Raw genomic sequence first — 60948 nt, 5'->3', positions numbered from 1 at the left:
TAAAATAAATAGCATTCTACCCCATTTCCTAAACTAATTAGGGAAATGCCCCTCTTTTGAAAATCGACTTTTTCAAAATCGAGCTAAGTCCTATAGTGACGTTTTTAAGGACCTATAGTGACGTTTTTAAGGACCTATAGTGGCGTTTTTTAACTCAAGCTCCATGAAATCGAGTTATAGGTAAAAAAATTGCATGTAACTCAACTTCATAGAAATCGAGTTGCAAAATGCCACTATAGGGCTCCAGAAATTTTTTTTTTAACTCGATTTTGAGAAAATCGAATTTCAAAAGAGGGGCATTTCCCTAATTAGTTTGGGAAAGGGGGTAGAATACTATTTATTTTGCCCGAAAAGGGCAGAGGCCAATTTTGTCCATAAAAATAGTTATCATCAATTTTTTGTTCGACCCTCTAAGGACTATTTCCTATCTCCATCATAGACTTATAGTTCATACAAAGACTTATAGTTCTATAATGGAGATAGGAATTAGTTCTTTTGAGGTCACGAACTAGCAGCCCAAAAATTGGACAAAATTGCCTTATGCTCTTTTCACCCAAATTATATAGCCTTATGCCCCTCTTCCCAAACTAATTAGGGAAGTGCCTCTCTTTTGAAACTCGACTTTCTCAAAATCGAGTTAAGCCCTATAATGACATTTTTAAGGACCTATAGTGGCGTTTTGTAACTCGAATTCATGGAGATCGAGTTACAAAATGTCACTATAGGTCCTTAAAAACGTCACTATAGGGCTTCATAATTTTTTTTTTTTTTTTTATAACTCGATTTTGAGAAAATCGAGTTACAAAAGAAAAGCATTTCCCTAATTAGTATGGGAAGAGGGGCATAAGGCTATATAATTTGGGTGAAAAGGGCATAAGGCATTTTTGTCCCCAAAAAATCAAAAGAAAGGTTAGCTAGGATGTAAAATGCAGGAACTGAAGTTCAAAGAATTGTGCCCACTTTTCCTTCTGAAACAAGCGGTGGGCTCAATTCTTGATGAAAGGTGAATAACTAATTAAAAAAAATCATCATTAATGGATATATCTAATTTGAATTGTAAACTTACGATGAAAGCAATTAAAATTTCAAAGTCTTGTAAGTTGTAACTCACTATTTCTAGAATCTTCTACAAAGATATGTCTGCGTTCAGATTCCGTCATCATCAATATCAAATTATTAGCAAGCTTACGATGGAAACAACATCAATTTTATATGATCCACTAGTGATACTCTCAACTTATTATTCATCAATGAGAATTTAAGACATTAGTTAAGCGTCAAATTGGGTTTGCTCAAATAAAAATATAACAAGCATTGGTCAGTGGTCATGACCTAGAAATATAATAAACGCTACGAGCTGTACGTGAAAAGATATCAACTTGGACAATTTGCCAAGTTGCACTCCTTTCATCACCACATAACAGCGGAACAACCCACAAGGACAAATGGGAGGGTGGGTAGATGAGCTTAGGCATAAGTCAATTTCGTATCCTATAGGCCGATATTTATCCGCGTACGCATCCTTTTGTTCTTTCATTTTTCCGGCCTCTTCGTGTTAGGTGAAACTAGGTCCCTCTCTTTCATTTTCCCTCCCTGTTTGACTTTTTTGAATGTCTTTTAAAACTTCTTAGTTATTCGTGCATGTCAATGTGAACTTACAGAAGTGAAGACTAAAGAGTAATTAATTAATACCCGCTACTCACACCATGTGATGGTTTTGTCTTCTAAAGTCAAAATACTTCAACTCTTTGTTAGGTTCTAAAAGTTTAGAACAATTGACAAATCGTGAATACAAATTTGTTTAGATATAGATTTTAGAGTCTATAGGTATTATTAGACAATGCTCAAGGTGATTCAAGTCAAGATTTAAGAACATACAAGCTGCAAGAAGAAGATTTCATAATCTATCTGGTTTGATTGATCGAAAGACAGGCTCGATCGATCGAAAGTCATATCTGCAGAATTTTAATTAAACCCAAACAGCAATTCAAGCCTATTAAGAATTAGGATTTCAGATCTACTTCTCCTAGTATATAAAGGAAACCCTAAGCACGTTTTTATAAGGTTTTTTAGAGAGAGAAGAGAGTGCCTCTTTTATATTTAGGGTTTTGTTTCTTAAAAGCTCTCTTATGTCTTCTATCGGTATTATTACTTGAAAAATCTCAAGATCCGGTGTTGTAGAAGTTTCTGCCTTCTCTAGTCATCAAAGGTGCTAATGATCTAAACCTTCAAGGGTGGTCTTGGAGTCACAAACAGGAGAGTTTGTGTTGCTAAACCTTAATTTGAGTGGGATCTCAAAGTCACAAATGTGGGTGTTTGTGTTTTACAAAGGCCAAAGAAAAAAGGAGTTCATGGTCTCGGAGCTTGCATGTGGTCGTGTCAGTAAGTTTCTACTGGTGGGTAACAATAGGATGTTAGTGGTCTAAGTCGCTATTGTAAAATTTCAATTCTCTCTAATGGATTTGCTTTTTACCTTGAGGATAGCTAGGTTAAATCTTCTCTAGGTTTTTTACCGGTTTGGTTTTTCTGGGTCATCATATTAGTGTGTTATTTATATTTCCGTTGCTATGCACGATATGATTGTTTAATTGTGATAACCTAGATCTGAAATTTGGACTAAATAATAACTTAGCTAATTAACTAGGTTAATCCAATTATGTTTTAAGAAGTCTAAAAACATTAGATTAGTTGAATCAAATAAAAAGAATGAATTTTTGAGAAATCAAATTTCCTCTCAAGATGAGAAGATAAAAAGCTTGGAATAAGAGTTAGTTGAATCTAAAGTTAAAATTGAAAATTTGACTAGTACCAAGCCTGTTGTTGATAACAGAAGTGTTTCTGTTTCTCTTAAACCTAAAACTAAGAAAGTTTATATCCCTTCTTTTAAGAAGAATAATAAAGAAAATACTTATTTTGCTAGGTTAGACAAAGATAAAAGTTCTGATGTAGACACTGAAGTTTTTAAACCTAAGTCTAAACCTACTGTTAGAGAGCATAATCAATCTATTTTTGTGCCTACTTGTCACCTTTGTGGTGTTGTTGGTCATATTAGACCAAATTATCCTTTGTTGAGGCAAAAACCAAAATCTGAGACTAGATTTGTTGTTAGGAATACTGATGTTCCTAAATTTGTTCCTGTTTGTCACTTTTGTGGTGTTTCCGATCACATTCATCCTAATTGTCATAAATTGAAATTTAAGCATTCAGTGTTTCAATCTAAGATATGTGATGACATTTCTCCTGCCATAAGTCCATATAAATTGTTTCATATTATTTTGAAAATTTTAAGTTTGTTGGCTTATGAAAGGAATTTGCAGGATTTCAGTCTTTCTCAGAAGATTGGTGTAATCCCTCAAATACACTCTGCTTCACATGGATTTTCACCTATAAAGCCGAAGACTCGTGCTAGATGGGTGAGAAAAGATTCTCTAAGGTGAGTGTTGCTGACTTGTCTCTGATTTAATTCTTTTAATTGTTTGTGGACATGTCTTTTTTCTGTTTTTGGTTGTTTTGTTTGTTTTAGAATGTTTTTTTTATTTAATAAAAAAAAATCCAAAAACATTGAAAAATTTTCAAAAAGACAAAAATATTTTATTTTGAGTATTGTTTTATTTTTCTTAAGGATTACATGAATTTATGATATCTCTCTTGATTTAGAACATGCTTGACATTGTAGAGAAACCTGAATAGCATGTGTTATATAAGTACTAAGCTTTTTCTGATTTTGTATAAGTATGTACTAGTTTGTACATGTACTTATGGGTTAATTAAGAAATTGATATTTCTTGTTTGTGTACCCTCTATAGCTTAGTTAAGCACTGTCATGCATTGCATTTGCATTGTTCATTTAGCATAATGTGTGCTTTTTGTTTTTGGTCATAAATTTTTTTTAAACCAAAAAGATTTTCGTGTTTTGTATTTCACATCTTGGATTTATAATCAAGATTTGGCCATATTATCTTTACATAACATGTTTATGTACCTTGTTTAGCTTGAATGAGCTTCTTTTATTGCACTATACTAGTTTGAGCTTTGTAATGCATGTTGTGTGAGAGATGTTTATAGTTTTTGATCACTTTGTCCTGATCTTGAAGTCACATGTCTTTGACTGTCGGACTCGAACCTTTTGAGAAAGGCATAAATAACCATCTCACCACTGTTTACTAGCCAATCATGAACACCTTAGTGCATATCGTATAATTTTGTGCTCGAGAAAGTATAGCACATGCACAAAAAGAACATAAGGTGTAGTCTCGGTTTAAACAAATAAAATTGGTATGTATATTATCCCGGTTATTTTAATAAGTTTCTACTCAAATAAAATTAGTGTGTATATTATGAGGCAAATCAAGAAACTTATATGATTGCAAGCTTGTTTTCTAGGAGATGTGGGAGTTATATGATGTAACCCTTTTGGTGATAGTCTCTTTCAAATTCTATGTGATGAATTTTGTAGAAATTGTAATCGATTTCTATTTACATATCACCTCACATGTTTTTCAAGTTTTTGCTAGTTGCACACACTACATAAGTTACTCTTTGCTAAACTTGGTACATTATATTGTGTATGATCTTGTTGTGGTCATCCAAGATTACATGTTCCTGGATTTTGATGCAAAATGTCTTTAATGTTTGAGTTTTAGAGACAAGTTGGTTGAAAAACTTTTTTTTGGAAGATCTGGGTTGAATTCAAGTGTTTTTGAAAAACTTTTAATCTCATACTCATGCATTTCATTCATGAAATATTGTGCTTTGAGAAGTTTTTGCATTAAATTGCTCTGTTTTTCAAAAATTTGATTTTTCCAGATTTTTGATCTATGGAATCTATCTCTCGACCAATCGAAATTGCGATAAAAATTTTTGGTTTGAATCTGCTTGACTCGATTGGTATTCGATCGATCGAAACTGAAAAATTTTTAGTTTTTAAGTATTTGACCAATCTATTTTTTCATGCATCATTTATGTTTAGGATTCACATGCAGTACATTGTTTTATGTATCCATCTTGCAGTTTTGCAGTCATATCTCTCATTGTTTCACAAATAAGATGCATACACGTTGCTAAATTGGGTACTCAACATGATTTACAAATTGATTAATTAATTTTTGAGTCCTTTGTACATTTTAGTATATGCTATTTTTTATGTGTGAACTGCAGAAAATATTTTTCTTAAGAGATATGATGGATAATCAATGTGCTAATATTTTCTCTACTCATGCAACTGTTTATGGGTCACATAGTGTCAAGTTTGCATTTATTGAAAGAGAGAATATTTTTCTTCATGTGTATCCTCAACTTAGTTTTTAAGTTTGGTTTGTGTGTTTTTCTTTTCCCTACCTCCTAAATTTTTCCCAAAACTTGTTTTGTTTTTCCTATTTTTATAGGGGGAGAAGCTTGTTTTTAAATTTTGTTGTTCATAGGGGGAGTTGTCTCTATTTTATATAGAGTTGAATTGTTTTGTGTTCCGTTATTTCTCTATTTTCTCTTATTCTCTGTTGCGTATATTTTCTGTCGAACTTCTAATTGGGTTGTCTTTGTCAGTACGTGACAAAAAGGGGGAGAGAGATTTAAATGAAATGTGGGAATCCTGATTGTTTTGTTTAGGGGGAATTGAATTTGTTTTTGAAAGGGGGAGAATATAAAAAGTTTTTGATGTATCTAACTTAGGGGGAGAGTTAGAATTTACTTTTGTTTTTTGTATTTTGTTTCATATTATTGTTTATATGTCTTTCTTTCCACACATGTGGTGATGTGTTTGTTGAGTGTTTCAGGAAAGACAGGTACATTCTGATCAAGACCTTCTACCTCTTATTGGTAACTTCTTGGTTAGGAGTCTTAGATTGGGATTTGTGATGTAATTGGGCATTTTATTGTATTGGGTTGTTCTTGTATTTGAGCATTTCATTTTGTGTGAAAGTTTTGTCACGAATTACCAAAAGGGGAGATTGTTAGGTTCTAAAAGTTTAGAACAATTGGCAAATCGTGAACACAAACTTATCTAAATATAGATTTTAGAGTCTATAGGTATTATTAGACAATGCGCAAGGTGATTCAAGTCAAGATTCAAGAACATACAAGCTGTAGGAAGAAGATTTCATAATCTGTCTAGTTCAATCGATCGAAAGATAGGCTCGATCGATCGAAAGTTGTATCCGCAGAATTTTAATTAAGCTCAAACAGCAGTTCAAGCCTATTAAGGATTAGGGTTTCAGATCTACTTCTCCCACTATATAAAGGAAACCCTAAGCACGTTTTTATAAGGCTTTTTAGAGAGAGAAGAGAGTCTCTCTTTTGTATTTAGGGTTTTGTTCCTTAAAAGCTCTCTTATGTCTTCTACCGGTGTTATTACTTGAAGAATCTCAAGATCCGGTATTGTAGAAGTTGCTACCTTCTCTAGTCATTAGAGGTGCTAATGATCTAAACCTTCAAGGGTGGTCTTGGAGTCACAAACAGGAGAGTTTGTGTTGCTAAACCTTTGAGTGGGATCTCAAAGCCACAAACGTGGGTGTTTGTGTTTTGCAAAGGCCAAAGAAATAAGGAGTCCATGGTCTCAGAACTTGCACGTGGTCGTGTCAGTAAATTTCTACTGGTGGGTAGCAATAGGATGTTAGTGGTCTAAGTCGCTATTGTAAAACTTCGATTCTTTCTAATGGATTTGCTTTTTACCTTGAGGATAGCTAGGTTAAATCCTCCCCAATTTTTTTACCGGTTTGGTTTTTCTAGGTCATCATATCATTGTATTATTTATATTTCCGCTGCTATGCATGATATGATTGTTTGATTATGATAACCTAGATCTAAAATTTGGACTAAGTAATAACTTGGCTAATTAATTAGGTTAATCCAATTGTGTTTTAAGGGGTCTAAAAACATACACTTTTCAACTTCCAGTAGAGCACTTCATTAACGTCACATCACCATGGTCATTCTCCACATGGGGAATTGATATATTGGGCCCTCTACCCCTTAGTAAGAAGCAGGTAAAGTTTATGGTCATCGCTATTGACTATTTCACGAAGTGGGTGGAAGCAAAGCCTTTAGCAATTATAACGGAAGCCAAAATACAACACTTCGTATGGAAAAACCTCATCTATTAGTTCAGGATTCCACTGATCATCATCTCTGACAATGGACGACAGTTTGACAGCCACAAGTTCAAAGATTTTTGCAAGGAGCTGGGGATAAGGAATCAATATTCCTCCCCTGGACATCCATAAGCAAATAACTAGACTGAAGTTACAAAATGGACTTTGCTCAAACTAATCAAAACCCGACTGGAGGGGGCAAAAGGAGTATGGCCTGATGAGCTTCCAGGAGTTTTATGGGCCTACAGAACGACGGTGAGGACACCAACAGGTTAGACACCCTTCAAGCTAGCGTTTGGAACTGAAGCAGTAATTCCTGTGAAAGTTGGAGTGTCAAGTCTCAGAAGAACACGTTATGGTGAACACAACAATGACGAGGGCCTCAAGCTAGCTCTAGATTACTTACTCGAGATCAAAGACGACGCAACTCGGAGAATGGCCTTGTATTAGGAGAGGATGATGAGGTACTATAATCAGAGAGTAAAGCTGAAGCGTTTCAATCCTGAAGATATGGTTTTGCAAAAGGTTTCACAAGCCACCAAAGATCCAAATGAAGGGAAGTTAGGCCCCAACTAGGAAGGTCCATACAAGATCATCTGTTATTCAAGAAGAGGGAGCTACTACTTGGAGGATCCAAATGGGAAACCCTTGCCCCATCCTTGGAATGCAGAGCACCTTAAAAGTACTATCAGTAAAGGAACAAACCTTCAGCATTAATAAGTTCCAGAATTTGGAACATCTCGTCTATTCATCTACAAATAAGCGGGACTTCAATTTCATTGTTTTTATACATTTGTTCTATGTTCAGTACCTTATTTTAGCACTTTTTGTGTTTTCGTGAAGTATTATCCTTGTAAGCCCCTTTTTTATAAACAAGGATGAATAAAACAAACAAAACATCTACAGAGCTAATTCTTTTCAAATGATTAGATGGCAAACACTCCATAGTGAAAATATCCTTAAATCGAAAAGAAAAGTTCAAAGCACGACAATTATGATAAAAACTCCATCAACATCATAGATGAGTTTAAATCATAACTAAGTGATAAAAACTTTAAGTTTAAATCACGAGGATAAAACCTTCGCCAATATGAATGACAAAGTTAAAAATCCAAATCAATTGATAAAAACTTTAAGTTTAAATCACAAGAATAAAAGCTTTGCCAATATGAATGACGAAGTTAAAAATCCAAATCAAGTGATAGAAACATTAAGTTTAAATCATGAGGATAAAAGCTTCGTCAATATGAATAACGAAATTAAAAATCCAAATCAAGTGATAAAAACATTAAGTTTAAATCACGAAGATAAAAGCTTCATCAATATGAATAACAAAGTTAAAGATCCAAATCAAGTGATAAAAACATTAAGTTTAAATCACGAAGATAAAAGCTTCGTCAATATGAATAACGAAGTTAAAGATCCAAATCGAGTGATAAAAACATTAAGTTTAAATCACTAGGATAAAAACTCCGTCAATATGAATGACGAAGCTTAAAATCCAGTCAAATGGTAAAAACTTTAAGTTTAAATAACGAAGATAGATGACTCAGCCAATAAACATGATTAGTCCAGCTTATAAACTAAGTGATAAAAAGCACAATCTAAGCAATAAAAACTACAAGTTTAATTCGCAGAAGTTGGAGAGCAAAGCAACAATTTAGTAGCAAAAGTTTGTCCAGAATAAAAGCCTCAAAACCAAGAGGCAGTAAAGTAAAAACTAAGGCCTCAAAACAAGGAGGCAACTATTGTTCGTCGAAAGATAAAACCCCAAAACAAAAGGGCAGCCATTGTTTTCCAAATAAATAAAAAAGGAGAAAAGAGAAAACTATGAAAGGGGAACAGTAGATTCATCGGTGTCTTTTCCTTCAGTGACCTCCTTTCCAGCAGGGTCTTTCTCCATAGCATCAACTTCAGCCTCTTCCTGCTCCTTAGCCTTGTTTGCGAGGATCTCAATGTCAATCTTTTCAAAGTCTAAGCTAGAGAAGTCTATGGCCAAACTGTGGTGCTTCATTGTCCATCGAAGTAGGAGCTCGAACCCTTTGAAGTACTGGATAAACTAAAGATCTGAAAATTCATTTGATTGCTTAAACTTCTGGACGACTTTGTCTCTCTCCACGTTAGTCTTTTAGGAGGGCAGCTTGAATCTCTTCGTCCTTCTGAACTACAAGCTCTTTCTCTACACGTAAGGCCTCAGTAAGCTCCTTTATCTACTCATTCGTGTCATTCCTCTCATTCATAGCAACAATTAGATCCTTCCTCAACTTGGAGCATATCTACTCATTCCTCTCATTCGACGAACTCCACCTTTCAGTTAGCCACCACAACCTTCTCTTCCGTGTTCAAATAGTCAGTCATGATGCGCAATGACTTCTTAAGGACCTAATAGAAACAAGCAAATGAGAAGAGAAACCATGCACACAGAAAAATACCAAAGGATTGCTAAAAGAGAAAAACTATGTACTAATTTGTGGATATGACGGCTGACTAGCTCGTGAGAGGGGATGGACAACAAACCCTTGAGTTCATCGTCAGTAATTATGTTGTAAGCATGGCCCATAGTATTAGCAAGATCGTCCCAGACGCTCCTCCGAACCTTGCCTTTTCCTTTCACACGAGTAGTTGGAAGGGTGAAGGGGTGAAGGCAGTCACTTCTAAAGATGGAGTAGGAGAAGAAGGGGCAGTATGAACAGGCGGAAGAGCAACAGTCTCAACTTTCTCGTTGCGTAACTTCCTTTTTTTGAATCAACAGTCAGATTGGACAGGGGTTCATTTGTCAAATTCATGATGCGGGCATACTTCTCTTTGCTATATCTGGTGGCCATTTTTGCTAAGTAAAAAAAATAAAAAAGAGCAATTTTCAAGAGGTAGTTAGGCAAAGTACAGACGAAGCTAATAGAGACAAAATTAATGGATAGACGATCTTATTCTTTTCCTCTCTGCAAATCTTCTCTAAAATGTACTTTGAAGGCTCGAGGCCCAAGTAGCAGTTACAGATGACGAGGATCAACAAGGTCATCAAAATCATCAATTTCACGAGCGTAGGCAAGGACAGCACAGACCCAATGGCGATGTCTATCTTCTAGGTTTAGACGATCAAGAGCTGCAAAAAATTAGAAGGAAGACATCATTAGATGAGCAATCACGATATGAAAGAAAAACAAAAAAAGACAATGGAAATGCGCACCAAGTGCTAGGACTTCCCATTTTCGTAGTAATCTTGGGACTTCCCGCCAGAAATCGTCAGACAAGGTTTCCCAGCCCATTCCAGAAATGAAAAAGTATCATGATTTCCAATCATGAAAGGACGAAGGGAAACCCCTAACAATCCTAGATTTCCTATCCCAAGGTAAAAGTTCAAAATACCTATAATGGGTAGAGGCTTTCAAATGGTACAAAGACAGAAATTTGTTCAAAGTTATCATCTCCCCATCATAAGCAGACATCCAGATAGACATACAACTTATGATTGTCCTCCAAGCATTAGGGACAAGTTAACCAGGGGCGATCTGAAATTCACGCACAAAAAGTTAGCCTTGTAAAAACACACCTCTTCGTGAGCAAAGTTACAAGCTTTCTCACCTAGGCGAGGTAATTTGAAACCTCTTCTTAAAACCATTTAAACGCTTCTCTTTCAAGGAACAAGACTCCAAAAGAGCATATAAGGGAAGTGAAGACGAAGATGAAGGCAATTTTGAAGCAGCAGTATCAACTGCCTTACTCAAAGATTCTACGTTGGAGGACAACCCAATCTCCAACTTGTTGGACCAAACATCATCTACCCTATACTCAATGGTGGTCATCTCCGAATGGTATTTTATTAGAGATTGATGGATTATAGGGTAAAGAGAAAGCAAAACGGGCCTAATAGCAGAAAAACGAGACATAAACAAGCCTACTTGGGGACGTTGAATTGAAGAATATTCTAAGAAAACCCCCAACCTAGCAAAGAAAAACAAAACCGAGGGGCACTCTTGACTAAGGAATTCAAAACCAACCATCAAAGCATAGGGAAAAGAGGCATTACCATGGAATTTTGAAGTATGGAGAGTTCTTAGCACTCTGAAGTTCAGACCAAATAGGGCAGAGGAAGAGGAACGGTTTTCTCTAAAGGGAAAAATTGGAATTAAGGCACGCCAAAATCAAGGAAGTCTCACACACACCACGAATAGAAACCAACATGTGTTCATTTCTAGAAGATCAGTTGTTTTGCATTTAAGACGAGAGACAGATTTTGGGAACCAAGAGGATACAAGTCGTGACGTCTGAGCACATTCCTAAAATCGTCCAAATTCTTGACGACCAAGGAATGGGGGGGCAATTGACGAATATCAATCGGAGGTTGTCTAGCTTAAAGACAACCACAACCACATCCAAGTTGGGGATGAGCATAGGGGCAAGACCCCGTCCGTATACCCTATCTGTATAGATGAGACAGGCCTGCACTTATTGAAGGTGCAAATGAATGCCATCAAGATAGCTGACAAGGAATAAGTGCGCCGAAATTGTTACAAAGGCAATGATGGCCCAACGGTCATCCGTTATACTTTAAATAGAATCTTCATTGTCAATTAATGCTATGTTTCTTCCAAGAGAAAAACGCTCAGAGGAGCATTAACAAACATAACAACACCAACCTGAAGCAAACTATAAAAAGGGAATAGAACTTAGGTAAAAGGGACATGAAAAAATTGATATACACTTGTGAGAGAATTCTTTGAGAGCCATTTAGCTAACTTTAGCATCAGAGTATTCTCAACTGGCACTACGCCAGTGAAACCTCCATTGCCTTTCTTTTCTTGATAAGGTCAATTTTCGACTTCATCAAAAATGCTCAAGGCCACGCCTGAAAAGGAACATACCATTCAAAATGTGAATCAAAAATACCTAACATTGTACATTGCAGTGTGAGAAACTCATAAACGAAACATATCCACCAAATTTTTGTACTACGTATAGACACAGTCAGACCAATGATCTGTTGTTATTTCTGTATTTTTTTTTTTTTTTTTTTTTTTTTTTGTTTAAAATTTCTGTCAAGACTAATGATCATGAATCTAAATGTGAGATAACGAACTGGTGAAAATTTGGCATAGCTTTAGAACCCTTGAGCGGAAGCATTTATTAACAGAGAAAATGCTAAAGCTACCGTAGAAACTAGAAAGGCCATTAATTACTTCTGTGGCTATTAAATTTGAAGGTAATCACATACTCGCAGATAATAAAAAAGCATTAGGGCTTTCTTTGGTGTTAAAGATGAAAAAGTGGAAATAAAAATGTTGTGAAGATAGAAATAGTAATCCCAGAGATACAACCAATCACATATCTTTTTTTTTTTTTTTTTTTTTTTTTTTTTTTTTTTTTTTAAAGAATCAACATTGAGTACTCTTTATTTAAGTTCTAGAAAAATCAGCAACAACATAATTGAATTGTCTAGCGAAACAAATTCCATCCCGACTAAGAGAGGAGAAGAAAGTCTAGTTCTCCTAACTAAAGCATAGGCTACAACATTACTCTGCTGCCTAATATTATGAACGGTCTTGACACAAAAAGTGGTGAACGGTGGGTTCAAGATCGTGGGTTTGGCTTATAGGTAGTTGTATGTGAGTTTTGTTGTATTGGAAGGGGTGATTATTGTTCTGCCGATCTTGTTGTTGCAGCCCATGTTTTATGTTAATTTTCTTGGTTCTTGTCAATTATGTTCATTTTATGTGTTTTTGTTTTATGGGTTTTGAATTTTCTAGGATTTTGTCATTTGGATTTTGCAAAGTTTGTGGGTTGCTAAACTTTGCGGGAAGAACATTGTGCCTTCAGTAGCTAAGTTTGTTGTTCAAGGTGGGTTTGTTCAAAATGCGATCTACGTGTGTGTGCTTGAGTTTGAGATTGCAAAGTTGCCTTTGTGTGTGTATACTGGCCTTTTTTGATCCGGCTCATCCTGTTAGCTTTCCACCACCATAAAAATTAAAAAGACCAGTAATCAATCATTTTGTAATTGCCAAGACTCTTATAATTTAACTGGTTGACACGTTTTGGTGTTTTTAATAGAGATAATTAAATTTGAAATTCTCATTCTCCCAACGATTGAATTATTAAAAAAAAAAAAAAAAAAAAAATCCCTTCACATTTAAAACAGAAAGTACTTTTATGGTAACTAGAAGTGCTAGCTGTTGACAAGGAGATTAAACTAAAGTTTAGCATATACAACGTTATCGCATATAATAAATAATTGTTTAAAATTCTCAATCATTTATTTGACTTTGTTCATGCAAATATTATATGTGTTTAATGAAAGGTGGTATTCTAATTTAACTGGTTGACACATTTTAGTATTTTTGGCAAAAATATTCAAATTTCAAATCTTCTAATCTCCCAATAATTGGATTATTAAGAAACAAAATACCTTGGCAATTAAAATAGAAAGTACTTTTGTAGTAACTAGAAGTGCTATTGACAAGGAGGTTAAACTAAAGTGGCGCAACGTTATCGCATATAATAAATAATTGTTTAAAAATTTACAATCCTTTATTCAACGTTGTCCATGCAAATATTGCAATGTTTAATGAATGATGATATCCTAGCTTGGTCCTTGCACGACAATTTCTGCATTTGCGGCCCAAATGCGTAATAACTAGGGTTTGTTAGTACTAACCTGACGTGATAACTAGGCAGATTTTCCCACCTTATTACCTAAGCAGATGTACTAATTTTATAGATTTCTAGATTTCCCCACAGATTGAAACATATGGCAAAAAATAACGACTTGCTTCGATTTGTATGTATATTCTAATTAATATATCATTTGAATGGTCTAATTAATATATAAACAAATTAAATGAATACTCATGATCTTTATAGAGAAGTGTGGGGCTTTTAGCTTGTGCCTGGTGATTTTTCGAAGTCTAGGAAGCCCATGATCTCAAAAAATCTAATCTTGAATTGAAACAGTTAAGTTTCAATTCAACCTTATTATTTTTCTCTATTGTTTGCTTCTTCTTCTTCTCTTCTTTTTAAGAATTACGGTTAAAGAATCATCAGCAGTATTTAGAAAACATTTGTTCCGAAAGTTGTTCGGTGCAGGGCATATGAAAATAAAATATTAGCTGGGGTCAAGGATTGAGCTGAAGCATGCACTTCAAATTAGACAAATGCTACTCACACGTCATTGTTTTATAGTTTTTTAATTGAAAAAATCTTTGTAGATTCTTACGTAGATCTTTCCTTAACAATTTTGTTTATTTTATGATAAATGCTACAGTTACAAATTATTTTACAATATTTTTACAAACTGTTAATGAAGCCGATTTTTAATAACTCTCATCTAAACTCAACAATAACATAATTTTTTTTCACTTACCAATAACAATTCGCCACATCAATAGTTTGTAAAAAAATATTATAAAATAATATGTATTTATAAAATTTTCCTTATTTTTTTTTTAATTGAAATTTTGTATTATCTATTATTAACAATTTATCATATCGATGGTTGTGAGAAAGGATGCAACTCTATAGTTATTGCTAAAAACTGTACTCTCTAAAAAATAATATGGAGCATTATCTTATTTTTAAAATAAAAGACCCAGTAAACTACTTAGGAGAGTTTAGCATTGTAGTACTAGAAATTCCTAAACCAAACTTTATTTCCACCGAATTGATCTTGTACATGGAACAATATCCATTAATAATTTTTTTAGGTTTTGTTTTAGAGTCTAAACTTTCGACTACCATTAAACACTGGTTAAGATTATTGACTGGTGAAGTGTTTAAAATACAAGTAAAACTTTGGTATAGCTCATTTGGTGAAGTACACTGAATTTTCTAATTAAATCCAAATACTTAATTGATTATATTTACAAATAAATCACAATCAATATTATCATTTTCAAGTACAATTAAAATCAATGTAGTTATATATTTAAATTTAATTGGAGAATGTAACGTACTACACTTAAAATAATATACCTATACAATTTTAAGATTTCCCCTTAAAAACCCATCAAAGAAGCGTACTAGCTCATCCCATTTCAGTCCACCATTGTAAAAACTAAAAAGTGTATTAGTCAATCCCTAGAAATTAATATAGAAACTTTTTTTTTTCCTAGGTGAAAACATCATTTTAGTCCCTACATTTTGGGCTCACAGTCAATTTGATCCTACATTTTAGTAGCAGTCAATTTGGTCCCTCTTATTTTCAACTTACACTCAATTTAGTCCCTACCGTTAACTCACTAACAGAAAACGCTTACATAGCAAATGGTTTACACAGTTGGCATACCTAGTATTAAAATATTAAATGAGATGCTAACATGTTTAAATTTTAGTAGCTGATGTGCCCCATCAGCGCTTAAATGGCAAATAAAGTCACGTTACCTTTTAAAAATATATATATATATATATATTTTTTACTGATTTCTTTTTTTTCATTATCTTTAGTTTTTCACTTTTTCTTTTTCTTTTAGAAACCCATAGTATCACAATCCAAAAAAAGAAACCCACAGTATCATAAAAAAAACGTATGAACTTTGAATCCCTTTTTCTTTTTCTTTTTTTCTTTCATCTATCTTTTAAGCTTTCATCCCCCTCTCTCTCTCTCTCTCTCTCTCTCTCTCATTAATCATTTAATCTTTTATTCATGGCCAAAGAACCCATATCCCAAATTCAAACTAAACCCCAAACCTTACCCAGATCCACCAACCACTCATCTTAGATCCATCCCTTTTCTGTTAAGCAAATCTTTGTGAAAACCTTAACCTGCAAGATCATCCCTCTGGAGATGGAAAGCTCTGATATGGTCAAAACATGAAGGCCAAGATCCAAGACAAAAAAGTCATCCCTTCCGATCAACAACCTTTAATCTTCGTCGGAAGGCAATTGGAAGATGGTCGTACTCTTGCCGATACCTTTCTTGATGGTCATACCTTTCTTGACTGATATCATAATCTTTTTTGTGATTGAAAGCCAAATTGACGGTTAGAAATAATGTGATCTGTGTTGATCTCCAATTGTTGGACTAGATTAGTGTTTGATTATCAAGAAAGGAATTGGAATGAAATTCTGTTTGGTTAGCAAGAAATTGCAAGAAACAAAAAAATAATAATGTTGAGAAAATAAAAATGAAATTCTAAATGGATAAAAAATTTGTAAGAATATTAAAAGAAGAAAAAAAGAAAATGAAAAAAAAGAAATGGGTAAAAAAAAAAAACGAATTTAAGCTGACGTGGCTTTGTTTGCCATCTAAACATTGATGTGGCCAAATTAGCAGACATATCAACATGCATTTTATATAATATTTTAATATTAGGTATGCCAACTGTGTAAACCGTTTGTCACGTAAACATTTTCCGTTAGTTAGTTAACTGTAGGGATCAAATTGAGTGTAAGTTGAAAATAAGAGGGACCAAATTGACTGCTACTAAAATGTAGGGACCAAATTGATTGTGAGCCCAAAATGTATGGACTAAAATGGTATTTTTGCCTTTTTTCTATTAATAAGTGAGATTAGGGATTCAAATGATAACCCACTAGTGACATCTTTTGTGGTGCTCTATGTTTGTGAATTGTAGTTCAAACCCTACTTTTCTCTCTCTTCTCCTATGTACCTATCTAAAAAATGGTGAGAATGAAATATTAACCCTTTTTTTTTTTTTTTTTTTTTTTTGCTTCTAAAACTCGTGGACCCGACTAGTATCATAGTTGTTTGGCCTGAGTTTTTAGCTTTTTTTTTTTTAAAAAAAAAAAAAAAAAAAAAAAACCTGAATCCAATTTTCATTGTGCAAAATGAAATTAAAACCAGGAAACAAGTTTTAGGTGGTTTCCGAAAACTCAGACTAAATTCCATAACAATCTTGTAAATAAATTGGGATATTGTGAGACCCACTATTTGTGTTATTTAATCAAACACAAGAAGTACACTTTTTTCTCAAAACTGAAAATATCACCAAAACAACATTTTGTTGGTATTCTCTTCTTAAAAATATATTTTTTTGAAAGAGGAGCGATAACCAAATATCATGTCAAAATTATGTTTTGAAACTGGTTTCAAAATTAAAATGCAATTTTTAAAAAGCAGTTTTCTAAGTTTGGAAAACAAAAACAAAAGTTGGATAATATTGTTTAAAATACAAGTCTTTTAAAAATATTATAAATGTAAATTCCGACGAGGTTAAAACAAGGGGACCACATATAATGTTACCAAATATATTTGTTTAAAATTCAGGGAAAAAATAATTAGTTTAAGAATTTATGACTGTAGGGTCCCGTTTTTCAGGCTAAGCCCAAGATGCATGGGACCTTAGACCAATGAGCCCGATACAATGAATTTGTAGAGAGTGGGCCAAAGAGTTAGACTTTAATGTATGGACAACAACCATCACGGTGTTCCTCATGGGCCGAGTTTACCAAAGAGAATTGGTCCTCGGCACGATCCGATGAGCTTTTTCTAGTGCCTCTGGTGTGTGGGGGGGGTCTCCCCTCCTTCTGGTTCTCTTTACTCCCTTTTTATAGTCGTTTTCTTCCTCCTGAATGGGGTCCCTAGGGTAGATACTTGTCCCATCAGCCCCTCCCTCCAGTTGTTGGGAGTGGTTGTAAGGACAAAGAAGTGTCGCCTTGTCAGGCACAAGGCACTGAATGCAATAATGGCAGCCTTTCCCTTAGACGCTTCCGTTTTCTCCGTTGTCTTTTTCTGCTTTAATGCTTTTCTTGCCCTGTGGAATGATATGGAGTGTCCCTACCGGTGGTATGTTGCCTCTTTTACCCTCGGCTATATCTATGCCGAGGAGGATTCTCCCATGGCTAAGGAGGTGTTTTTCCTTGGGCTGGGCCTCTGTCCTAGTGTAGACATCGACATGGGCCTATTAGTCTTTTACCCCCCACAATGACCATTTCCTTTCTTCCATGTTGTACACGCATGTGTTGAACTTTGCATGCTTCAATATTTGTCCCTTGACAAGGGATTTCAATTTCACACACTTTGAAAACTCGTATAATATCCGAAAATATATAACGATGTAGTCTCTAAAATTATAACGATGTAGTCTCTAAATGTCATTGATTGAAATAGAAGGAGAAGAAGACAAGCCACAATGATGAAAGAGTGAAAGGTGATTTCCTCGCTTGGTGCATGCAATGTCAGCTCCTAGAATTTTTTCTAGAGTAATCATTTTGGAACTTAAATTATTCAAAATCTAGTAAAAACAGAACTTTATATATTGACCCAAAAAAAAAAAAAAAAAATACACACGCATATACATAAAATCTTATAATTTTCTTCTGAGTTTTTTTTTTTTTTTTTTTTTTAATCATTGCATGATAGTCTAATTATCAATTCTACAAATTACGTCTCTTTCAAAATTCTTGTTCAATAAAAATTTTCTCGGACATTTCTTTTTTGTTTGTAAGGGCCTAATATATTGTTACGGGAACCAAAATTCGATTACAAAGTTTGGTTATGAATTTAGTTGTAGCTTTAGGTTCAACCCTCATTAAACAAATTAACATGACTATATATTTTGAAAATCTAATCGTTGAATTATATATTCTTTATATTTTTAAAACAATATCAAATTTTATGCCAATAAAATGTTATTTACTATTCAATCTATAAACTTATTTTTTATATATAATTTTAGATTACAAAAACTCGAAACTTAAACATTTGATTGATGACATTGTTATTGATCTTTGATCTTATTGAAATTTTGCAAGCATGGAGGATATAAGAAGAAAATGTAATTCAATGATGGATTTGTCAAAATTCACATCCAATAAATAAAAAATTAAGGGGAGTTGTAAACTTAGTTTACAACCAAGTTTGTAGTCAAACTTTGTCCAAGTGTAATTTATGTTGGGCCTAAAAAAACCTTTAGGAGTAGTCTCAAAATTTTTTTAAGCACAAAAAAATCATAAAATTTTTGAATTTATAGGTAATCATTTTTTTTTTTCCAGATTAGGGTGGTCCTATGACAAGATCCAATAAATTTACAGGTGCAATAAGTGACAAAGTTTTAATAGCAGGCAAAAATGTTATCTTAGTAGTAGATGGAAATGAATCCTAGTAATAACTTACCGTTTAAGTTTTGTTGTGAAATTGTTGTGCTCATAATACTACTCTTTTAACACTTTCCCATGGGTTCACTAGGGATACTTGATCATGTTGTATTAAATTATGCACCAACCACAAATTAACTCTTAAGCAGGGTGTGGAATTAAGTGTAGAAAAAACTGTATCCCTAACATTGTTCAAACATGTATAATTTAATTTCTAAATTGTACCAATCAAGTATTATTAATTAAATATGAATATCATATTGTCTAAATAAGTAGGAAAATGGAAATTTAAACTATGATTCTCACATATGAAAGTTCTACAATATCTCCAAAATACAATATCACTAAAATATCACTAAAATACAATGCCTAAATATCTATATGTTTCAATTTGTCTGTGTTTACTTACTCTGTTTCTTTTATTTTATTTGCTAACTATTCTAACTGACAAAATCAATAGTACTTTTTCTTTTGTTTTATTTGAGTTGATGTGTTTCATTTTTGTTTTATTAGAAGAAGGTTGTAAATTCATTAATTAAAAGTCAAATCGACTAGAATTGTAGTAATAAAGTGTGGAGGAACATACTCTATTCATACCGAAAGAAAATCTAATAATAATAAAAAAAGGCTTTCGTTAAAATTTTTGCATTGTCAATCAAATGTCTAAAAGAAGCAAAAGAAGATCATTCCTCTTTTAGAAAATTTATAATTACCTCCGAGTCAACTTTTTGTTTTATTTGAGTTTAAATTTTGGAATGAAATATATTAGGTTCTAATGTTTAGGTTTTAATTTTATGTATGTTAGCAAACCAAGTATAAAAACATTTCTAGTATAAGATATTTATGTCTTAGAACAATTTTAGACATTGCTAAAGTTAATTCAAGTCAAGATTTAAGGATAAGTAAGCTGCAAAAAGAAGAATTCAGAATTTGCCTTGCTTGACCAATCGAGAGAGACCTTCGACCGATCGAACTATGCGATTTCTACAGATTTTAAATAAAGCCTAAAAGCCTACAAAATTTTTAGAGTTTGAGTCCAACACTGCTAAGTATAAAAGCAAAACCCTAATACACATTTACAAAAACTTGTGAGTTACTCCTGTGAGGTCTGAAAAGTTCTGTAACCTTTTAAGTCAACAAACATCTTCCGAAGATTAGATTAATATTGCTTGAACCGGTGGAGATAAGTTGCAACATAGAAGATCAACTACTGTTGATGATCTAAACCTTTGAGTAGGATCTCAAAGTCACAAATTGGAGTGCCTATGTGCAACAAATTCAAATAGAATAGTTCGTGAATTCAGAGCTGTGTGTGGTCATGTAAGTAAGTACTACAAGAGGTAGCATTAGATTTAGGTAAAAAAATCTATTGTAAACACTTTCGTTCTATTTAGTGAATTTATTGTCTTATGGATTGTTTAAGTTAAATCATTCTCAGGTTTTTTACCTTAAAACTGGATGGTTTCATTAGTTTTCCTAGGTCATCACATCGCTTGTCTTCTTTATTTTTCTGCTATTCTAATATGATGGTCATTATTTAACCTAGATCTGCATAATAAACCTAAATAACAACCTGATTAATAAATTAAGTTAAACAATCTAAATTTACAGGGGTCTAAATATATAAATTAAGTTAAACAATCTAAATTATAAGCTCGATTTTTAAAAAAAAAAAAAAAAATCTAGAAACACTGTATTAAATTATATTTTGTTTATACTTTTCTTAGAATGTTAGATTTTCAAGATGGACAAACAAATTAAAGTGAGGCAGTACATATATAAGGAAGTATAAGCAGCATATATAATTAATTGTGTATCCTTCAATGGTTAAAAGACGAACAAATTACTTTTGGAAAAATCAACCTCTTGATCTTCAAAATGTTTTTTTCTCCTTTTATGTAGTAAGCAAATGAAGACACTTTAGAGCTAGGGGACCATGACCTGCCAGAATATTTTAAAATTTCTTACACAGAAATTGATTATATAAATATATATATATATATATATATATATATATAATTTTATTAAATATTTACACTTATGGCCTCCAAAACCCAATTAAATTATTATGTATCTATAAATAAATAATTTTGTTAAATTATATATTTTTTATAAGAAATTAGACGGTTTCCTGTTTTTCTTTGAATAAAGTTATTCCATTTATTGCTAGATAAGGAATACAACATTAAATTGTTTTAAAAGTACAATAAATAACTTATTTGACTGTAAACAAAAAATTTCTTGTTTCTCCAAAAAAAAAAAAAAAAAAAAAAAGTTCTTATAAGTTTAAAAAAATCAAAATAAAAAAACACTTATATAGGTAACTAAAAAAAAAAACTCGAGAAATTTTAGTCAGTATCCATGTTTGGGTGTGGTTGCAATTTTGAAAATGATCTAAAAAATATTTTTCTTCATTAATATGACTCAAATGAAAAATGAAAAATCATTAATATTTCATGTATTTGCATTAGTGTCTAACATTTTCCACCCCTTTTAGGCGCGAGCACAAATGGTTCAATAATTAAACAAAACTAAAAATGTTGGAATCAAATTAGACATGTATTGTTCATTAATAGTCACTAATCGTGCGTAGACTCACACGATATGTGGGAAGATATAATTACTTTGAGATAGTATAATGTGTAATGTATTTTCTAAATTCTTTTGTAGATAATTTGTTTCCACCTAAAAATTAAACAGTTTCTAAAAGTAATTTTTATCTCTCTATTTTTACAAATATGTAATATTTTGTTTTGGTGTATTTGATTAATTTTATTCTTATTTGAAGTTTTCTATATTCTTCTAAATATTATTATTATGCACTCTATTTTTCTAATTTCTTCTGGTATAATTAGTTAATTACAACTAAAATTTTTAAGTTTCAAATTTCTTATTCTTCAAAGTGGATCAAAAAAGACAAAATGAACCGATGTGGACTGAATGGACCCAACAAAATCAAATGGACCCAATCAAACCAAATAGACTAATTTGGATGGAAATAGACCTAATTGACTAAAATTAACTGAAATGGTACACTGATGTGATTCCGTAAAAACATATCAACACTATATATTTTTGCATCTTTTAAAATTTATGACAAAGAATTGAAGAATTTGACCATAATTTAATAAAATTAACGAATTAGGCAGGACTTATTGTGTGTGAATTTTCAAATTAGTTACAGCATTTGAAGAGTGCGTAGAAAATTCTTTACTTTTTTCATCTTAAATGATGCATGAATTAATTTGCTACTTCGTACTAGTATATAATTATTACTGATTTTAGAATATAAATAATCCTAAAGGTACAAACTATTTTGCAAAATTTTTTACAAATTGTTGATATAATGATTGATTTTTGGTAAATGAAAAAAATGATATGAATAGTGAGCCTAAATGAAAATCAATAAAAGGCTGGCTGCATCAACATTTTGTAAAAATGTTATAAAATAATTTGTACTTGTAGCATTACTTTTAGAATATTTGGAGTACGTAAATCTTGAACACAATTGAATATGGTCATCATAATGTGTTGCTGCATAACATCACGAAGTAGCAACTCAGCCCGCCAAGAGAAAGGCTGGTAGTATAGTCCTCAAAATTATTCAACGTGCTTACTTCAATAAATAATCTTTTCTCAAAACTGATATAAAGAACCTCTAGTTACTTTGATCAAACATTAGCGAGGATGTAATACAGTAATTGAAGCATCATTTGTTGAGGCTAGCAGAATAGATTGATCTGACTGCGAATCTGGTTCAACGTTGCTATGTATAAAAAATGCAGGGCGTGAAGGTACTGATAAGCTGATAGAGTTGCTATTAAGCATTAGAACGACTGAAGCCATGGTTGGTCTATCAGCTGCATTTTCTTGAACACATAATAATCCAATGTGAATGCATCGGATTATCTCTGTTGTTGAACCAACCCCTAATGTGGGGTCTATAATGTTTGAAGCTGTCATGCTCCTCCAATTTGTCCATGCCTGCAAAATGATTTAAATGGCACACACAAATATTCAGCATATAACTTCTTTTATTTTGTCAATATCACTGTACAAGTAGAGCTCAATCTAGGGTAAAAGGAAAATGTATATGAAGATATTGTACTTACATAAGTAAGAAGATCCTCCCCATTTTCTTCATTACGGAAGTAACCATTTTTTTGTCCGCATATCATTTCAAGAACTAACACGCCAAAACTGAAGACATCGGACTTTACTGAGAAGTGTCCATGATATGCATACTCTGGAGCCATATATCCACTGCACGAGAAAATTAATAACATAACTTTATATACTCACGGCATATAGAAATTAGTAACATTAGTCTAATTTAAATGACAACAGAGCTCTTAAGTCTTAGCACTCATTTTCAAATACTATTAATTTTCTCTAATTTATTGGAGATGGTTCAATATTTTTTGGGACTTGTTTTTACAACGCAACATAATTCTTGTAATTGACAATACAAACATGTAATATTACAGTAATTATAAATTTTACTTGCTAGGATATATACTTACTATGTCCCGACGATTCTATTTGTATTACTATGGGTTTGATCTAGTATAACCAATCTTGCCATGCCGAAATCTGCAATTTTGGGATTCATCTCATCATCTAGCAGAACATTACTAGTTTTGAGATCACGATGAATGATGCGAAGTCTAGAATCTTCATGAAGGTAAAGAAGACCTCGAGCAATGCCTTCTATGATTTTGTAACGCCTTTGCCAATCCAAATATGCACGTTTTGTAGGATCTAGATTATTCATTTAAACTATGAGTCTATTGAAAAATGACACATCCAAGTGTATTTGAGAATACATGCAACCTATAAAATATTATGAATAAATCTAGAATTTACGGAAGAATTGCAACCATACCAAATATAACTTGATCGAGGCTTCCATTTGGCACAAACTCATAAATCAGAAGCCTTTCACATCCTTCCAAGCAGAAACCTCGAAGCTTAACTAAATTCCGATGTTGAAGCTTAGCAACTAACAATATCTCATTCTTAAATTCTAAATCACCTTGTCCAGAACCCTGGGATAGCCTTTTGACAGCAATTTCTTGTCCATTGGAGAGCCTACCCTATAGACACATTAAAATATTCAGTATGCAACCCTTGATAATAATAAAAAATTGTGAATTTAACTTGTTATGGCAAACAATTGATATACTTGATCATATGGAATTGTCAAATTACCTTATAAACAACACCAAATCCGCCTTGCCCAAGTTTATTTGCATCAGAAAAGTTATCTGTAGCAACTCTAATTGTTGGAAAATCGAAATGCAAGGATTCAGTACTGCTAATTTCATCCACTGCTTCACATATGGAACCAGTCAATACATCAGCATTAGATAAGCAGTTAAGATTGATGCAATTTAAATTATGTGCATACGTCATTAATAGACTCGCAAACACTAATTACTGAAGTAATCGTAGAGAACTACTAATGCGCAGATAATGTTTTCCAGAGGAACACTAGCTCTTTCAATAGCTTATCTTTCTAGAAAATTTGATTTAATTTTAAAACGATGGTAGCTTATTCTGTTTTGTAGGTACCCCTATTTGTTTTCTATTATAATAAGCCACACAAGTATCATGAACACACCACCTCAAATTTTATCTATCTCACAAAAGCAAAAGGTGTCATCTTTATTAAATCACCTCAGGATACGAAGATTAAGCCTATCTCTAAATCATGATCACCAAGCTACAAAATAGGAGGAGATATAGATAGCAATCAGAATTGATATTGAATGTTAGTTTGAATGTTATTATTATCTGGTGACCCAATAATCTGAACTAGAACTCATTGAAAAATACCCCACATTATTTCATGTTCCGTTTTACCTATAAATTTAAAGGAAAAATATATGCCTTGAAAGTCAATTGTCACTAGTATTGCCTATAAATAAAGCATCATATATGCATATATAAACACACACACTTATTGTCTGAATTTATTCTTATATTTTAAAGAAATTATATATTTAAAAATAGGAACAACAAACCAATTTTCAACTTACTTTTAGCTTTCTTTCTTTGCTTCCTCACCCTTAAAGAGATGCAGAAGCAGATGATTATTACAACGAGAATGACCACCACCACAACTATGGCGATGATAGTTTTAGATGAGTTACTCCCCTTTCCTGTAAAAATCAGAAATCTATACTCAATAAAACATTCCAAGCTTGAATTTGAAATTAACATTATTAGCGGGAAAAAAAAGGTTAAAAATTGAAAACAAAAGTTGAAAGCATGAATAATTAATTAGAAATCAACAATTGATATAAATTCGTTTTCACACCATGTTGAGTTATCAATTTATGATTAAACACAATTAATAGTCTTGTAGCTCGAACAATATTACTTTCACATGGATATATTATTAACACTTAACTTATTAGACATCAATTAGTTTAAGTGTGAAATAAAGTAAATGCTTGATTAAAAATATAAGAAACATTGGTGACCTAGAAATATATGATAAATATTGTGAGGTGTAAAAAGATATCCCACTTGGACAAGTTGCCACGCTGCACAACTCATCACCATTCCCCACATAACAACCCACTAAGACAAGTGGGGGGGACCTTTTTATTTTTTTATTATACTATTCTTCAGGTCATGGAAGTTGATCATTTTGGCTGCATATGAGCAAGCGGTCCTATCACAATTAACCACAAGATTTTATATTATTAAGGACACTGCAGTGTAAGAGACTCATAAAAAAAACCTATCCACCAAATTTATACTAGTTATAGACATATAGTCACACCAATGATCTATCGTTATTTCTGATATATATATATATATATATATATACATACATATATATATATATATATATATATATATATCTTTTTGGTTTGAAATTTCAGTCAAGAATAATGATCTTGAATCTCAGAAGCATAAGCAGAAGCATTAAGCATGTATTCACAAGGAAAAATGCTAAAGCAACCTGAGAAATTAACGCCATTAATTATACTTTGGTGGCTATTAAATTTAAAGGTAAACACATGCTCGTAGATAGCAAAAAGCTTAAAGGCTTCCTTTGGAGCAGTGGTTGGAAAAGTCTCAGATGAAAAATATTGTGAGGAATAGAAAAGTAGAAAGATAAATAGAATAATTCTAGAGACATAACAAATTACATGTCTAATTTTACAACTTTTTTATGATTTGTGCTCTTGTATGTTTGGTTGGGATATTAAAAAAATCAGATGGTGGAAAATAAATATAAATTTTCTTTGTTTGGTAGAGAAGAAAAATGAGAGCAATAAAAAATTAAAGTTTGTGTAAATTTACATTAGATAAAGAAGAAGATTGGGATAGGACCAAAATGATTGTTTTTTTTTTTTTTTTTTTTTGAGAAACAAACTCACACAGGAAAGAGGGAAAATAAGTTATTTTGACTTAACTATTCAATTTTAGTTAAATTTTCTCCCCCAATTTGGTAGGACCTGGTGAAAAACACTTGACTCTATCATTTTTCCCCTTGTTTTGAGTGATTTTCCTCGTTCATCAAATAATGAAAAGCATTACCTTTTCACCAACTTTTCCACCCAAAATTTCTATCCTCTTTATTTTCACCGGGAGCCGGAGAAAATCATGAATCAAAAATTGGAATTATATGATAAATTGTGATTTATCGTTCCCACACTCCCAGGACTTGTCCATGCAAGTGGTCCTATATTCTAATAAATAAATCTACATTGTCGCTTGTATGGTAGCTAATTTCCTTCGCTATAAACTAAAGCATGTGTTTTCGTACAGGCAGAACGACTTTCAAACTTTGATTAAATTACTTGAACATACAAAATTATATATACCCCACTTTTTATGAGTAAAAAAATACGGGATTTTTCTTATCTCCCTACTAATAAACAAAAGCATTTTTTTTTTATTCAAGCTACTTAATTTCTAAGTATTTTTTCTTATGGAAACTTTCTAAGAATTTCTCTTATCTATATTGTTTAAATTATCTTCAATTGTAACATCTATAAAATTTAATTTAAAATCATTAGTACAAAATGAGAGGTGGCACAAAAGATGAGCAAATAACACTTTTCATGAGCAAATTTATCGAGTACCAATTATTACAAATAAAAATTTATGAAGCTACAACAACTTAATGGGTCCTTGCTAATATCTCCCATAATATTGGATTAGCTTATTCCATGAATTAACTGTTTATTTAGTGAAAGAAATTACATAATTTGAAAAAAAAAAAAAAAAAAAAAAAAAAAAAAAACAACAACAACAACAACTATTCAATGCTAATAATTTTTTTTTTATAAATCATTTAGCATATGGATACCTTTTTTTATTTAAGAAACAAATGTTTACATAATTATCGTTTCTCACACTTCTAATAAATTTTTATTTTTTTTTAAAATATGTCGTCCTAGATTTTTTTCTAATAATTATCTAATGTATAAGATATAATATTTATATAGAAGTACAATTCAGAAGATGTCCTTTTGGGAAACGTACCTTTTGAAGGCGGAGGAGAAGGAGAAGGAGGAGATAATGACGGTGGAGATTGAACAAGAGTGCTGTCATAGAATTGGTCGGTCTCTATTCTTAAATTACAGCTTGGTGCAAGAATTCTCAGTCCCCTGTTTCCACTACAGCAATCTTGAATATAGCTTTGAGCATCAACTAAGCAATTACTACAATCGATTTCTGACAAATCAGGACTACACTGCATAAGCCCGTACATCGTATAGTTGTCACTTTTATAGTACGCAGTTCCAACTGCAATCTTGCGAAAAATACCTCCAGCTGAAGCTCTAACTCTCAGGTCATAAAATAAGGGTTTTAACACCGCGTTGAACTCAGTCAAGTTCGAGACATCACCACTTACAAGAGCTCGAGTAGGTTTAGTTTCCATAACACCAAATATCGAGTTGTTTGAGTATCGAGCTGTACAATTCATGTACCACATGACACCCCCTTTCTGTGTTGGACACAATTGTAAGAGCTCGTGAGCTGATATGTTGACACAACTACGGCAATCAGTTGGTGAAAGATCAGCTCTACAAAGCCCAGTGGCGTAAACTTTGTTGGTGCCCTCTCCGGCAGTGAAATTGTAGAACCCATAATCGATTTGTGTGTTGGAAGAAAGAGTGGAGATGAGGGTATTAAGGTTTGCTCTAAAGGTACTGTTACTAGTAACGTTACCAGTAGTTGAACACTCGTGAAGCACGTAGGGATCTCTCTGCGCATTAATGGTGGGATTATTAACAAGGAAAATGAGAATGGCATAGAAGAAGAAAAGTGATAATCTTGAAGTGCTCATTATTATTGTCACTCTGTATTTTTGCATTAATGGGAAGATTTAATATAGAATGCTAGGTTCGGAACCTTCATGTCAAGGAGTAAAGTGAAGCAATAATAATGGGGTACATTTTATTGTAAAGTAATGATGAATATATGGGATTGATTTGACTGTATGAACTTTGAGCTGCAAGTGGTACAACGTGCTAGATGGTTATCCGGTGAAAGCCCATGGTATTCAAATATTGCCAAATTTCATTAAATGTTTTAATAAGACGGGCAAGTTGATAAATTTTTAATGAAATATTCTTTTCTTTTTTTTGCTTTTCTTTTATATTTTTATTATAAATATAAGCAAGTGGATTTATATTAAGGTGGTTAACCACAGATTTATATTAAGGTAGTGCCGTAGGAATATGATTGGCTAAATCAATTGATTTTGAAGATTTTTCATTAACTTTATAATCATTTGACTATTGTTTTGTCAATCTTCTATTCAAATTAGTGATCCGTCAAAGAATTTCGAAGAGGATACCTCGTTAGGGTCAATTCATTGTGGACGTAAAATTTGTACAAAATTAATTACGAACATTTTCGGTACTTGTCGAAAGCAACCAAAAAAATATGTGGGGAAGTCATTGTTGTACCACATTGACAAAACAAGAGCATCGAAGGCTGCTGTTGCCATTTTAAGGTCAAGTACTTGTTGTGAATTTATTTTTTATTTTTTTTAAAAAGAGAGTTTCAATTTATGCTGTCCACTCCTGATAATAACTATCATCAAATCAAGACATCAATTAGTTTTTTATGTAGGCGGAGATTGCACCTCAAATCTCATATATAACTATTAGAGATTTTATCAGTTAAACTAACTGGTAAAAGCATAATAAAATATTGTTAGGAGTATGCTTGCCCTTATTTGGTTTGCATTGAGTTGTAATGTTCACTCATCCAATAAATGCATAAATGACAGGGTTTAGGGTAAGTTTTCTCTATTCTTTGTTTTTTTTGGGAAAATCATGTTCACTTATCCAATAGGATAAAACTTAGGTACAGTACTTTAGGTACTATTCCTTAGATTTCCCTTTTAAGATTCAGTCATGTGACTACTTAACTAAAAAGTATACTTTCATCTCATGAGACAAAATCCACATGACAGAATTTTAAAATAGGAACTTAAAGAGCAGTACATAAGTACTGTACATAAATCTTGCTCAATCCAATAATTGCATAAATAATAGAGACTAGGGTAGGTTTTCCCTATTCTTTGTTTGGCCACCCTGAGAGTACCATAGAATTGCTTGAATGCTACGGTCATAGACTAAACCGAGAAGAAACTAATTAAATCCAAGTATAAATGTCTATATTCTTACTTTTAAGTAATGGTTAAATATTTAAATTTAAGAGTACATGTTTAGTTTCTGTCCTTTACAATGTATTTTAATTTTATCTTTAATTTTTTAAACATGTTAATTGAGCCTCTAACTTTTTGATATTGTATTAAAATGGTCTCCACTATTCAATAATTGATAAAAAATATTAATGTAACTAACAACCAAAATAAAATATAATTTCTTGACCGCAGAGAATGCCACTTGAACTGCCCTGTGGCCTAAATTAATAAAAAGCATAAAAACAAAAACCAAAATGCACGTGTAAACGCATCCTTCAATCTATATTTTTCTTTTTGCACTTTCTCATCTTTCCTGGAAATTTTCCTTAGAAACAAACACATCCAAAAAAAAAATTAACCAAAGATTTAAGCTTCATCCACCAAGAAAAAATGACATTTTCTTGGCATCCCAACAGTAACCAGGAATCAAATACTACCCATGCTCATTTCTCGAACTCCTCTCCGGTATTGACTCTTCACTACTTCCCCGAAATTCCAAACCCAGACTCTCTACTCCCCAGATATGGCACTCATAGAACCACACTCCTTCACGGACTTGACCCACAGACCACCTATAAGATGAACTTAGAATGATCCCAATACCACCCACATATCCCTCTCTCTCTACTTGTACTTCCCATCCTCCACCATTCCTGGGTTTTTGACATGATTTTTCTTGTTAACTTGATTTGGTAGGCCACATATATTTGGAAATGGAATGATTGATACATACCTTGAAGAGATTTTTATTTCCTGCCATTTTGGAATATGGCTGAAAACTTGATTCATGCGCAAACATCAACATATGCGGGCTTGTAAATCTCATTGTTGAATAATTTTTTTTTTCTGTATTTTTTTTTTAATTGTTGAATTTCTTTATCTGAACAAATGTTTGAAATTGTTTTGTGCCATATTCCTTTCTCTTTCCCTTTAATTTTTTAATTTGGTGGTTTTATTTGAGGGGAGAGCCATTGACAAGCGGGGAGAGAGAGGGTAAGGTGGCCGCCTTTGATTGGGTCTTCTTTGGGTGATGAGGCTGAATAATTGGTTTTGAAATATTTGTGTCAGTTTGTTTCAGAGGAAAGTGTAACGAAAGATGAGAGAAAGTGCAATAAGGGAAATAGATTGAAGGCTACGTTTTCTTATTAAAAATGAAAAAAGAAAGATTGAAGGTTATGTTTGCGCGTGGTCTTTAGTTGGATTATTGTCTGCATTCTGAGCACCCATGTTACGCGGAGAGTTAAAATAATATTTAAATAATTAAAAATTCTTCCTCCTCATTTCAATAATGGAATGAATTCATATGTATATAACACCGCTGATGAGTTAAAGGAGTCAATCAAGGCAATGTTCGGTGCAATTGAGATTTGGCCTCAAGAATCCTAACTTGGGCTGCCATCCTTGGTGGGCCGGTCAAAAAGTAATATTTTTACCAATTTAAAACAGAGGGTCACAAACAAAGTGTCGGGTTGGAAGGAAAAACTCTTGATGACTGCTGGTAAGGAAATTCAGATCAAAGCGGTTGCACAAGCAGTACCGTCTTACTCCATGTCATGCTTTCTCTTGCCGAAGAAATTATGTGATGAGCTCACTTCCTTGGTTCGACAGTTCTGGTGGGATTAGGTTAAAGATGAGAAAAAGCTAGCTTGGTTAAACTGGGATAAGCTGTGCATGCCAAAGGAAATGGGTGGCATGGGGTTCAGGGACTTGAGGATGTTCAATTTAGCGCTTTTGGCAAAGCAAGGATGCATCAAAATATTCAATATGAAACCCTTAATAATAAAAAAGTTCTGAATCTAACCTGTTATGACAGACAATTAAGATACTTGACTATATGATATTGCCAAATTACCTTGTAGACAGGAACCAAATTCTCCTTTCCCAACCTTATTTACATTAGAAAAGTTGTATGTAGTTACTCTAATTGTTGGAAAATTGAACTCCATTGATTCAATATTGCAAATTTCATCCACAATGTTGGGTTATAGATCGATCCCGGTTAATTAAATCAATTATCTAAGTTGATTAATTAGGTCAAATTATATGCAAATCATGGAGGTACACACAAATCACCAAATATATTAAGTGTAGTAGAAATTAAATTGACACGGTGATTTGTTGAAAAATGGAAAAAACCTCTTGAATGCAAAAAATCTCATCGGGTGAATTTCAAGTCATCATTCCCAAGAATCCATTAATCATGAATAAGCGGTTACAAGTATAAAGAATCTTATCACTACCCTGAACTATCTCAAAATGCCAACCTACAGCCTTAGTTTAACTTTAACCACAGCCACACGTTATTTTCAAAAAGAATAAACACAGCCACATGTTTTGAAAATGCATTGAGAAGCCAAACGCATTGAGAAGCCAAATCCTTAGGGACGAGAAGGTTGGTGTTAAGTGAAATGCGCAGGGACAAGAAAGCTGGTGTTATTGTGTTAAGCGAGGAAGAGGAGAAGATAGGAAAAAAAAGTAAGAACGAGAGATGCAAATTAACAGAATGAGTCCATGATGCAGCGGTAGTCTTTGCCGAAACTTTGTCATTGTCTCAGTGTCACAGATCTACTGGTTTTTTGCAACGGTAGGCTCTGTCGGAACTTTCAGCCCGGTATCCATTTATCGGCCAAAATAGCCGGATTTCACCGGTACGGCTAGTACGTGGCTGGTACGGCCGGTATTTTTTCCAGTACGAAACAAAGGTGGTATCTGTACCGGTTTACTGATCGGTACGGTATATTCCGGCGGTACCGGCCGGTACGGTACGAAATTGACTACCTTGGTTTAATGACAATTGATACAGTATTAAGTTATGCACATGCCTCATTAATATGCTCACCAACACTAATTACCAAAGTAATCTTACAAAACCACTAATGCTCAAAATGTGTATACCACTATAATATCCTTTTATTTTTGTTGAAGTTATTTTTAAGCGAACACTCACTCCTTCAAAAATTTATCTTTCTAGATATTATGATGTAATGTTGAATTCGTGGTAGCTTAATCTTATTTTATAAAAGGAACTAGTTTGGATCAGGTAGTGCTCTTCTACACTAGATCCATTGGAATACAAACCCATGTCAAAAAAGTTAATTAATTTTTCTTTTCTCATAAAGCATTTTTAAAACTATTTTTTAAATTAATTACCTTAAGATATTTATTAACTTTTCTAAAATTTTATTATACCATACCGACCACAAACCCATTATATGTGACAAGACTTATTCCCTTTGAGTGTAGGTCTAACAAATGTTCCCTCAAACCTCATGGATAAGGGAAATTATTGTGTACTTCCGGAATATCATAAATGCGTATTTCTTCTTCTCACATGAATGGTAGGTCCCACTAATTAAATTCATGGTGTGACCCACCATTCATGTGAGAGGAAGGAGTATGCATTTATAATATTCTGGGAGTACCTAATAATTTTTCCATGGATAATATGCTACAAGCCTACCAATAGGTTTTAGGGAGGATTTCCCACTAACTATGAGCGAGGAATGTCAAGGACTCACTTCTTTCTTATTTTATGAATACCTATATAATACCCTAAACACCTCTATACAGGGGTATGCTTACAAGAGGACTCATTGTTATTTTGCAATTATGTCTTCCCCAAATAGAAATGAGTAATTCTAGTATTACATAAAAAGTAACAACTTTTACCACAATTATTATATGTGGCTGATTGTGATTGGTTGCGTGTCTTTTTTGCATAAACTTACCACTTTTTTCTACCACTCACCATCTGCTATATATATGCTCTGTGGTTTAGAGTTGAGTTTTAGGATTTAGGGTTTAGGGTTTCAATTTCGCATAAACTTCACTACTTTTTTCTACCACTCACCACTGCATAAGAATTGTGATTTATTACATGCTCTTTAAATTTTTGAACAAAAGTTGATTTACTCACTTAATTTTCTGAGCCTCGACAGGTGGAGTAGGTCTGTCCAAGATGAGCTTAGGATTTACTATTAATATTATTAGAATGACATCAATCTGGACCAGAAGAGTAAAGACCAGTTCTAAGTTGAGTCTTTTCTCACTTTTCTCAAACTATCCGTGTAAACGCGTATGGCCAACCTTTTCTGCCTTCTACTTTTTTTTTTTTTTTTTTTGATAATCTGCAATGCATTATTGGAAGAACGCAACTCAAAAAGGATAATCTGCCTTACAAACAGCCAACAAGGCAGGGGGCAGATTATCAAGCAAAAACACAAAAGCAAGCTTGGAACGCAAAGAAAAATTAGCTACTTGGTGTGCAACACCATTACAGTTCCTACTAACCCAAACAAAAGAACAAGAAAGAAAACAATCAGACAAAGTAACAGTATTGAGAAGCTGGGTCCGAATGCACCAGGGATAAGATTGATTCAGTGAGTTGATGGCATCAAAACAAATCTTAGCATCCCCTTCAAATAAAACCTTGGTCCATCTTTCCACTTTGGCAAGTTTGGCAGCCCATAGCAATGCTTCAGTCTCAGCTTGGAGAGGATTTGTGTTCTTAATCAGCCTTGCCCAAACTTTGAGAGGAACTCCACGGTAATCACGGGCTACCACGGCAATGGCAGCTTGCGTAGCAGATGTGGCAGCATCTATGTTGATCTTTATACAACCCTCCGGTGGAGGTGACCACGCTTGGATTGGAGAAGGAGTAACATGCTCTGTGCGGGGAGTTAGAATTGTGGAAAACTCAGAGCATTTGGTCAGGACCATCCCAATAGATGAAGCAACATCCCATCTGCAATTTTGATGAAGTGCCCGGTTCCTAGCCATCCAAATTTCTTCAATTGTAAACACCATCCGTAGAAGTACCTGCCCTTTTTCAATATCTTCGCAAGGGAAATTTGGGGGGTTCAGACAGACCTTGATGATATCCTCAGGGAGGGAAATAGCTAGATCCTCTGTTTTAATACCCCAACACACAGCGAACCAAAATGATCTAGAAGCAGGGCAGTTGAAGAAAAGGTGGCTTGATGATTCAATGCTATCCTTGCAGAACATGCAGTATGCATCACTTACGTGGAGGCGGTTAAGTAAATTTTCTTTTGTGGGAAGAACATTTACCCCAATCCTCCAAAGCAACATTTTCAACCTCTCCGGTAGATTCAAATTCCAAATTTTATTCTAGGAAATTCCATGAGGGGTTAGAGAAGGTAGGATTGAGCAGCCAGTGTGATACGCTGATTTGACTGAGAAATTCCCTTTTGGGTCCAGTGTCCATATGAGTTTGTCCGGAACAGGTCTAGATGGAATAGGGATGGCTAGGATAGCTTGAGCCGAAGTGGAGTTGAACAACTCCTTGACCAGATTTTGCTTCCAGCATTGCAGTTCTGAGTCAATCAGGTGGCTTACTAGGAGAGGTAGTTCTGTAAACTCCTCTGCTTTGGGGGTTGGGATGAAACCTTCAATCCATGGGACCCAAGGGTCTGTCCATATGTCAATGGAAGACCCATTGCCTAAAGCAAAACATGCACCTTTAGCAATAATACTCTTTGATTGCTCAATAACCCTCCAGATGGGTGAAGCTCGCTTAGGTGGCTCGGAGTGCAACCAATCCTTTGACACTTTATATTTAGCCCTCAAAATGTTCATGCACAGGCTATCTCGCTTGGAGGCGATCATCCATGCAAGCTTGGCGAGGAGCGCATTATTAATATCCTTTGCTTTTTTGAAACCGAGTCCGCCTTGACTCTTTGGGTAGCAAAGTTTGTCCCAAGCCCTCCAAGCTAGGAAATGGCCCTCTGATTTCTTAGGATTCCACCAGAATCTCCTTGACAGGGAGTCGAGGTTTTCGCACACTTTTTTGGGTATGTTGAAGGTAGCCATGCTGTAACTCGGAATGGATTGAGCAACCGAGCATATAAGAGTCCTCCTACCAGCCCAAGATAGGCATTTTGTCCTCCAGCCCGTGAGCTTAGCTTCAAGCTTGGACTGGAGATAAGAAAAATCCTTGGCAGGCGCTCTAGAAAGAAGAAGCGGCGCGCCCAGATAAGTTGTATCATTTTTAAGGGACCTCATATGGAGAATACTCTTCAAGGACCTGCGCGTATTGCTTTGAGTGTGCTTAGAGAAAAGGATGCCCGACTTCTCCCTATTAACTTGTTGGCCAGACCAAAGGCAATACTTATTCAGGATATGGTTGATTGTTGTTGCATCATTTTTAGAGGCTTTGGAGAATAGAATGATGTCATCCGCATACATAACATGAGTAATTATGGGTCCACTTCTACTAGTTCTGATTCCACATAGGTTTCTCTGCCTCAGCTCCTTATCCAGCATCCTGGAAAGCACTTCTTGCCCCAAAATGAAAAGGTAAAGGGAGAGAGGATCCCCTTGCCTAAGCCCTCTGCTTGGTTTGAAGCACTCGGATTTTCCTCCATTTACAAGGATTTCAAAGGAAACCGAGGAAATGCAGTTGAGAATCCAATTTGAGAATACTTCATTGAAACCGAGGTGGAGAAGAACAGCATGGATGAAGTCCCAACTGACCCTATCATATGCTTTTTGAAGATCAATTTTAATAGCCATCAGATCTGGCTTAGTTTTCCGAGACTTGAAACTGTGCAGAATTTCTTGAACAATGACTTGATTCTCGGCAATCCATCTATTGGGGATGAAGGCAGACTGTGCTGGAGAAATAATTTTGTCGAGCAACGGTCTGAGCTTTGCCACCAAAATCTTGGATATAATTTTGTACACCACATTACAGAGGCTTATAGGCCTGAAATGGTTAACAGTAGTGGGATTAGAAATTTTAGGAATAAGAACAATGAGGGAGCTATTTACCTCCCTAGGCATGGTTCCACAGATGAAGAATGATGTGACAGCATTTATGACAGTATCGCCGACAGTAGGCCAGAGCTTCTTATAGAATATAGCCGGAAAATCGTCTGGGCCTGGGGCTTTAAGGTCATTCATACTGAACAGGATGCCTTTAATCTCATCTTGAGAGGGAATTTTACATAACTCAGCATTTTCATCCTCTTTGATGCAAGGAAGAACAAGATGTTCGAAATGAGGCGGGAATTCAGCTTCATTTTGCTGGAACAGATCCTTGAAATGGTCAAGGAACCTCTTTCTGATAGCATTGCCCTCTGTAATCCATGATCCATTTCCGTCTCGAATAGCATCGATACTATTTCTTTTCCTTCTCACAATTGTGGACAAGTGAAAAAATTTAGAATTTTTGTCCCCTAACTTCAGCCACAACTCCCTTGATTTTTGGCACCACAGTGTTTCACTCCGGAGGAGCCATTCTGATAGCTCTGCTTGAAGGGCTGCTTCTAAATCCCCATATTGAAACGATGGGGGCTGACTTTGAATTTCTTTGATACGCTTCATAATGGCATTGATCCTCTCCTGACACTTTCCGAACACTTCCTTGTTCCACTTTTTTAGTGCATCTCTAGTGGCAGCCTACTTCTTACACAACCTAGTGAATTCAGAGCCCCCGTGTTCATCATTCCAAGCACTGTCTATGACTGAAGCACACCTATCATCCCTTAGCCAAGCAACCTCAAATCTAAATGGTCGGTGAGCAAAGCTGGATTGAGGATTCGTGTCAAGCACTATGGGAGTATGATCGGACCCAATGGCGCCGAGATGGGTTAAAGTTGCTTTCGGATATGCAAGCCTCCAGGAGATGTTTGCAATTCCTCGGTCCAGCCTTCTTTTAATTGTAGCATTACCCCACCTACCTTTCGCCCAAGTGTATTTAACCCCAGAGTAACCTAAATCAATTGCCCCAACCTCAAACATCAGGTCCTTAAGAAAATTTGTGGAGGAGCTGCCTTTTTTGCCTCCTAAAATTTCATTCTCATTGAGCACAAAGTTGAAATCCCCAAAACACATCCAAGGTCCATGATGAGCTTCAAGTAATGCCATAAGATTTTCCCATGCCTTCTTCTTTTTTGATGGATACGGTGGACCATAGAAGCCAACCAAGAGCCATTCACAAGCAGAATCAAAAATTTTAACAGCAATAAGATTTTTGTTGAAATCCACAACCTCAACAGACAACCCATCTTTCCACAAAATACAGAGCCCTCCTGCTCTGCCTTTTGCTTCAACAACAAACAGGTGATCAAACTTAATAGACCTTTTAACAAACTCCATTCTACTAATACTAGCCTTAGTTTCAGACAGAAAAATTAAATCGGGCCTAGCCCCTTTTATTTGAGCCTTCAAGGCTCGAACTGTCGAGGCGTTGCAGATGCCCCGACAGTTCCAACCGAATAGCTTCATGGAGACGGTGGGGGCATGATAAGGCCCGCCTCCTCGGCCATATTTGAAAATGCATTGTTCTGAACATAGATATCAGAAGAGTTGTGATAGAAAGACTTACAGTTGAATTTTTCATCCTCAGCTAAGTGTCTTTCTTTGATTATGAACTGCTCTAGGCTTGACTGTGGAATGAGAGCTACAGTCTCAGGATCAAAGAAAATTGGTTTTGGACTCCTTGCATCAAGTCTAAGCTGTTTGGTGAAAAGCTCACTCTCTTTCCCGGTTTCTTTCCTCTTCAACGGGTTTGGTGGTGGTATTTCAGCATATGGATGCTGCAGCTGTGGTATTTGGAGCTCCTGATTTGGTGGTTGGCACTCAGAATTAGGAACAGAGGAGGAAGAACACGGGAAGAGGTCAACATGCTCTCTGTGGAATGTGGTGGATTGAGGAGTTAGGGATACAGAATGCTCACTTACTGGACGTTGATGGGTTGGGCTAAGGCTAGACTCTGTGCTGGTTTTTTGGTCTGAAGATAAGTCAGCAAGCTCCACTGTGGAACTTAGGCCCACTTGCACAGGGGTTAAGCGGAATAATCTACGGAAACCACGGTTTTGGGCCTTGGTTCTAAAGCCCAATTTAGCCTCTACCTTAGAGCACGTTGCAATGTGTGGATTCCTTGTCTTCTGTGGCAAATCCAGCTCAGCAAGTGTGGATGTTACATGCGTATTACAACTCGTACCTGCTGACATCGTGGAGGTGAAAATAGTGTGAGCTTGCCACGCGTTTTGAGCAGTTAGTGAGCTGGTACAGTGGTCCCGGGTTGAGTGGCACGACGTTGGTGTTGTCCTTTCAGGTGTACCAACTTGCACAGAGCTACTGCCCAACTCCGGTGATGCCATTTCATGTGTACCACCTTTCTCAACGTTATTTACACGTTCCGGTGGCTGTTCCGAAGACTCTGTGGCCCTATTGGAGACGCCATCATTCTTCTCAAAAATCCCAGGCGGAAGATTTTCGAACCCCGGTTGGAGCCACGGTCCAGCTGCTTTGAACCTTGCACCATTTGGATTGCAGATCCGATAAACGGCGCCTGTGCATGACTTTTCCTCATGTCCCACCACTCCACATTTGTAACACACATCTGCGAGCTTCTCATATTTAAGCCCAATCCAACAGTCAGCGTTATTTGGCCGAGGAAGGAAGAGACCTGGGAATAAAGGTTTACCCATCGGGATGTCGACACGGATTCTAACAAATTTTTTCCACGCACCGCCTGGGTCACCAACCAAATCTAATTCCACAACTTTTCCGATCTTTGACCCTATCTTCCTCAGATTATCCTCAGTATTCCACAGCGCTGGCAGTCCATGGACTTGGACCCAAAAGGTAGATGAGGAAAAATCAACTTCTTGCCATGTAACTTCAGGGTTCCACGTTTTGAGGATAAGATGGCCACCCTTACACGACCACGGCCGTCTGTGATATGCTCTATGGGCATCTACTTCATGATTGAAAGAGAACATAAAGATGTATTTATCCAAGCGTTTCACCAACAGTGGGTAGACTGGATTCCAAGCTTTCAAGACTACATCTCTAACATAGGTAAGGCTTATGTCTTTGTTTGTAATCAGTTTGGCAATGAGTATGAGATTTGGAGAAAAGGCAGGGCCTTGGTTTGGAGGGAGCTCTATTTTGGCTTCTTCGCAAGACACTTTTTCTGTGCGAGAAATGAGGTCTGATACCTCCATACTGGGTTAAGGCGTGAGAATGACACTATTCTTTGTGATGTTGAGATAAAAGAAAAAGTGAAAAGGGTGGGAAGAGAGACGGGAAGTGGGTGGTCGGAAAATGGCCCTGTAGCAGGTAAGTGGGTGGCCGGAAATGGTCAGGTAGCAAGTTAGGGGAGAAAACAGAGGGCAGAGAGTACCTGTGACTTGATAGCAGGTAAGTGGGTGGCCTGGGGAAGGCCGGGTAGCAGGTTAGGGGAAAAGAGAGGGAGGGAGTACTACAGGAGTACGGAGAGAAAAAAGGGAAAGAGATAAAATTGGTGTTCAATAACAAAACCACAAACGCAGCTATAGTTTATTGTTAACTTTGTAGCCTTTGTTTCTCTTCTGCCTTCTACTTTCTATATTTAAAAAAGCATCTTTGGTTTTGGTACAGATCCTACTTTTATATGCTAACAACTTTCCGGATTTGACCTCTTTATGACTAAGAAAAGCCGTCGAAATTTAATACAAAGTCGATCAAGAAATGAGTGGATGTCGACAAACTCGAAATAGAATGGAAGTTTCCTTTCATCAAATAAATAATGGCCGTTCCTCCTGATCATGTCAACGCCATTTGTTCTTTTCAGACACGTTCTTTCTAAATTGATGATTTTTTTCACACTAATTTTTTTTTTTTTTTTTGAGAATCTTTTTCACTCTAAATTTGATGTCACACATTTTATTTATTAAAAATTGATCCTTGCAAAGTATGTTAAAAATTTTATTATTTAGTTTTTAATGGTACGATAAATTACAAAAAAGAAAAAAAAAAGTAATTCAAAAATTCATTTGTCATAATTTAAAATCTATCATTCATATTCATTATTTCTACGTGAAGTATATATAGTATTCAGGGTAACCCCAATATAACATAAGTACTACCAACAAATAAAAAAATGGTAGAGGAAAGAACTTAATATGCATGACAACTTTTCATTTTAAATTTGAAATTAAAAGATCTAACACAAATTTTTAATAAAAGTACACAGTTCTTTTTTTATGTTTTTATCTTTTCTTGGTTTTAAGAAACTCTTCCTAGTTTGTTTTAAACATTTTTTTTTTTTTTTTTTTTGTAAATATTTTTTCTGAGAAGCTTTTTCTGAATTAATTAATAGTTTTTTTTTTTTTTTTTTTGAACTATCTGAAAGATACATGCATGATACATGTCCATACACCAAGCTGTAAACTCTACTCCGTGCATTGCTAAGCTTACAGTAGTGTATTAATCTCAACATTTGATATACTTTCGTAATAAAAGAGTTCAGGTGATAATATTATTGCAAAAGTGAATTAAGGAAAAGAAAAAAATAAATAAAGTTTTTGGTAATTTATTTGGACAGTACTGTTAATTAAAAAATATAGTTTTTGGTAACTTTAATGCTAAAAGTGTGACAAAAAAACCTAAAAGCTAGATCATTCTAAAAAACTAATTATGTTAAATTAAAAAAAAAAAAAAAAAAACAAGTGAGATAAAAAGCTAAAAGGTTAACATTTTTTCCAAACACCTGTAGTGACTGTATTTGAAGAGTGCACTTAATACATTTACATTTTGTTTAGTAGTAGAAAATTCTAGACGTTTATATTTTTAAATGATGCACAAGTTTTCTACTGCCTACTGGTGTAAATTGTTATTATTAGAATATTAGAGCAAGTATTCTAAGTCATTAGTTTTTTTTTTTTTTTTTTTGATAAACTTCTAAGTCATTAGTTAGTTACGTTGCTTGGGTAGAATCCTGCTCGAGCCATATTGAGTGGGCCTGTGTTCAGGATATTGATGTAGCTACTATTTCTTAACTCTTGAATACAAGTTCAATACTTCTTATCAAAAAAAAAAAAAAAAAAAAAAAGAATATTAGAGCAAGTAAATCTTAAACCATCGTTGAATATACTCATCAGAAGTGCTGCATAACACTAGGGAGATAACAAATCTGAGAAACTCCAGTTGAGAGATTAATATAATATATAAAAGATATCCAAAAAAATAATTTTGGGATTTAGAGCTTCTACTATTTTACAACAAACATCACATAGCAGCAGCCCAGACTGCTAAGAGAAACGTGGGTAGCCCAGGCTTCAAAATTATTCAACGTGGTTACTTCCATAAAATCTTTTCTCAAGACTCATATAAAGAACTGTAGTTACTTCAATCAACCCTTATAGCGAGGATATAATTCAGTAATTGAAGCCTCATTTGTTGAGGCTATAAGAGATTGATTTGACTCCATGTTTGGTTCAACATCATTGTGTATAAAAAATGCAGGTTGCGAAGGTACTAATAAGGTGATAGAGTTGCTATTAAGCATTAGAATGACTGAAGTCATGGTTGGTCTATCAGCTACATTTTCTTGAACACATAATAATCCAACGTGGATGCACCGGATTATTTCAGTTGTTGAACCAACTCCTAATATGGGGTCTATAATATTGGAAGTTGTCATGTTCCTCCAATTTTTCCATGCCTGCAAAATGATTTAAGTGGTGCACACAAATTTTAGAGTAAAATTTGATTTTATTTTGCCAATATTACGTGCAAAAGTAGTACCATACTTTAAGTTAAACATGAAATGTATACAAAGATATTGTACTTATATAATTAAGAAGATACTCCCCACTATTATGGAAGTAACCGTTTTTCTATTTGCATACCATTTCAAGAACTAACACACCAAGACTAAACACCAAGGTTTTGAAACCCGGATCGTTCATTGAACCGTAAAAGAGAGAGGTTTAAGGTTTTTTAGGTCGAACCGAGGTTGAACCAGGGTCGAACCATGATGATGTCATAATTAATTTAATAATTATTCTATCTTTCAAATGAATTTTCTATATCATAACTTTAAGAAATATTAAATCCTAGTATTATAATAATAAAATAATTATCTTTGTTAGGTTATTTTTTAATTTTGAGTTGATTTGAATAGACCAAAAGCTATGCTTAAACCCAAACCCAACTAAAAGTTAAGCTTAAGCCCAAATCCAAAACAAAATTTTTCCCTCTTTTTATTTCATCCTGTATTCCCTCCCCCATACCTGCCAATTGTCACATCAACTTCTCATCAAAGCCAAACAATCTTTATTTTATTTACATTTTCTTCTCTCTCTCCAAACTCCCACCATACATTCATTCACTCTTTATTTTTACTTCTTCCTTTTGTTTGTTTCCTTCTTCCTTCTGCAGCACTGTAACTCCCACCAGTTGTTATCACCTTCGATTTGTCCTTCTCAGTTCTCAAGCCTACGTTTCCTATTACAGATCCAGGTTCATAGTTTCCTTTTTATCAATTTTTTCTTTTATTTTTTTTCTCACATCTCCCTTCTTCCCCAAGATTTCACTCTCAAGGTATGAAAAATTTTCAGTATTCACATTTCGGCCTGGCCGGAACGGAACTATATTCAAAACATTGGTCCACCCACTAGAAAAGCTAAAACAAAAAGAAACCGTTCGAACCTCAAAAACCGGTCACAGTTCTCAGAACTATACAGCCCAACCACGGTTCGCACAGGTCCTTACTTTTTCCCACAGAATGGTTCTTGAAACTAAAAAAACCGTAAAACTGAGAAGTTTGCAGTTTTCCTAGTCGGACCGTATGGTCCGGTTTGGGTTTCAAAACCTTGCTAAACACATGGATTTTACTAAGAAATGTCCATAAGATGCATACTTTGGAGCCATATATCCGCTGCACGAAAAAAAAATAGTAATATTACTTTATATACTTACAACACATGAAATTAGAAGCATTAGTTTAATTTGAATGATAATAGAGCAATTAACCATAATTTTCAAAATATATTAATTTTCTCTAATTTATAGGAGATGGTTAAATATTTGTTAGGAACTATTTTTACAATTTAATGCAATATAATTCTTGTAATTGACAAAAAAAAAAAAAAATGTAATCCTATGATAATTATTAGCTAGCTATGATACTTACTATGTCCCAGCGATTCTATGTGTATTGCTCTGTGTTTGATTTAGTAAAACTAATTTTGCTAGACCAAAATCAGCAATTTTGGGATTCATCTCAGCATCTAGCAAAATGTTACCAGGTTTGAGATCATGATGAATGATGCGATGTCGAGAATCTTCGTGAAGATAAAGAAGACCTCGAGCAATGCCAACTATAATTTTGTAATGCATTTGCCAATCCAAATTTGCACGCTTAGTTGTATCTACATTATTCATTCAAGCTATCAGTCCCAATGCAAAAGATAAATCAAAGTATGTTCAAGCAAATATGAAACCTGAAAAATATTATGAATAATATATCTTTTACTGTAGAATTGCAATCGTACCAAATCTAACTTGATTGAGGCTTCCATTTGGCACAAACTCATAAATGAGAAGCCTTTCAATTCCCTTAAAGCAAAAATCTCGGAGCTTAACTAAATTCCGGTATTGAAGTTTAGCCACTATCGAGATCTCATTCTTAAATTCTAAATCACCCTGTCCAGAATTCATAGATAATCATTTTACAGCTATTTCTTGTCCATCGGAGAGTCTACCCTATAGATGCATCAGAATATTCAATGTGCAACCCTTAATAATAAAAAAGTTATGAATCTAAGTTTTTATTACAAACAATTGATATACTTGACCAAACAGTATTGTCAAATTACCTTGTAGACAAAACCAAATCCTCCTTTTCCAAGCTTATTTGCATCAGAAAAGTTATCTGTAGCAACTCTAATTGTTGGAAAATCAAATTGCAATGATTCGGTCTTGCTAATTTCACCCATTGCTTTACATGTGGAACAAGTCAATACATCGGGATTAGATAAGTCAATTGCTTAAAGAAGATTGGTTCAATTTTCAGCTACGCGCATACCTCATCAATGGGCTCACCAAAACGAATTACTGAAGCTATCTTACAAATCACTAATGCACGGAAAATGTGTATGCTAGTACGATATCCTTTTGTTTTAATTAGTTGAAGTTATTTTTAAGCTGAACACTCACTCTTTCAATAGTTTACATTTCTAGAAATTGTGATGTATCGTTGAATTCATGGTAGCTTAATCCTATTTCATAAATATCCTTAACTTCTTTTATGGCTAATTACAAAAAGAATCCATTGAACCATGAAAAAGTTGAACACTAGACTTGAAATTCCACATTTCTCTTAGGAAAGTAAAATTTGGCACCTGAATTAAGGAAAATTATTGTGCAATCCCATACTGTACTACCCTCTCTCATAGAGGGGTAGGTCCCAGGGCTCACCAACACGAATTACTAATGCCATCTTACAAAATCACCAATGCAAAAAATTGTGTATGCCATCATAATATCTTTTTGTTTTATTTAGTTGAAGTTATTTTTAAGTGGAACACTTGCTCTTTCAATAGTTTATATTACTAGAAATTATGATGTAACGTTGAATTCATGGTAGCTTAATCCTATTTCATAAATACCCTTAACTTCTTTTATTGCTAATTACAAAAGAATCCAATGAATCAAGAACAGTTGAACACATGACTTGATATTCCACATTTCTCTTATTAAAGCAAAAATTGGCATCTAGATGAGGGAATATTATTGTATAGTCTCGGATTATATGTGCGCCTTCCCTCTCATAGAGGAGTGGGTCCCATGGTGGGTGGGACCCACCCCTTTGTGAAACGAAGGAAGTATAGTTTGGGACTACACAATAACGGCTCCTAGATTAGACAACTAGACTTCATTGACAAATATGCAACCCATATCATAGATCTTTTACCTCTAACTTTTTATAGGCAAAAAATATGCATCAAAAGTCAATATCTTATTGTCATCAGTATTGCCTTGAAAGTCTTGAGTACTTTTTTTTTTTTTTTCTTTCAATATTTCACAATTAAATAATGTTTTATTAGCTTAAGATTTTAAAAATCTCACTATTAATATATATGCTAAGTAATGCTCTTTCTATTCGTAAGATGTACGCCGAGTTTTATACATACATACATATATATATATAGTATTAATTCTTATACTTTATAGAAATGAAATCCTTAAAGATAGGATCATAGGAACAACTTACTTTCTACTTTCTTCCTTTGCTTCTTCCCCCTTAAAGAGACGCAGATGCAGATGATAAGCGTCATGAAAACAACCACCGCCACAACGATAATGATGATAGTTTTAGATGAGTTGCTCCTCTTTTCGGTAATAAATCAGAGATCGTTCTCAATTAAATATTCAATGTTTGAAGTTTGGAATTAACATCACCAAACTAACACAAAAACCCAAATAACTAAAAAAGAAGTTAAATTTGTTCTCAATAAAACATTTTGAGGTCGATTTTCGGAATGGAAATTATTAATTAGTAAATGCGGAGAAAACAAAGATCAAATAATCAACACTTTGGAGTCTAAGCAATCATGGCCCGGTCTTTCCTCCTAGAAATATTTAATGGACAAAACAAAAGTAAAAAAGCGTGAATAATTTAAAAGCCTCAAAAGTTACTGTCTTTCTTATTTTTTCATTTTTTTTTAAGTAGATAGCATAGGAGTGGGAGTGATGCAGGTGATCTAGTAAGTTTGGACACTTTATTTGGGGAACTATACCCGTGTATAATTATGTTATATTGACTAATTATAAAGGCAAACATCACTGAGTGATGCTAAAAATCGAGGATTCGCTAATGGTCCACGATTTTAGCTTAATCAAAGGTGAGCATATGTGAAAAATATATCATACATTAAAAGCTATAACCACGTACTAGGCAGAGAATAGGGCTTGGGAGCATCGTTTGCCGTACTAGTTGCAGTTACAGCTTGATTCGAAGATGGGGGAAGATTGTGGGTTGTGTACATTTTTAGAATCCTTAAAACACAAGTTGTTTAACCTAGTTATTTAACTAAGTGAATGCTTAGGTTTATTATTCAGATCTAGTTTAACACAAGTAAATTATATCAAGTTACAAAAAATAAAGAACACAATGATATGATAACCTAAGAAAATCAAACCGGTAAAAAACTTGCGGAGGATTTAACCTAGCTATCCTCAAGGTAAAATAGATCAACTATGAAAGACTTGAAGTTTTACAATAGCGACTTAGACCACTAACATCTTATTGTTACCTCGAGTAGAAAATTTATTACCATGACCACGTGATAGTTCCGAGTCCACAGACTACTTCTTTCCTTGATCCACAGCAACCACAAGTACACTCACTTGTGTTTTTCTTTAAGCTCTTTATGCAGAGCGATCACCAAGCTCTCGACATCAATCTTGATTTTGATAACCCTAAGTGTGTATGATGGCAAATACCTCTATATCTCACAAGAGATTCACACACACTGCATATCAACAACCTCTAAAACATGGCTTATTTTTCCTTTTATATTTAAGGCAAAATATAAAACCCTACACGTCATATGGGCTTGGGCTGAGTTGAAAATTCTACAGAAAAACATTTTGTACGAGGTTCGATCGATCGAGTCGAATTTTCGATCGATTGAGCCTTGTAGAAAGTGAACAGTAATTTTTTGCAATTACTTGATTCCAACTTTACAATAAACATACTTTGAGTAGCCTAAATCTAGACTCTAAGTTTTGATCATGGTTTGCCAACATTACACATTAAAGTTCTAAATATTTAGATCCTAAATCCTTAGAACCTAACAAACTCCCCCTTTGGAAATCTGTGACAAAACACATAATAAAACAAAATGCTCAAAGTTATAAAACAATCCATTACAATAAGATGCCCAAAATTAATTCAACCTAACTACTATCTATTAATTGCAAGTGTAGACAGCAGCACGACTGAATCAACCTGTATATTCTTGAAACACTTAACAAACACATAAACGCATGTGTGGAAAAATACAAGTAAAACAAAATAAATTCTTGATTTCACAAAACAGAAAATAAAAGACATATATCATGAATAATCTCATAATATAAATCAATAATCAATGTAGCACATGTGCAACAAGAAACAATAAAAGAGATTAAAAAAAAAAAAAATGTCTTCCTCTAACATATACATCCCATAACAAATAAATACACCAAGATAAATGCATTGTGAGCCAAAAAATAAATACATGATGAAGCACCTAGATACAATCTAAAGCTCCACAGCTCCAAAAAGTAAAACACTCCTCCTATCTCCTCATATGTACTTTTCCTTTTTGTGACAAATTGCCAAAGGACAATCAAGACTCATCATCAAAAGAAGGTGGTGGAGGAGACTGCCGAATGCTTGTCAAATCTGCATGCAAGGCCTAAAGCTCCGTGAGTACATCCACCAAAAGCTGACCATGAGCTGCCTGAACGGTCATGACAGTGTCCAACATACTCCGAATGCTAGAATCACCCGAGGTAGAAGGTAGAGGATCAACTGTGGCGGTGGGATCAACATACTCCTCAACTGTGGGATCACCTGAAGAAGGAGGAGGAGGAGGAGGAGGAGGAGGTGCAGCAACAGAGGAAGATTCTACTCTAAGGCATTTAAAGCTAGCTTTCATTTGAGCTGCTCTCTGCCTAAGGAAAGTGGCACCTATGGGAGCTATAATGTGTACAGGTTCAGATGCAGGAAAATCCTCTAATCCTAAATGTAACAAAATTTGATGTATAAAAACAGGGAAGAAAAGACCATGTGCTATAGAACTACTCCTATGAACCTTAATCAAGGATCAAATAAAAAGAGTATGAAAACTCATAGGGGCATCAATCACAAGGGCATACAAAAATGCATATCTCTCAATAAGAATGGTGTGCAAGTGAGAGATGGGCCAAATAGAATGACACGAAATCTGAAAAAACAAGTAATGAATCTCGGTAAGCTTATGAGAGGTAATCCAAGGATCAGTAACCCACTGAATGGAAGTACCAGGAGATATGACATAATGTCATCAAGAGAAAGGGTCTCATCATAACGGTAGACCGGCTGCTATACCCTAGGTACCCCAAAAGCAAAGGCCACTACTAAAGGAGTAATGACATACTCTTCACCCTGTATCCAACTCATCACATACTGAATGTTGGAATCATTAGAGTGGATAGAGAGGTTTAAGTAGAACTCTCTAATCAAGGTAGCCGGAGAAGGATGATCAATATCCAACAAAGGAAGCCAACCCCTATGCTCAAAGTTCCTCCTAATCTCCGGTTCTAGCTCATCTAACACTACCTTCCTTTCAGCCTAAACTGATCTAAAGATGTTCAGCTTCTCATAGGTCTCTTGGTTTTTCTTAGTTCAAAAGCTATCACTGTCAAAGGTTGGAGTAGAGGTGGAGGTGGTTATCCTATTGGCTCTAGTCTTCCAAACCATGATGCTAAGGGTTGGAAAGGATAGACAGAAAAGAAACCCAAGAAAGAAACACAAAGAAAACCAAGGGCAAACTGCATTAGATAAGGTTAGAGAGAAAATAACAATTGAAAATATCAATCTATATGATGCATGAACAGAATTAACAAATGATGCATGCTCTAATGTATTGAGCATAGAGTTTAGAACAAAAACCCCAAATTTTGAAAAACCAACTTTCAAAAATTTAACCAAATTGAGTAATTAATCATTACACTAGATAGAAATCATTATGAAATGACATAATTAATCAATTTCACAAGTCAATTTTACTAATTACAGTCCAATTGAACAAAATTCCCAATTTCAAGTAGTTTCAAGCCCCAGAATTTCAAATTGTTCTCAACTCACCAAATTAATCAAATTAAAGCAAGGGAAACATGTTTGTATCATCTTAGAACAAAAACCCAACGATCAATTTGGAAATAAACCAACTCAAAACTTAAAAAAAAAAAAAAAAAAAAAAAAAACCCAGATTCTTATAGGTCTGAAAATATCCCTTAAAATGCATGAAATATGTGAATAAAACAAAAAAGAAGGGGTAGAAATGTCTTACCGGCACAAGAAGACAAAAACCTTGAGAAAAATTTGGAAGAAAATGACAAAAAATCACTTGGACTGGACCAGTTGAAGAGAGAGAGAAAAAAGCCTTTTTAAAAAGTTTGAATCAAGTGAAGAATACGTGAGAAAAGCTTATTTTAAAAAACTCTCTGACCGATTTTTGATCGGTCGAAAATTAGATTCGATCGATCGAAAATCACATTCGATCTATCCAACATCAATCGAGCAGTGATCGAGCTAGGCAGATTCAAACCAAATTTTTTATCGCAATTTCGATCGGTCGAGCAACAGGTTTGATCGATCGAAAATCTGGAAAAATAAATTTTTTGAAAAACAAAGCAGTTTAATGTAGAAACTCCCCAAAGAACAATATTTTATAAATAGAATGCATGAGTATGAGATGAAAAGTGTTTCAAAAACCCTTAAATTCAACCCAAATCTTCCAAAAACAAAATTTTCTATCAATTTGTCCTCAAAGCTCCAACATTAAACACATTTTGCATTAAAATCAAGGAACTTTTAATCTTAGATGGTCACAACAAGATCACACACAATATTATGTACTAAGTTTAGCAAAGAATAACTTGTGTAGTGTGTGTAACTAGCGATAGCTTGAGATATATGTGAGGTGATATGTAAATAGTAATCAATCAAAATTTCTACAAAATTCATCACATAAGTTTGAAAGAGACTATCACCTAAAGAGTTACATCATATAACTCTCACATCTCCTAGAAAACAAGTTTGCAATCATGTAAGTTTCTTGATTTGCCTCATAATGTACACACCAATTTTATTTGACTTGAAACTAATTAAAATAGCCAAGATAATGTACACACCAATTTTATTTGATTGTGAATTAATTACAGCCCAATAATGTACACACCAATTTTAGCATTAATCTGAGGCTGCACCTTATGTTCTTTTTGTGCATGTGTTACACTTTCTTAAACACAAAATCTTATAATATGCACTAAGGTGTTCATGATTGGTTAGTAAACAGTGGTGAGATGGTTATTTATGTCTTTCTCATTAAGTTCAAGTCCAACAATCAAAGGCATGTGACCTCAAGATCAAGATCAAGATCAAGTGATTAAAAACTATAAATAACTCCCACACAACATGCACTACAAAGCTAAAACTAGCAAGGTGCGATAAAATAAACTCATCCAAGCTAAGCAATGTACATAAACATGTTATGTAAAGATAATATGGCCAACCTTGATTTCAAATCTAAGAAAAATAATGCAAAACACATTTTTCGTTCCTTTTCCTTTTTTTTTTTTTTTGGCGAAGTGCCTCAAACTTACTTCTATGAAGAGGTTTGGTAAAGATGTTAGCATTTTGACATTCAGTAGGGATATATTCAAGAGCCACAATCTTTCTTTCTACCATATCCCTAATAAAGTGACATATAATCTATATGTGCTTAGTCTTAGAGTGTTGAACAGGGTTTTTAGAGATATTAATAGCACTAGAATTATCACAATAGACAACCATGGTATCTTGTGATATCGATAGCACTAGAATTATCACTCAAAAGCTTTTTCATCCAAAGGAGCTGTGAACAGCAACTTCCAGCAGCAATATATTTTGCTTCTATAGTAGAAAGAGAAACAGAATTTTTCTTTTTACTCATCTAAGCAACAAGATTGGCTTTTACATAAAAACAACCACCAGTGGTGTTTTTTCTATCATCGGCATTGTCGGCCCAATCTGAATCAGTGAATCCAACAAAAGACAGATTTGACTCTTTGTTATAAAACAATCCATAATCACAAGTTTCACTAACATATTTTATGATTCTTTTAACAAAATTCAAATGTGAAATCTTAGGATTAGATTGAAATCTAGAACATACACCAACATTGAAGGCAATATCAGGACAACTTGCAGTTAAATACAAAAAACAACCAATCATGCTTCTATATAATGTAACATCAACAGACTTACCCGATTGATCATTGGTTAACTTTGCATTTGCAGCCATTGGTGTTCTAGCATGTGCGGCTTTGTCAAGTCCAAATCTCTTGACTAAATTTCTAGCATACTTGGCTTGGTTGATGTAAATTCCAGAATCTGTTTGCTTCACCTGCAATCCCAAGAAATAAGTTAGCTCACCAACCATAATCATCTTAAACATCTTCTTCATTTCATCTGCAAATGATTAAGCAAGAGAATCATTAGTAGCACCATAAACAATATCATCAACATAAATTTGAGCTACTACAAAATAATTCTTATCCTTTTGTATGAAGAGAGTAGTATCTGCAAATCCTCTTTTGAATCCATACTCAGTGAGATGTGCAGTTAACCTATCATACCATGCCCTGGGAGCTTGTTTCAAATCATAGAGAGCTCTCTTCAACTTGTAGCCATCATCCGGTTTGTGAGGATCAACAAAACCCTTTAGTTGTTCAACGTACACCTCTTCTTGCAACATCCCATTCAAGAAGGCACTTTTGACACCCATTGGATACCGCTTGAAATTCAAATGACTAGTTATGGCTAAAAGTATCCTAATGAATTCCAGTCTTGCTACTGATGCAAAAATCTCATCAAAGTCAATCCTTTCCACTTGTGTGTATCCTTGAGCAACAAGTCTTGATTTGTTTCTAATAATAGTACCATGTTCATTTAACTTGTTCTTAAAAATCCATTTAGTTCCAATCACATTTACTTCCTTTGATCTAGGAACTAATTCCCATACATCATTCCGAACAAATTGATGAAGTTCTTTATGCATAGAATTAACCCAATTAGCATCTTGAAGTGCTTCATCCACCTTTTTCGATTCAAATTGGGATAGATAGCATGAGTAAGTAATTACATTCAAGGTTTTGGATATCAATCTCATGTTATCATTCAAATTACCCAATATGTTTGTCGCAGGGTAATTTAACTTTACTCTAGAAGATGGACCTTTAACTAGAGATGTGGAGGTACCTTTTTGTTTTGATGAAGGACTAGGCTCACTTTGTTCTTGTTGAGTTTCATGAACTAGTGTGAATGGTTCTTGTACTAAAACAGCACCATTCAACAACAGTAGCTCTTCATCACTATGCTTCCCAACATAATCATCAGGAATAGGATCATCAACCTCCACAGTCTTTTCTCGAACTGGAGGAGTGTTTTCTAAATGAGTTTTTAAACACAATTCATCATTGATCATCACATTTGAAGATTCCATGACTATTTTAGTTCTCAGGTTGTATACTCTATATGCTTTACTAGTGGAGGAGTATCCCAAAAAGTATCCCTTGTCCCTCTTTGCATCAAACTTTTCTAGGTTCTCCCTATCACGCAGAATGTAACAGTTACTGCAAAATATCCAGAAGTATTTGACAATAGACTTCTTTCCTCTCCAGCATTCATAAGGAGTTTTCTTGGAGTCAGGTTTGAAATACACCCGGTTGAGTGTATGGCAAGCAGTGTTAACTACTTCTCCTCAGAAGGACTTGGACATCTTTTTGTTGTGTAGCATGACACGAGCCATCTCTTGAACAACCCTATTCTTCCGTTCCACTATTTCATTCTATTGTGGTGTCTTGGGTGAAGAGAACTCTTGGTATGTGCCTTGATCATTATAGAAGGTAGCCAATTTTGTGTTTTCGAATTCTTTTCCATGATCACTTCTAATTCTGGCTATCACAGTACCTTTCTCAACTTGCAATTTCTTGCATAAGTGTATCACCTTTTCAGGAGCTTCAGCTTTATCTCTCAAAAGCACAACCCAAGTATATCTAGTAAAATCATTTATAATAACTAGAATATACCTATTTCCACCTAAACTTTGAACTTTGGCAGGACCCATGAGATCAATGTGCAACAACTCTAGAGGTCTTGAAGTTTGAACTTCAGTTACAGAAAGAGGTTTGGACTTCATTTGTTTACCCATCTGACATGGTCCACATATGCACTTTTCTATCTTTTCAAACTTGGGCAAACCAATAACTACATCACACTTGGAAATCTTCTGTAATTGCTTGTGACTCGCATGTCCCAACCGTTGATACCATAAGTCTATTTGATTGATCTTTGCACTGAAACACTTGTTGCTTATACTAGGTGTTATATCATAATAGTTGTCAGCTGTCCTCACACCAATACACATACAATCACCTCTTCCATCAAGTATCTCACATTCATATTTGGTGAAGAGAACATTCAGTCCATTGTCACAAATTTGACTAATGCTGAGTAAGTTAACCTTTAGCCCATCAACATACTAGACATCTTCAAAAACCAGCAACCCTGAAATGTCCACAGTTCTAATGCCTCTGATCATAGATTTTCTTCCATCTTCAAATGTGACTGTCCCAATTTTTCCTTCAAAGAGTGTTTTAAATAAAGCTTTATTTCCTGTCATATGCCAGGAACAACCACTATCCAAATACCAAAGACAAGAATCACGTGCCTTTAAGGTGGTTAAAGTAGTATAGCACACATAATTATCATCACATGTGATTATACCAAGATACTCAAAGGAAGACTTAACAAAAGCAGCAAGAGACACAAACCAAAAGTAGACAAGTTGGAATTTTAGCAATAAGAACTTTCAAGAATCCATGACAACAAGGGTCAATGATCAACTCTTAAATTAAAGGATCTAAATACTAGAACTAACCCACTCTGATATCACTTGTACGTTTTTAGACCCCTTAAAACACAAGTTACTTAACCAAGTGAATACTTAGGTTTATTATTCAGATTTAGGTTAACACAAGTAAATCATATCAAGTAAACAATGCGAAAAATAAAGAATACAACGATATGATAACCCAGAAAAACCAATCCGGTAAAAAACCTGGGGAGAATTTAACCTAACTATCTTCAAGGTAAAACAGATCCATTATAAAAGAATTGAAGTTTTCCAATAGCGACTTAGATCACTAACATCCTATTGCTACCTCGAGTAGAAAACCTACTACCACGATCACGTGACAGCTCTGAGTCCACGGATTACTTCTTTCCTTGATCCATAGTAACCACAAATACACCTACTTGTATGTTTATTTAACCTCTTTATGCAGCAACTAAAGCGATCACCAAGCTCTCGACATCAATCTTGATCTTGATAACTCTAAGTGTGTATGAAGGCAAAACACATTTAGATCTCACAAGAGATTTACACACATAGCATATCAACAACTTCTAAAATGTGGTTAGGGTTTTTCCCTTTTATACTTAAGATAAAACATAAAACCTTACATGTCATATGAGCTTGGGCTGAGTTGGAAATTTTGTAGAAAAACATTCTGCACGAGATTCGATCGATTGAGTCTAATTTTCAATCGATCAGTTGCAGAAAGTGAACAATAATTTTTTGCAATTACTCGATTCCAACTTTACAATAAACATACTTTGAGCAGCCTAAATCTAGACTCTAAGTTTTGATTATGGTTTGCCAACATTACACACTGAAGTTCTAAAACATTTAGATCCTAAATTCTTAGAACCTAACAGGTTGGAAGCACAAATAGGCATTTTTTTTTTTTAATACAAGATAAAAATTTTACTCTAACCTAAATGTGAATACATATGTGTGTGAAACATTTTTCTTAAAACATAATCCCTGTCCCTTGCCTCCACACCCCAAAAGAACTTTGTAGTTGTGGAGTAACTATTACAGTAAAGTGGTAGCACAAATAGAGCTCTAATACCATGCTAAAAGAGAAACTCTCAATAAATTGATAGGAATTCTATTGGTATACTTACTTTAATTAGAATTAACAGAGAGAGAACTAATCTAACTTTCTCTGTAACTAATCCAAATCTAGCCGCTATACAAGAAAAACAGAATGTAAATAGCTAATTTACAAATAGCCAATCAGATAAAAACACATGTAGCTAGCACAGTTAATTTGACATGTGCCTTTTACGTGAACTTTTAACATTTCCCGCTATAGCTGTTGTGTTTTGACTGATGTACGTACGACTTGCAGTTTAGATAGATGCAAGCTGTAGCTGCAGCAAACTCTTACTTCTTCTTAACAAATTCAGAAGATGTGCGTTTGGGAAACATACCTTTTGCAGGCAGAGGAGGAGGAGTTAATTGTGGTGCAGGCACAGGAGGCACAGTTCCAAATGGCCGCGATTCAATAAAAGTGCTATCATAGAATATACCGGGCTCCATTCTTAAGTTACAGCAGGGAAAAAGAATTCTCATTCCAAGCCTGTCTCTGCAACAATCTTGAATGTAGTTGTGAGCATTAACTAAGCAACTGCTACAATTAATCTCTGACAAATCAGCACTACACTGCATAAGGACATGCATCGTAAAGTTTTGATTGTTCTTCTTTCCAACAGCAAACCTGCGAAAACCACCTCCAGCTGATGCGTTATCTCTTAGATCTTTAAATAATGAGTTTAGTGCCTCATTGTTGTACTCAGTCACGTTCGAGACACCACTACTTACAAGAGCTTGATAAATGATAGGGTGTAGATTCCATAACACCAAATAAAGAGTTGTTGGAGTATCGAACTGTACAATTCATGTACCACACGATACCCTCTTTCTCGTTTGGACAAAACTGTAAGAGCTGCTGACCTGAAAAGTTGATACAGATACGGCAATCAGTTGCTGTAAGGTCAGCTCTACAAAGCCCAGTGGCGTAAACTTTGTCGGTGCCCTCTCCGGCAGATAAATTGTAGAACCCACTTTCGATTGTGGTGTTGGAAGAGAGAATGGAGATAAGGTTTTTGAGGTTATATCTGAAGATACTATTACTGCTCACATTACCACTAGTTGAACAATCATGGACAACGTAGTCATCTCGCTGCAATATTATTACGCCGTGACTAAAAAGGGGGACGAGGAGGATTTTAATATAGGGTAATGAATAGGGATTGAGTAGACTATATGAACGCATGGGGTGTACTTATCACTTGACTTGACTCCGTGACAGGAGCAAAGTGAAAGCATTAAATGAATAGATTTTTTTTAAGGTGGTGTTCCTTTCCCACTTTCCCTATGTTTCACTTGAGACTTGAGAGAAGAAAATAGAAGAGAAGAGAAAAAGAATAAGGAGAAAGGAAAAATGTGAATTCAATGATGGTTTTTTTCATCAAATTTAGCTTTCTTTCTATTTTTTTTTTCCTTTAATGCTATCCTAACAGTGGAAAGTATTTAATTTCTCTTCCTCTCCCTCTTCTTCATCTCAAACCAAACATAGTGTTAATGTTTAAGTCCATGAAGTCAATAAGATTCTCACAATAACAATAAAAAGTCAATGAAGTCAATATGGTACCACAAGCTATTTCAATTTAAGTTGGGAAATGAAACATTTTGATACTAATAATTAAGTCCTAGTGTACCATTTTGAGATTATGACTATTTTAAAAAAACATATATTTATATATTAATAAATTTAAAAATATATATATTATTTGCAAATATATAAATGTAATTATTTGATAAAAATTCATATGAATTGCCATGAATTTTTGCGAATGAAAGTTACAAGTTCATACATAATCAAATATACCTCATCCTATTTAATAATTTTTAAAAAAGCCCCGGGCCAGTTACAACCCAAATTTTATTTATGTGATCAGACAAGATTTTTTTTTTTTTTTTTTTTTTTTTTTGAGAAGAAGATTAGACAAGTTAAAGCATACTAGTTCAAAAAAATTGAGAACCACTAAACTAAAGAGGAAGTAACGTGGGGGTTGGGGGAAGTAACGTGGTAAAAAGAAGTATTGAACCATTAAAAAACTGATTGAGCGTGGGTGATAAAAGTAAAGACAGCCGCCCTTTATAAATTTCTACGACTTCCAACTTATTTTATTTCAATTTCTCGATCACGACTCACGAGTCACGACTTCCAACATTTCTTTTCTTAGCCCATTTTATAGTTTTTTTTTTAAAAAAAAATAAAAAGTTAATGGAAGCTTTAATAATATTAATTTAGGAAATATTTTGAAAAATATTTTATGAAAGAGTAAAAAAATAACTTAATTTTTTGAAAATTTTTTATATTTCTTATAGGTTAAATTTTTTTTAAAATAGTTTATTAATAAATCTCTTAAGAACACCAATTAACAGGATTCTAAAAACAATATAAAAAAATTATTAGACATTTCTTTATTATTATGTATATCATTAAACAAGTTAAAGCTTACAAGGAAAAGAAAAAGAACCACTTACATCATTTCTTTTCCCAATTTGCGTATTTTATTTCAAATTTGGTAGTTGGTAAAAAGAAGTATTAAACCATTAAAAACCCGATTGCGTTATTTATTTCAGTTTCTTCCAAGTTGCAACATTTTTTTTCCAGTTTTTTCTACTTTTGGCTTTGGACCGATGACTGAGCTCTCTCTACGAGAATTTTACTACAATATAAAAAATGAAAAATATTAACGAATGCTCTTAGGGCACTGATTAAAAATTCAGTTAAAGAAAGTTTTTTTGAGAAAAAAAAAATTAATATTTTGACAGTTTTTTTCATTTTCCATAAAAGTGATGTCAAAACTTTCCTAAAATGAATTGTTAGGACACTCGTTAGCATGACCCATAAAAAATTACCTTTTTTGTTATAATTATCTTACGTGATAAACCGTAATTGACTATTGTAGGGACTGAAATCGTATTGATCCCAAAACCGGATTGGGCTCAAACGTTAATGAGCCCAAACAATAAATTTGTAGAGCGTGGGTTGAAGAACTAGATTTATCCCAGAAGAAAAACAATTAAATTTAACGATTCAAGACGATATGACATAAACAAGATTATCTAATTTTGTTCTCGGGACCAACTAGGTTATTTTTTGTTCTATCGTTTTCTTCAAGAAGTCTATTTTATCCCGGTTCCAATCCTTCTTTCAGTGCATTCTTTCAGGTTATATACTGCAATCTTAGTGTCATCCTTACCACACACGTGTATGCTAGATTAGTGGGATTCCTTCCTGTCCCATCCAACACTTCCTGGAACTATCAACTAGTAGCTGTAAGGCTGCTTGATCACTGTTCAGGCATCACTTCCACATTAATATGGCCAGAGAGTTGGTTGAGAGACAATTAATGCAGAGGTCGCAGCCTTTGAAGATATTTGTCTTCCTTTTTATCCTTATCCCTGATCCAATGTCCCACTCTCAGCTGTGACGTAGTCCCGAACTAAGTTTGTGATGATAAGGTACTCAGATTCATCTCGGATACATGTTGCCGAGGATATTGTTGTCCTCGGACACTTATTGGACCCATCTCACATTGCTCTTACTCCTCTCTCAGCTTTATTCTGCTCATAGCCTCATTTGGGCCTCCTCGGATGGGCCAACGTCCTCGGATAGGGCTATAGGCTTAGTTAACACTGCTTTTAACAATACTTCCTGAGTAACTGGCCCCCACAATAGCCCCTCAAAATCTTGCTTTTTGACTCCTCAGAAGGAAATGATGATTTTGATGTCCTTATTACGTCTCGTTTTTGGCCTCACTCCGTATTTCTGACTTCTTTCATGTCTTTTGGTATATTTTGGATACACTCCTGACGTTTCGGCATCCAAGGCATGCCTAGCATTAAATTTTAGTGACGTCCCTGTCTCCCACGTTCAACGGCAAGATGTGAATCGAATGGTGGGAGGCTTTTCTTGTTTTATGAGCGGGAACTTTCCCGCTTGTAACTTCTGAGCCAATATAAATAGTTTTTCAAATCAACTCTCTCTCCTACATTCATCAATCACACAATCCTAGAGCTCATACATTGAACCTGTCACTTTCCTTCGTTCCCCTGTGCATCTACAAATACTAGACTCTTGTCCAAGGACCCTCTTTCAAACCTGTAAGTCTTCTTGAAACCTCTTTTTAACTTCTATCTTAAACTTATTGATTCTTCTTCAAAACCCCTTAGGAGAATGGGTAAATTCGAAGATCTGGTTAAATCCGAGGAGGGTCTGAGAAGTTTTCAGGCCAAATATAGGATTCCATCAACTGTGGGTATGAGATACGCTGCCCAGGGGGAATGGGTTGGCAATAGGAGAACAGGGGAGGTAGTCATTCCCATGATCGCCTTTATAGTAGATGGGATGACCATTCCCATGGGCCCTATTACTAGAAGCTATCTTAGATTTTTTAGGTTGTCTCCCACACAGTGTGCCCTAAACATGTTTAAGGTCCTAGGAAGTATAGAAGCCTTAAATGAGAGAATGAACTTGAACCTGACCCATCATGATATAAACTGGGTATACAATCTACATAATTTGAAGGGGCAGGGATACTACCTCAAATCGAGGTATCCCGCAGTAAGGCTAATCCAGTGCCTTCCCACTTCAAACAAAAATTTAAAGGAGGACTTCCTTATTTTTTCCGGGGAATGGCACGATGGCTTGTCTTGCCCAACGGAGGAGGGAGTACCAGGTGGTAGTATAACCATGGATTCATGAGTTTTAGTTTACATCTTTTCTTTGTTTGTTTCGTGTCTCAATACCTTCGTTTCTCATGGAAATTTCCTTTAATTCAATGACTTTACAAATAGGCGTTATACCAAGCCCAACCTCCGCTTAGTCAAGAAAGAGAGTTTGGATAGGGTGTTGCGAGTTGAAATATACGTGAACAAAGCTGACGGTCAACTCTGAGTAGCCCACTTAATCCTCGGATACACACCTCTCTCATTTTCCTTTCAAGCTCCCCAATACGTAATTAAAGCTCGTGATCCTCAGCTCCAGCGTATTAGCGTCGCCTACAAGGGGTTCGACGTTCCAGAGGGTATACCACTTCCTAGAGATACACCCTGCACCCAACCTCTTTTTGTTGCCACTGTCTCGGCAGGAGCCTCTTCGTCCCAGCTTGCCCTCAGGGAAGAGGAAGCAGAAGAGAAAGGGGAAAAAGAAAAAGAGGACAAAGAAGAAGAAAATCCAGAGGAAGTTGTAGAAGCATCAGACTCCTTGGACGACTTCAAGATTTTTAATCAAACTATACACTCCGAGGAAGATCTTGACAAAATGGGCGTACAAAGGAAGCCCCAGAAAAGTCTAATGGAGCTGATAGAAAATCAGCCTGGGAAGAGTGCACCGGGGAGATCCACGCAGTCTCAGATTCCTCCTCCTCCTACCAAGTCTCCTCCCCCCGCTCCTCACTAACCTTCTCACCAACCTCCCCAGCCGGTCCGAGTTGAAGTTGCCGATTTGAAAAGGCGAAGGGAGCAGAAAGGGAAGGACGTGGTAGAAACCGAAAAATCCCGTCCGACCCGTGAGGAAGAGGCCCAACGAGCTGCAAAGCAGCAGAAGACTAGCCATATTTCGCAGCGAGGCCAGGAGAGGTTGGACACTCAACCTCCTAAGCCCCAAGCTTGG

At 34.7% G+C, this 60948-nt stretch overlaps 4 protein-coding genes across 4 annotated transcripts; all 4 read right to left on the bottom strand.

Annotated features, from left to right (window-relative positions):
* Window positions 1-22548: 22548 nt before the first annotated feature.
* On the bottom strand, window positions 22549-28535 carry LOC115972739 (putative receptor-like protein kinase At4g00960). Its single transcript, XM_031092999.1, has 7 exons — window positions 27639-28535; window positions 25172-25294; window positions 24342-24463; window positions 24016-24226; window positions 23654-23891; window positions 23243-23393; window positions 22549-23114 (listed from the first exon to the last, which is right to left on the bottom strand). Exons 1-7 carry the CDS (start codon window positions 28471-28473, stop codon window positions 22809-22811), a joined length of 1986 nt encoding a protein of 661 aa, XP_030948859.1. The 5' UTR covers window positions 28474-28535; the 3' UTR covers window positions 22549-22808.
* Window positions 28536-33972: 5437 nt separating this feature from the next.
* Window positions 33973-34908, bottom strand: LOC115972767. The gene has a single exon (XM_031093024.1). It carries the CDS (start codon window positions 34906-34908, stop codon window positions 33973-33975), a length of 936 nt encoding a protein of 311 aa, XP_030948884.1.
* Window positions 34909-37239: 2331 nt separating this feature from the next.
* On the bottom strand, window positions 37240-37938 carry LOC115972766. The gene has a single exon (XM_031093022.1). It carries the CDS (start codon window positions 37936-37938, stop codon window positions 37240-37242), a length of 699 nt encoding a protein of 232 aa, XP_030948882.1.
* Window positions 37939-43746: 5808 nt separating this feature from the next.
* On the bottom strand, window positions 43747-44552 carry LOC115972765 (cysteine-rich receptor-like protein kinase 29). The gene is made up of 3 exons (XM_031093021.1): window positions 44433-44552; window positions 44109-44259; window positions 43747-43985 (listed from the first exon to the last, which is right to left on the bottom strand). Exons 1-3 carry the CDS (start codon window positions 44550-44552, stop codon window positions 43747-43749), a joined length of 510 nt encoding a protein of 169 aa, XP_030948881.1.
* Window positions 44553-60948: the final 16396 nt, after the last annotated feature.

The sequence above is a fragment of the Quercus lobata genome, unplaced genomic scaffold, assembly GCF_001633185.2.
Source record: "Quercus lobata isolate SW786 unplaced genomic scaffold, ValleyOak3.0 Primary Assembly Scq3eQI_73, whole genome shotgun sequence".
Taxonomy (NCBI): Eukaryota; Viridiplantae; Streptophyta; class Magnoliopsida; order Fagales; family Fagaceae; genus Quercus; species Quercus lobata.
This window is presented reverse-complemented; position numbering and strand designations above follow the sequence as displayed.

What these genes read in the sequence shown, in the direction of transcription:
- LOC115972766 (XM_031093022.1), bottom strand. Translation starts at nt 37,938, where the DNA reads ATGGAGTTTGTTAAAAGGTCTATTAAGTTTGATCACCTGTTTGTTGTT.
- LOC115972765 (XM_031093021.1), bottom strand. Translation starts at nt 44,552, where the DNA reads ATGGGTGAAATTAGCAAGACCGAATCATTGCAATTTGATTTTCCAACA. An exon ending in GATTTGGTTTTGTCTACAAG is followed by an intron (nt 44,260 to 44,432) that starts GTAATTTGACAA and finishes AATTCTGGACAG; the next exon opens with GGTGATTTAGAATTTAAGAA. An exon ending in CCTCAATCAAGTTAGATTTG is followed by an intron (nt 43,986 to 44,108) that starts GTACGATTGCAA and finishes TGAATAATGTAG; the next exon opens with ATACAACTAAGCGTGCAAAT.
- LOC115972739 (XM_031092999.1), bottom strand. Translation starts at nt 28,473, where the DNA reads ATGCAAAAATACAGAGTGACAATAATAATGAGCACTTCAAGATTATCA. An exon ending in GATTTGGTGTTGTTTATAAG is followed by an intron (nt 24,227 to 24,341) that starts GTAATTTGACAA and finishes ATGTGTCTATAG; the next exon opens with GGTAGGCTCTCCAATGGACA. An exon ending in AATAGAATCGTCGGGACATA is followed by an intron (nt 23,394 to 23,653) that starts GTAAGTATATAT and finishes TTTCTCGTGCAG; the next exon opens with TGGATATATGGCTCCAGAGT.
- LOC115972767 (XM_031093024.1), bottom strand. Translation starts at nt 34,908, where the DNA reads ATGTTGCTTTGGAGGATTGGGGTAAATGTTCTTCCCACAAAAGAAAAT.